General features: G+C 45.9%; 3 protein-coding genes, 2 long non-coding RNA genes and 1 pseudogene across 6 annotated transcripts in view; 3 read left to right on the forward strand and 3 right to left on the reverse strand.

The window, feature by feature from the left end:
* LOC127919029 (E3 ubiquitin-protein ligase MYLIP-A-like) overlaps positions 1-1,736 on the forward strand; it is a 10,910-nt pseudogene extending 9,174 nt beyond the window's left edge.
* A 2,728-nt stretch (positions 1,737-4,464) lies between these two features.
* On the forward strand, positions 4,465-19,602 carry LOC127919031 (GMP reductase 1-like). The gene is made up of 9 exons (XM_052502372.1): positions 4,465-4,740; positions 8,059-8,178; positions 11,062-11,145; positions 12,485-12,658; positions 13,305-13,386; positions 15,563-15,669; positions 15,902-15,944; positions 16,146-16,305; positions 17,788-19,602. The coding sequence occupies exons 1-9, from the start codon at positions 4,654-4,656 to the stop codon at positions 17,966-17,968; spliced, it is 1,038 nt and encodes a 345-aa protein (XP_052358332.1). The 5' UTR covers positions 4,465-4,653; the 3' UTR covers positions 17,969-19,602.
* On the forward strand, positions 16,596-17,732 carry LOC127919032 (uncharacterized). Its single transcript, XR_008101692.1, has 3 exons — positions 16,596-16,728; positions 16,799-16,938; positions 17,149-17,732. It is a non-coding gene; the product is annotated as an uncharacterized LOC127919032 (long non-coding RNA).
* Positions 19,603-28,966: 9,364 nt separating the features above from the next.
* LOC127919030 (ataxin-1-like) lies at positions 28,967-48,645 on the reverse strand. The gene is made up of 5 exons (XM_052502371.1): positions 48,522-48,645; positions 32,947-33,859; positions 30,905-31,186; positions 29,421-30,761; positions 28,967-29,200 (listed from the first exon to the last, which is right to left on the reverse strand). The coding sequence occupies exons 2-5, from the start codon at positions 33,529-33,531 to the stop codon at positions 28,967-28,969; spliced, it is 2,442 nt and encodes an 813-aa protein (XP_052358331.1). The 5' UTR covers positions 33,532-33,859; positions 48,522-48,645.
* A 2,878-nt stretch (positions 48,646-51,523) lies between these two features.
* On the reverse strand, positions 51,524-55,621 carry LOC127919033 (uncharacterized). The gene is made up of 5 exons (XR_008101693.1): positions 55,393-55,621; positions 55,248-55,304; positions 54,847-54,928; positions 54,432-54,552; positions 51,524-51,573 (listed from the first exon to the last, which is right to left on the reverse strand). It is a non-coding gene; the product is annotated as an uncharacterized LOC127919033 (long non-coding RNA).
* A 12,345-nt stretch (positions 55,622-67,966) lies between these two features.
* Positions 67,967-71,655, reverse strand: part of LOC118378440 (protein FAM8A1-like) — a 6,147-nt gene continuing 2,458 nt past the window's right edge. Inside the window, exons 4-6 of one of the 2 annotated variants that reach the window (XR_008101694.1) lie at positions 70,503-70,642; positions 70,084-70,294; positions 67,967-69,949 (exon numbers count right to left, since the gene is read on the reverse strand). Coding sequence is in view for 1 of the 2 variants with exons in the window: in XM_052502373.1 (XP_052358333.1) it covers positions 70,150-70,294; positions 70,503-70,642 (285 nt within the window). In the remaining variant the exon portion in view is untranslated. Of the gene's footprint in view, positions 70,295-70,502; positions 70,643-71,655 lie in introns of both variants that reach the window. The other variant, XM_052502373.1, reaches the window with a different exon arrangement.

A 71,655-nucleotide genomic window follows, 5' to 3' on the forward strand; every position in this document is an offset into this window, starting at 1 on the left:
TGTGAGAAATACACCTGCAAAGTCCATGCACACATTTTTTTTTATTTTTTTATTTCACCTTTATTTAACCAGGTAGGCTAGTTGAGAACACCTTTATTTAACCAGGTAGGCTAGTTGAGAACCCCTTTATTTAACCAGGTAGGCTAGTTGAGAACAAGTTCTCATTTGCAACTGCGACCTGGCCAAGATAAAGCATAGCAGTGTGAACAGACAACACAGAGTTACACGTGGAGTAAACAATTAACAAGTCAATAACACAGTAGAAAAAAAGGGAGTCTATATACAATGTGTGCAAAAGGCATGAGGAGTTACTTGCATACTGTCCTACATATGCTAATTAGAGTTGATTGATTTATGTTCTTCATGTTTTTGTTTTGTATCTATCTTATTTAATTCTTATTTAATGTTGTTTCTACACCTTGTGGGTGGGGCAATGGTTAAACAAATGGGACAAGACTAGTATTTTGTAGTTGAATTCCTCATTGTACAGTCCATAAGTGTATATTTAAAAACAGATATTCACAAATTTTGTGATGAATGACAGGTTGTTTCTTCATGCAAAACACATTTCGGGTTTAAAATTCAATTAAGCTGCTTTATTTTAGGGGTTTAGTGAAGTGCGTGGTCATTTTTAACCAGGCCGTCATTGAAAATAAGAATATGTTCTTAACTGACTTGCCTGGTTAAATAAAGGTAAAAAAAAAAAAAAATAAATTAAAAGTGATTGAAATGGAGGAGAAGGACAGAATGGAATGTGACTCAGTCGGGGTTTGAACCGCATTCTCCATGGGTTTTATGTGTTCCAGGGGTGGCAGCACTAAACACCAGTCCCTGTTACACCATAACGCCATGTTCTAGTATCTTCCACTGTGCTGAATGAACTTTGAAGCTCCAAGTTAAACTTTTAGAGAGGTCAGGGTGGTTGGCAGTTCATGAAAAGAGCTGGTACTGTTTTTTCCCCTTTTTAAGCAAATGAAGTGAACTGTTTGGTGAGGAGGAGTATGGGAGCCGGGAGGAATGTTTGCAGAAACTATAGTTACCCTTTTTCCCATGGTTTATTGGCTGTCCGGAACCTTCTGTAGCCTGTAGGTCGTAGGTTAAATGCCTGTACTGTCAGCTACACTGTGGACACCATTAATCCAAGATTATATAGATTAATTCATCCAGATCTATAGGACTGTATTTTAACAATAGTCTGTTTGATTCCGCACAAGTCACATATATACAGTGTTTTAATGTTAGATTGGCATATTATATTCTAATCAAATCTTTTGATCTCACCCCTTCAGGTGTGTCCGGTGTGTCGGTCAGAGGTGGACCATGTCCAGCACGTCTACCTGCCCACCTGTGCCAACCTGCTGTCCCTGGCAGTGAGCAGTGCTGCCCCCTTCAATATTCCCAGAGACCTGGCCACTCACCTCTGTTCCTCCAGAGAGTTCTACACCAGCACAGACCAGATCTGTCACACGTAGATTTACTTCCAAATAGCTATCATAGCTATCATTGCTAGCGTTAGCTAGCTAAAAATCTGGAGGTCTCCCCTCAATCTTAGCTAGCTGGCTAACGTTAGCTAGCTCAAATCTGGAGGTCTCCCCTCAATCTTAGCTAGCTGGCTAACGTTAGCTAGCTAAAATCTGGAGGTCTCCCCTCAATCTTAGCTAGCTGGCTAGCGTTAGCTAGCTAAAAATCTGGAGGTCTCCCCTCAATCTTAGCTAGCTGGCTAACGTTAGCTAGCTCATCTGGAGGTCTCCCCTCAATCTTAGCTAGCTGGCTAACGTTATACTGCATCTAAAGTTAATCTGGCGACATCAAAATGATGAAAAAAGGTTTCCTACTAATTATTTGCCGCCTTTAGAAATGTCATTGTGTTTTCAAGCCACAGTAATAAACTTTAGACTGAATATTCATCAGCCCCCAATGAGGATGCATTGAGTAGAATGTTCAGTTGGGCATCGGTCCTAAAACAAACCTTCAAAACAATATTGTGAAGCAACGTACAAACCATAAATACCAGGGGTAGTGCTGTAGTAGTATACCAGTAGTAGTGCTGTAGTAGTTGTATACCAGTCATAGTATACCAGTAGTAGTGCTGTAGTAGTATACCTGTAGTAGTATACCAGTAGTAGTGCTGTAGTAGTTGTATACCAGGCATAGTATACCAGTGCTGTAGTAGTATACCAGTAGTAGTGCTGTAGTAGTTGTATACCAGTAGTAGTGCTGTAGTAGTTGTATACCAGTAGTGTAGTAGTACTGCAGTATTGGTGTTGTAGTAGTAGTGTGCTACTGTATGAGGTGCTATATGACTGCATACAGTAGCATTCTGAACATTCATTTCTCAGACAACAGCTCTGGTGGACATTCCTGCAGTCAGCATGCCAACTGCACGCTCCCTCAACTTGAGACATCTATGGTATTGTGTTGTGTGACAACTGCACATTTTAGAACAATCTTTTATTGTCCCCAGCACAAGGTGCACCTGTGTAATGATTGTGCTGTTTAATCAGCTTCTTGATATGCCAGCTTCTTGATTATCTTGGCACGGGGGAAATGCTCACTACCGGGGATGTAAACAAATATGTGCACAATTTGAGAGAAATAAGCTTTTTGTACTTTACACTCCATTGTATTTTGATATCTTTATCTCTGCCATATACAAACGGTATATAAATGTCATGTCTCTGACCATAGTGTTGAAATCGTCATTACATTAGACTAGAAGAGTGTACCAGACCAGGTAAATAGTCTTTATTTTTTTATTTTTTTATCAGGGCCCACAGGGCTGTAATGAAGTAGTGCACTAAATAGGGTGTCTGTTGGGATGGATGTTCCCACTGTCTTACACAGATGAGTTACTCAATCTTATCTTCTGGCCTGCAGCGAGTTCAACAACATGTACCATACCATGCCTGTTACCAGTCTACAGAAGTCGCATTATTGCTTCTCATACCACCCGGCATCCCACTGCTGGCTTGCTCAGATCTAAACATGGTTTGTCTCCGGATGCTAATGGAAGTGGTGTTGGAGGGCCAGTAGGGGGCACCCTTTCCTCTGCTCTAAAATATCCCAATGACCCAGGACAGTGTTTGGGGACATTGCCCTGTGTAGCGTGTCGTCTTTCGGATGAGACGTTAAACGGGTGTCCTGACTCTCTGTGGTCACTAAAGATCCCATGGCACTTATTACAAGAGTATGGGGTGTTAACCCTGATGTCCTGACTAAATTCCCAATCTGGCCCTCATACCATCATGGACACCTAATCATGTATGAGCTGCCAATTGGCTCGTACATCCTCTCCCCTGTAACTATTCCCCAGGTCGTTGCTGTAAATGAGAAAATGTTCTCAGTCAAATTAACTGGTAAAATAAGGGTTAAATGAAATGGAGAAGAATTCTCTACCAAAGCTCTTCTTTTCTTTTTAAATAGCTATTTACACTATGTACCTGGACATTGGATTTCAATTGGTTGATCAATGATTTCTGTAGTTAAGGTTCTGTTCTGTATTTAAAGCTGTGTTTTAATGAGTTGAAATTTAAACCAAGATTTCATATTTATTTTCAAGTATTAATAAAATATTTATTTCGTAACTTAATGTTTCATTTGTGAGCATTTTCTATCAGTTGTGAACTAGTCTCAAGATGTCATACAGATCCTAAAGGAGTTGTGTTTGCACTGAGCAATGCTGTTACTGATAACCTAAAGACAGATATCTGAGTGACAACCTCCATCGATGATTAGGGGAGACTGGGGGAAATTGTGAAAGTGTATTTTGCTCAGAGACCCCTTGAAGTAGGCCAGTCATGTTTTTATAGTCAGTTGTACAACTGAAATGTGTCTTTTGTGTTAAATACTAACTAAATGGAAAATGTTTCATTGTTGAATACGGTCCGCAGTTATTAGGACATTTCTTGGTGGGACTTTGGAACAGTTTGTATTTCAGCTGTTTCCTCATGAAAAGAAACTCTCTTTCCCCACCTAGTGGTGTGGTTGGGTAATACACCCTATTTCATTATGTGATTCAGTTTACATTTTCTCAATATTTGAGAAACTATTTTGATTATATAGTTGAGGATGATGAATAGAATGATACAATGAAGAGGATGACGATGATAATTTTATCCATAGGATAATAACACATAGAATTAATGCAAAGTAATGCACAGAATTGGGCCTTCGGTGACCCATTAAAAAAAACATTTAGGCGTTTCCTACCTTGTGAATGTTTTAGTGTATATACCTCACCCCATCCCCTCTGAGGATGTTGACTGACTCCAGTACTTCCTGGTTCTGTCAGCAGCTGTGCTGTTCTCTGCAGTGATAGGTCCATCTGACATGAATGTGTGTCAGATGGCCAGTGACAATACCACTTCTACTAGTGCTGCAACTGCGGCTGCCTCCCTCTGCATTGCTCTCAATTATATATATGAGAGAGAGAGAGAGAGAGAGACCAAATAAAGCCATAGGTGAGTGTGCTGCTGGGAGGGAGAGCCTGTTAACATGCTATAAATATTTAATGCATCTGGAGGTTCAGGGTTGGCTACTGTCTGGGTCTCAGCAGACCACATCACAGGCTCTATGTTGATCTAGTGATTCATAGAATTATTGATTTATTGGACTGGGACAGGGATTGGACCAACCCGGAGGTGACAGGCCATCATGCCTCGGATAGACGTGGATGTGAAGCTGGACTTTAAAGATGTCCTGTTCAGACCCAAGAGAAGCAGCCTGAAGAGCAGGTCAGAGGTAAGGTGTTATAAACCAGCCTTTATAGCTGCTGTTGTAGATGTCTAATGTGTTTTGCCTTGTCAGCACAGAAAATAGAAAGGAAGAGCCATGGTGTGACTCCCAAGGGGGCCAAGAGCATCAAGTCTTATGTTCAAATCTGTGTTGAATCACAAATGACATACTAACTAGCCCAAGCCAGCTGTGTTGGGTGGGTCAGTTGTGGAGGGTCACTGATGAACGATACCATAGGATTCCATATAGAACTGGTGATGTAGAGGATATCAGTGTAGAACATACTCTATGGTTCCTTAGCTTGCTACAGCAGGACACAGTAACCTTCCATGTGTGTGTCGAGGTCACCTTCCCATAAGCGGGGCTTGTATGGGCGTGTGTGTGCGCCTGTGCGTGCATGCTTGTGTGTTTTTGACTCTGAATGTTGGTCTTTGTGTGTGTGTGCATACGTCAATGTGTGTGTCTATTTGTGCCTTCTCCCACTGCCTGCCTGGCACAGACTTCACAATGTTCTGCCTGGCTAGCACCTGTCAACACCTATACCTCTATGTGATGACATATGAGACATGACATGGCGTGATATGAGACATGACACTGAGTTAAACGCTAACTAAATGGAATATGCCTCATTGTTGACAACAATCCACAGGCTGTTATTAGGGTGTGTGTGTGTGTGTGTGTGTGTGTGTGTGTGTGTGTGTGTGTGTGTGTGTGTGTGTGTGTGTGTGTGTGTGTGTGACTGTTCCACAGCCTTTTTTCAGGTAAGATACCAAACATAATAATTTCTAGTTGAATGAACATATGAGACAAATAGAGAAAAGCCATCCCTTTAAGTTGGCTGAATTATTTTCCTGCGTTTTCTCATATTAGAGATATTGTTGGGCCTACTAAAACAGTTCAGGTAACACTTTGACCGAAGAGTTGAGGAAACTTCAACAAGGATTTGGTACCAGTTACTGAATAAGGATTGGTTGAAACAACTAGATTTGTGGGTGTTTCTATTTTATATATATATATATTTTTACAGTACATGACATGAGAGAGTCAAGCTTGCACTTTATTCCCATATGGCACTATATTCCCTATATAGTTCACTTATTTTGACCAGGGCCCATAGGGGACAGTGAGTGTGACACTGAGTGGCACCCTATTCCCTATATAATGCACCATAGGGCTCTCAAATGTAGAGTACTATATAGGGTGCCATTTGGGATTTAGACAGAGACACTGTTAATCTGTTCTGTCCTACATCTGAAGTTCTATTTGCTTATTCTTTTAGGATGAACCCAGACAGGCTGATTCAGGGTGAACCCAGACAGGCTGATTCAGGGGGAACCCAGACAGGCTGATTCAGGATTAACCCAGACAGGCTGATTCAGGGTGAACCCAGACAGGCTGATTCAGGGTGAACCCAGTGTTGAAGGAATTCTAAATTCCCAATCAAAATTAAACACTCTGTCAATGCATTAGGGGTTTGTAAGACCCTTATTTTATAAGAATGGACAGAGTCCCGGTCTTAAGTCAGGTAACAGCCTTTAATTCAAGAGAGTACTAAGTTCATACACATTTTACCACAGGTTATAAACTGAAAAGGACGTCAGCGTTTTCTAAATGTTCCGTCTCTTCTTGACACTGGTAGAAAGGCCCTATAGTTCTCAAGCCTTCCCTCCTCGCCTAGAGCCAAGGTCAGTCAGTGTAGATAAGCATTCTAGACAGTCTGGAGATAGTCCATCCCTGCCATCTGGAGATAGTTCATTCATTTGTACCAAGGCATTGTTCTAAACTCCTGACTACATTATATACAATTGGAAATGGGAGCAAGAGAGAAAATTCATACATGTACAGTAACATAATAGTCCTTTAATTCATCCTGATTGAAATGTATACATAATTAGTCATTATAGATAAAAATTCCCTTAACACCCAGACAGGCTGATTCAGGGTGAACCCAGACAGGCTGATTCAGGGTGAACCCAGACAGGCTGATTCAGGGTGAACCCAGACAGGCTGATTCAGGGTGAACACAGGCAGGCTGATTCAGGGTGAACCTCGACAGGCTGATTCAGGGTGAACCCAGACAGGCTGATTCATGGTGAACACAGGCAGGCTGATTCATGGTGAACACAGGCAGGCTGATTCATGGTGAACACAGGCAGGCTGATTCAGGGTGAACCTCGACAGGCTGATTCAGGCTGATTCACAGTGAATCCAGACAGGCTGAGGTTCAGACTGATTCCTGATGAACCCAGACAGGCTGATTCAGGCTGATTCACGGTGAACCCAGGCAGGCTGAGGTTCAGACTGATTCTGATTAACCCAGGCAGGCTGAGGCTCAGGCTGATTCATGGTGAACACAGGCAGGCTGATTCATGATGAACCCAGGCAGGCTGATTCAGGCTGATTCACGGTGAACCCAGGCAGGCTGAGGCTCAGGCTGATTCATGATTGACCCAATTAAGGCTGATTATGGTGAACCCAGGCAGGCTGATTCAGGCTGATGTATGGTGAACCCAGGCAGCCTGATGCTCAGGCTGATTCATGATGAACCCAGGCAGGCTGATTCAGGCTGATGTATGATGAACCCAGGCAGGCTGATTCATGATGAACCCAGGCAGGCTGAGGAAACAATGAGACATCATCATCAGAGGATTGAGATCAAGGCTTTTTTTTAATGTGTCATTTTACTGTAGTTGACACAATATTATGCTTTTGGCATATGGCCATACACTCACTAGCAGCCATTGGTTCGTTGATTAGTCATTGAATTAGATTGAAGGATAATAGGTTATTTGTTGCCAGCATTGTCAGACATTTTATCCCGGATGGAGAGACATCTCGGGGAGAAATATGAACATATGTTTTTTTTAATAGTTAAAAAAAATACAAAATCTACTTCAATACCAATGTTCTAACTTCTTTAAACCCTCAAATAGTTTCAATACAGGCCGTCACTCTGGGGGCAAATCCAGCAAACATCACCTGTATGTTATACATTACCACAACTTAACTGGTCTTCCCAATCCTCTCATGTTATGTCAACTGTCCTGACTTCAGGCAGTATACCCACAACTTCTAATGCTAAATGCCTGTGTGGTTTCCTCTTCCATTCTTACTTTTTATGATGTGCATTTGTACCTTTTGGTGTTTTGATAGGCGTTCATTAATAAAATGTGTGATTTATTGGCTTGCATCCCAAATGGCACCCTCTGTTCTCTATGTAGTGCGCATAGGGATCTGGTCAGAAGTAGTGCACTATATAGGGAATAGGGTCCCATTTGGGATACACTAGGATTATTTATTGTTACTGTGCTCCCCTCCTCACAGGTGGACCTACGGAGGACGTTCACGTTCCGTAATTCCAAACAGAGTTACCATGGCATCCCCATCATCGCTGCCAACATGGACACCACGGGCACCTTTGAGATGGCACAGGTCCTCAGCAAGGTTAGCACTGTAGCGTTTGTGCATTCCAAGTGGCACCCTATTCCCAAATGGCAACCTTTTCCAAAATGGCACCCTATTCCCAAAATGGCACCCTATTCCCAAATGGCACCCTATTCCCAAAATGGCACCCTTTTCCAAAATGGCACCCTTTTCCAAAATGGCACCCTATTCCCAAAATGGTACCCTATTCCCAAAATGGCACCCTATTCCCAAATGGCACCCTATTCCCAAATGGCACCCTTTCCCGAAATGGCACCCTTTTCCAAAATGGCACCCTATTCCCAAATGGCACCCTAGTCCCACAGGGCTCTGGTCAATAGTCAAATCAACTTAAATGGATTTGCAAATAGTCTGGGTATCCATTTGATTAGCTGTTCAGGAGTCTCATGGCTTGGGGGTAGAAGCTATTTAGGAGCCACTTGGACCTAGACTTTGTGCTCCGGTACCGCTTGCCGTGCGGTAGCAGAGAGAACAGTCTATGACGAGGGTGGCTGGAGTCTTTGACAATTTTTAGGGCCTTCCTCTGACACCACCTGGTATAGAGGTCCTGAATGGCAGGAAGCTTGGCCCCGGTGATGTACTGGGCCGTACACACTACCTACCCTCTGTAGTGCCTTGCGGTCGGAGACCGAGCAGTTGCCATACCAGGCATTGATGCAACCCGTCAGGATGCTCTCGATGGTGCAGCTGTAAAGCCTTTTGAGGATCTGAGGACCCATGCCAAATCTTTTCAGTCTCCTTAGGGGAATAGGTTTTGTTGTGCCCTCTTCACGACTGTCTTGGTGTGCTTGGACCATGTTAGTTTGTTGGTGATGACGCCAAGGAACTTGGCGTCATCACAGGTTTCTGACCTCTTCCTCTCATCGTTGTTGGTGATCAGGCCTACCACTGTTGTGTCATCAGCAAACTTAATGATGGTGTTGGAGTCGTGCCTGGCCATGCAGTCAATGAGTAAACAGGGAGTACAGGAGGGCACTGAGCACGCACCCCTGAGGGGCCCCTGTGTTGAGGATCAGCGTGTTGGATGTGTTGTTACCTACCCTTACCACCTGGGGGCGGCCCATCAGGAAGTCCAGGATCCAGTCCCAGGGTCCTTAGCTTAGCGATGAGCTTTGAGGAGACTATGGTGTTGAACGCTGAGCTGTAGTTAATTAATAGCATTCTCACATAGGTGTTCCTTTTGTCTAGGTGTGAAAGGGTAGTATGGAAACACTGCTGGACACATGATCAGACCTGGACACATGACATGATAAGGGTCAGGGAGTTTCTACTGACCACATGACCAGACCTGGACATATGCCATGGTAAAGGTCAGGGAGTTTCTACTGACCACATGATCAGACCTGGACACATGCTATGGTAAAGGTCAGGGAGTTTCTACTGACCACATGACCAGACCTGGACACATGCCATGGTAAAGGTCAGGGAGTTTCTACTGGACACATGCCATGGTAAAGGTCAGGGAGTTTCTACTGACCACATGACCAGACCTGGACACATGCCATGGTAAAGGTCAGGGAGTTTCTACTGACCACATGACCAGACCTGGACACATGCCATGGTAAAGGTCAGGGAGTTTCTACTGACCACATGACCAGACCTGGACACATGCCATGGTAAAGGTCAGGGAGTTTCTACTGGACACATGCCATGGTAAAGGTCAGGGAGTTTCTACTGACCACATGACCAGACCTGGACACATGCTATGGTAAAGGTCAGGGAGTTTCTACTGACCACATGACCAGACCTGGACACAGACCTGGACACATGCCATGGTAAAGGCCAGGGAGTTTCTACTGACCACATGACCAGACCTGGACACAGACCTGGACACATGCCATGGTAAAGGTCAGGGAGTTTCTACTGACCACATGACCAGACCTGGACACAGACCTGGACACATGCCATGGTAAAGGTCAGGGAGTTTCTACTGGACATATGCCATGGTAAAGGTCAGGGAGTTTCTACTGACCACATGACCAGACCTGGACACATGCCATGGTAAAGGTCAGGGAGTTTCTACTGACCACATGATCAGACCTGGACACATGCCATGGTAAAGGTCAGGGAGTTTCTACTGACCACATGATCAGACCTGGACACATGCCATGGTAAAGGTCAGGGAGTTTCTACTGACTACATGATCAGACCAGGAAAAACTCCAGTGGTTCTGTTGTTTCTCTGTCAACAACAACAACAACAACAACAACAACAAGTCCAGTCATCCCCAGGTCTGCTTCATTGAAGTCTTGACAACCTGATGACCTGTGAAAGGGTTGCCAGGGTGATGACCTGTGAAAGGGTTGCCAGGGTGATGACCTGTGAAAGGGTTGCCAGGGTGATGACCTGTGAAAGGGTTGCCAGGGTGATGACCTGTGAAAGAGTAGCCAGGGTGATGACCTGTAAAAGGGTTGCCAGGGTGATGACCTGTAAAAGGGTTGCCAGGGTGATGACCTGTAAAAGGGTTGCCAGGGTGATGACCTGTGAAAGGGTTGCCAGGGTGATGACCTGTAAAAGGGTTGCCAGGGTGATGACCTGTGAAAGGGTTGCCAGGGTGATGACCTGTGAAAGAGAAGCCAGGGTGATGACCTGTAAAAGGGTTGCCAGGGTGATGACCTGTAAAAGGGTTGCCAGGGTGATGACCTGTGAAAGGGTTGCCAGGGTGATGACCTGTAAAAGGGTTGCCAGGGTGATGACCTGAAAAAAGGTTGCCAGGGCGATGACCTGTGAAAGGGTTGCCAGGGTGATGACCTGTGAAAGGGTTGCCAGGGTGATGACCTGTGAATGGGTTGCCAGGGTGATGACCTGTGAAAGGTCAGTTGCCAGAGGACTAAGTAACGCGGTGAATTTCCATTCTTCTTGTTTCTCTACATTCTCCTCTAGCAAACTCTCTTCACCGCCATGCAGAAGCACTACACTGTGGAGGAGTGGAAGGCTTTTGCAGCCAAGTTTCCAGAATGTTTGGAGGTTTGTAATAATCCCAGACAACAATGTTTGGAGGTTTGTAATAATCCTAGACAACAATGTTTGGAGGTTTGTAATAATCCCAGACAACAATGTTTGGAGGTTTGTAATAATCCCAGACAACAATGTTTGGAGGTTTGTAATAATCCCAGACAACAATGTTTGGAGGTTTGTAATAATCCCAGACAACAATGTTTGGAGGTTTGTAATAATCCCAGACAACAATGTTTGGAGGTTTGTAATAATCCTAGACAACAATGTTTGGAGGTTTGTAATAATCCTAGACAACAATGTTTGGAGGTTTGTAATAATCCTAGACAACAATGTTTGGAGTTTGTAATAATCCCTAGACAACAATGTTTGGAGGTTTGTAATAATCCCAGACAACAATGTTTGGAGGTTTGTAATAATCCTAGACAACAATGTTTGGAGGTTTGTAATAATCCTAGACAACAATGTTTGGAGGTTTGTAATAATCCTAGACAACAATGTTTGGAGGTTTGTAATAATCCCAGACAACAATGTTTGGAGGTTTGTAATAATCCTAGACAACAATGTTTGGAGGTTTGTAATAATCCCAGACAACAATGTTTGGAGGTTTGTAATAATCCCAGACAACAATGTTTGGAGGTTTGTAATAATCCCAGACAACAATGTTTGGAGGTTTGTAATAATCCTAGACAACAATGTTTGGAGGTTTGTAATAATCCTAGACAACAATGTTTGGAGGTTTGTAATAATCCCAGACAACAATGTTTGGAGGTTTGTAATAATCCCAGACAACAATGTTTGGAGGTTTGTAATAATCCCAGACAACAATGTTTGGAGGTTTGTAATAATCCCAGACAACAATGTTTGGAGGTTTATAATAATCCCAGACAACAATGTTTGGAGGTTTGTAATAATCCCAGACAACAATGTTTGGAGGTTTATAATAATCCCAGACAACAATGTTTGGAGGACAGCTAGAATTGTCTTCATACAGCATTTTCATGACCTCATGCAACAGTGGTGTCCCCAGGGTTTGAATAATGTATAGAATTCAGGAGTTGTTATGGAAATAGTGGGTGGCCCATGGTAATGTTTCTAACGCTTATAAGGACTAGTGCTCTGATTTGTTATGGGAGTGCTTATAGTAGCACGCATAGAAATATAATCACTAGAACGGCCACCCCTTTACAAGTCAATGATGCCATAACTGGTAGCCATTTTGAGTTTCCCCCATGAGTTTACCAGTCAAATCAGAGGCTCCAGACCCGTTCTAATGATTCTATTTCTACGCTACCATCCTTCCAACCCTGGTTGTTCTCTCACACTGCCGCCCTGTCCCCGTCCCCCTCAGCACGTAGCGGTCAGTTCAGGCAGCGGTCAAGCCGACCTGGAGAAGCTGTGCAGCGTCCTGGAGGCCGTCTCTGACATCAGATTCGTCTGTCTGGACGTTGCCAACGGCTACTCTGAACACTTTGTGGAGTTTGTCAAAACCGTCAGGGGGAGGTTTCCCCAACACACTATCATGGTGAGGCCGTTCCATCAAGTTAACACACAGCTGAACAGCTTTCGAAGACTTAATTTGCTTATGTCGTTTTAATTACTGCAAATATTCTTACATGTGCAATGTGATGTGCCATGCAATGTTAAACTGTCACCTGTTTGGTAGTTAGTTGGTTTGGTAGCTGTATAGGGATTCTAAATGCTATGACTGTGTCTGTCTGTGTGTGTGTGTGTGTGTGTGTGTGTGTGTCTGTGTGTCTGTCTGTGTGTCTGTCTGTGTGTGTGTGTGTGTGTGTCTGTGTGTCTGTGTGTGTGTGTGTCTGTGTGTCTGTGTGTCTGTGTGTGTGTGTGTGTGTGTGTGTGTGTCTGTGTGTGTGTGTCAACTGTGTGTCTGTGTGTCTGTCTGTGTGTGTGTGTGTGTGTGTGTGTGTCTGTCTGTGTGTGTGTCTGTGTCTGTGTGTCTGTCTGTGTGTGTGTGTGTGTGTGTGTGTGTGTGTGCCTGTGTGTGTGTCTGTGTGTCTGTCTGTGTGTGTGTCTGTGTGTCTGTCTGTGTGTCTGTCTGTGTGTGTCTGTGTGTCTGTCTGTGTGTCTGTCTGTGTCTGTCTGTGTGTGTGTGTGTGTGTCTGTCTGTGTGTCTGTCTGTCTGTGTGTGTGTGTCTAACTGTGGTCAGGCTGGCAACGTGGTGACAGGAGAGATGGTGGAGGAGCTGATCCTGGCAGGAGCTGACATCATTAAAGTGGGTATTGGGCCAGGTGGGTCTGGTACTCTGTCTGTTACTCCATCTGTTATCTGTTACCCTGTCTGTTACTCTGCCATCTGTTACTATGTTACTCTGTCTGTTACTCTGTCTGGTACTCCATCTCTCAAAACTCTGTCTGGTACTCTGTTGGTACTCTGGTACTCTGTCTGTTACTCTGTCTATCTCTGTCTGTTGCTCTGTTCCATCTTTGGTACTCTGTCTGTTGCTCTGTCTGGTACTTTGTCAGGTCTGGTACTCTGTCTGTTACTCTGTCTGTTACTCTGTCTGTTGCTCTTCTGTTACTCTGTCTGGTCCATCATCTGTTACTCTGTCTGTTGCTTGTCTGGTATTTGTCAGGTACTCTGGTACTCTGTCTGTTACTCTGTCTGTTACTCTGTCTGTTGCTCTGTCTGTTACTCTGTCTGGTACTTTGGTACTCTGTCTGTTACTATGGTACTGTCAGGTACTCTGGTACTCTGTCTGTTACTCTGTCTGTTACTCTGTCTGTTGCTCCTGTCTGTTACTCTGTCTGGTACTTTGTACTCTGTCTGTTGCTCTGTCTGGTACTTTGTCAGGTACTCTGTACTCTGTCTGTTACTCTGTCTGTTACTCTGTCTGTTGCTCTGTCTGGTACTTTGTTACTCTGTCTGTTGCTCTGTCTGTTACTCTGCCTGGTACTGGTACTCTGTCTGTTGCTCTGTCTGTTACTCTGTCTGGTACTTTGGTACTCTGTCTGTTGCTCTGTCTGGTACTTTTGTCAGGTACTGTGGTCTGTCTGTTACTCTGTCTGTTACTCTGTCTGGTACTCTGTCTGGTACTCTGTCTGGTACTCTGTCTGTTACTCCGCCTGTTACTCTGTCTGGTACTTTGTCAGGTACTCTGGTACTTTGTCTGTTACTCTGTCTGTTACTCTGTCTGTTACTCTGCTTGGTACTCCGGTACTCTGTCTGTTACTCTGTCAGGTACTCTGTTACTCTGTCTGTTACTCTGTCTGGTACTCCGATACCCTGTCTGTTACTCTGTCTGGTACTCGGGTACTCCGTCTGTTACTCTGTCTGTTACTCTGTCTGGTACTCTGGTACTCCATGTGGTACTCTGTTACTCTGTCTGTTACTCTGTCTGTTACTCTGTTACTCTGTCTGTTACTCTGTCTGTTACTCTGTTACTCTGTCTGTTACTCTGTCTGTTACTCTGGCACTAAGTCTGTTACTCTGTTAATGTCTGTTATTCTGTCTGGTACTCTGTTACTCTGTCTGTTACTCTGGCACTACGTCTGTTACTCTGGTACTCTGTCTGTTACTCTGTTACTCTGTCTGTTACTCTGTCTGTTACTCTGTCTGTTACTCTGTCTGTTACTCTGTCTGTTACTCTGGCACTCTGTCTGTTACTCTGTTACTCTGTCTGTTACTCTGTCTGTTACTCTGTTACTCTCTGTTACTCTGTCTGTTTCTGTCTGTTACTCTGTCTGTTACTCTGTTACTCTGTCTGTTACTCTGTCTGTTACTCTGTCTGTTACTCTGTTACTCTGTCTGTTACTCTGTTACTCTGTCTGTTACTCTCTGTTACTCTGTCTGTTACTCTATGTTACTCTGTCTGTTACTCTGTTACTCTGTCTGGTCTGTCTTACTCTGTCTGGTACTCTGCTACTCTGTCTGTTCTGTCTGTTACTCTGGTACTCTGTCTGTTACTCTGTTACTCTCTTTTACTCTGCCTGTCTGTTACTCTGTCTGTTACTCTGTTACTCTGTCTGTTACTCTGGCACTCTGTCTGTTACTCTCTGTTACTCTGTCTGTCTGGTACTCTGTCTGTTACTCTGTTACTCTCTGTTACTCTGTCTGGTACTCTGTCTGGTACTCTGTCTGGTACTCTGTCTGGTACTCTGTCTTACTCTGTATGTTACTTTGTTACTCTGTCTGTTACTCTATGTTACTCTGTTACTCACTTTGTTACTCTGTTACTCTGTCTGTTACTCTGTTACTCTGTATGTTACTCTATGTTACTCTGTCTTTTACTCTATGTTACTCTGTTACTCTGTCTGTTACTCTAGCACCCTCTTCCCTACATAGTGCACTATAAGTAGAGCACTATATGGAGTCATGAGTTCACCAGGGCTCCCTTCAAGAGAGAACAATACTTCAGCTGAGTGCATTCAGCTCCTGACAAACTGACACGTCATGATTCCCCTCTAGGTTCTGTGTGTACGACGCGCATTAAGACGGGAGTGGGATACCCCCAGCTCAGCGCTGTCATAGAGTGTGCAGACTCCGCCCACGGCCTGAAGGCTCACATCATCTCAGTGAGTGACCTTCGGACCTCAAGAACCTTCTGACATTCTGACCTCTTGGGTCAGATTCAGGAGGGTGCAACGCACCTGCACAATACATGTATCTACACAACATTCCTATCTGAACGAACCCAGGGGTTAAAGGTGCTGGAGCTCGGGGTTACGCCTGGCTTTCCCTTTGAGAGATTAAACCGCTGAACGTTCCCACAATGTTTGCTCAATATGTTTTGTTTTATCTCACCAGGATGGCGGATGTAGCTGTCCTGGTGATGTGGCTAAGGCATTTGGTGAGTCCTGGTTTGATAAATCATACTATCATAGTGACATTGTGTGTGTGTGTGTGTCCTATTCTTTATGGTGCCTGGTCATTGTAGTGCACTATATTGGTAATAGGATCCATTTGGAACGCATGCATTGTGTTGTGTCACTCAAAAATACTGCCTTGCCTGACCCTCTCTCAACAGGGTTGTGTGTGTGTGTGATTCTAGGCGCTGGAGCTGATTTTGTGATGCTGGGGGGGATGCTGGCTGGCCACGACCAGTGTGCCGGGGAGGTCATTGAGAAGAATGGCAGAAAGGTCCAGCTGTTCTATGGGATGAGCTCTGACACGGCCATGAAGAAACACGTAGGGGGAGTGGCAGAGTACAGGTAAAACAGTACTCATTAGGTGGGTGCTTATATCTGTCCTGTCTTACACATGGGGGTGTGGCAGAGTACAGGTTAACAGTACTCATTAGGTGGGTGCTTATATCTGTCCTGTCTTACACATGGGGGAGTGGCAGAGTACAGGTAAAACAGTACTCATTAGGTGGGTGCTTATATCTGTCCTGTCTTACACATGGGGGAGTGGCAGAGTACAGGTAAAACAGTACTCATTAGGTGGGTGCTTATATCTGTCCTGTCTTACACATGGGGGAGTGGCAGAGTACAGGTTAACAGTACTCATTAGGTGGGTGCTTATATCTGTCCTGTCTTACACATGGGGGAGTGGCAGAGTACAGGTAAACAGTACTCATTAGGTGGGTGCTTATATCTGTCCTGTCTTACACATGGGGGAGTGGCAGAGTACAGGTTAACAGTACTCATTCGGTGGGTGCTTATATCTGTCCTGTCTTACACATGGGGGAGTGGCAGAGTACAGGTAAACAGTACTCATTAGGTGGGTGCTTATATCTGTCCTGTCTTACACATGGGGGAGTGGCAGAGTACAGGTTAACAGTACTCATTAGGTGGGTGCTTATATCTGTCCTGTCTTACACATGGGGGAGTGGCAGAGTACAGGTTAACAGTACTCATTCGGTGGGTGCTTATATCTGTCCTGTCTTACACATGGGGAGTGGCAGAGTACAGGTATAACAGTACTCATTAGGTGGGTGCTTATATCTGTCCTGTCTTACACATGGGGGAGTGGCAGAGTCCTGTTAAACAGTACTCATTAAGTGGGTGCTTATATCTGTCCTGTCTTACACATGGGGGAGTGGCAGAGTACAGGTTAACAGTACTCATTAAGTGGGTGCTTATATCTGTCCTGTCTTACACATGGGGGGGGGGCATATCCCGTTCTCCCTGAGACGCCCTCGGAGAGTGAGGTCAAAGCCAGGGCCCTGGAGAAATGAGTGTTAAGTGCCTTGCTCAAGGGCACATCAACAGATTGTTTTCACCTTGCCGGGGTGGGGATTCAAAGTAGCAACCTTATGGTTAATGGTCCAATGATCTAACCGCTGGGACAGTGGTTCCCAGCCTTCTTCGGTTACTGTACCATCGACTGAATTTAGCTCTGCCTGGAGTACCCCTGAAGTACCCCCTTGTGCATTTTACCAAAAGGCCTATGGTCTCATGAGTCTTCTCAAGTACCCCTGGGGGTCCTTGTACCCCTGGTTGGGAACCCCTGCACTAGCCTACCTTCCGCCCACACTATAGAAATACAGTATCCTTTCAGTTTTTCTGACAGTAACAAGCAAGCACACACATTTTCTTCACAAAATGTTCATTTAGTAGTTAGCTCTGGTCTGTTTAGTACAAAACTGTAGATGATGTCGAAGACCTAAGAAATCAATGTGCCTGATCAACCCAATGGAAAGACCATAGATTTATTGACAAGTTTTCCTCCATACCCCTCTCCTCCTGCAGAGCATCAGAGGGCAGGACGGTGGAGGTACCGTACAGGGGGGATGTAGAGGCCACCATCAGGGACATTCTGGGTGGTCTGCGCTCCACCTGCACCTACGTAGGAGCTGCCAAACTGAAGGAGCTCAGTCGCAGGACCACCTTTATCAGAGTCACACAGCAGGCCAGCCACATGTTCACATAGTAGTAAATAGACGGACGGACGGACAACATGAACTTTCTTGTTTCAATTGTGCTGATTTAACTTAAAATGTAAAAGTGTGAATCTACAGCAATATTTATGTGAATGCATGCGTTTTTTGTTGTTGTCTGTACACAATAAACAGAAAGAGGAGAAACAGAATGAAATACCAACCTGGACTCAGGGGTAGACGTAACATAGTAAACTTATATCCGTGACACTCCAAATAGTATGATATGTAACGTTTGGCATGCTATTCATTTGTGGATGCCCATCTTCCATTTCGTACATTATGTTACGAATTTGCAAAACGTATGATATGTTATGAATTCTAATTTGTTGAGGCTAAAGTTATCTAGGTGGCTAACGCTAATGTTAGCCAGGTTAGGGGTTAAGGTTAGGAGTTAGGTTAAGGTTAGGGGAAGGGTTAGCTAACATGCTAAGTAGTTGCAAAGTTGCAAAAAATTGGTAAGTAGTTGCTAATTAGATCAAATTCTAAAATTGTCTGTGATGTTATTCATACACACAGCCTTTGGGTTGCTTGATGTTCATGTTTTACACCTACCCAACCTGACCAACCACTCTACTTTTGTTTTTTTGTCATAAGTAACCTTCTGTCTTATGTAACCATACCAAATGTAACATATTATAATAAATTGAGTGTTTCGAAATCTGGATTTACTTTTACTATGTTACGTGTAGTCTATGACATCAGGCTGGAAAAACAGTGCTAGAGTATGTTACGTGTAGTCTATGAGACCAGGCTGGAAAAACAGAGTGCTAGAGTATGTTACGTGTAGTCTATGAGACCAGGCTGGAAAAACAGAGTGCTAGAGTATGTTACGTGTAGTCTATGAGACCAGGCTGGAAAAACAGAGTGCTAGAGTATGTTACGTGTAGTCTATGAGACCAGGCTGGAAAAACAGAGTGCTCGAGTATGTTACGTGTAGTCTATGAGACCAGGCTGGAAAAACAGAGTGCTAGAGTATGTTACGTGTAGTCTATGAGACCAGGCTGGAAAAACAGAGTGCTAGAGTAAGCAGCTGCTCTGTTGCTCCTCTTGAAAGACTAATGACAGAATTTCAGTTGACTCTGTTATTTATTATTCTGAGTATACAGAGACAATACATTTGTTCATGTTCTTTTGTGTTTCTTTAAACAAATTTGTTGAAATCTAAATGAAACGTTTAAAAAATGACCACTGAAATATTTTGTCCATAAACCTGCAAAACCTCTCTAAGAAAGAGACCATAGATCATACAGAACAGATTGGAGTATATCCTACAAATTAAACCGTAAAACCACAGTTGGAAAAGCAACTTTGAAGTCTTCAATTCCTCTTGTTTCCTGTTGTACATAAATGTTTCTCACACATGAGGTACACAAAAAGTGATTTCACAACCTTTTTGGGGGTTTGCGGACCAATGCATGAACATTTATTAAATCACAGATTGTACAATAATAACAATGATCCTATTTTGTATAATATCTACAACCATGTTTATATTTTAACACATACATATCTCAGGGTAAAACAGTCAATGGGCGGTGTCTGTTTCTCTGCCAGTTCACCTGATTATTGGCAAGATGCAAACAACAGTCTAATAATCTCTATTCATTCTATTCTCTCTCTCCCTCCTCTCCTCTCTTCTCTCTCTCCTCTCTCTCTCTCTCTCTCCCTCCTCTCGCTCTCTCTCTCTTCCTCTCTCTCTCTCTCTCCTCTCTCCTTCTCTCTTCTCTCTCACTCTCCTCTCCCTCTCTTTCTCTCACTCTCCCTCCTCTCTCGCTCTCTCTCGCTCAATGAATTTGAAAATATCCAATTGCTTTCTGTGATGATAAACAGTTTTATGATAATCACACACACACACCATTCCTGACTTCTGTAGTAAATACTTTATTTTGGCTGTAAGAAAAATGATAAATAGTATAATTTTAAACTGAAAGAAAAGAGAGACACCTGTGAGAATTCAGTCTAAAGTAAGTTGGGTACATGAGTGGGTAGTGAGGCCAGGTAGTTACAGAATGTAGAGAAATGTCCACATGCATGTGCACAGGCTCCTCTACTGTTGAACCTATGGCACTGGTCCATATTTCACTGATGATCTTGACTCTAGTTTTTTCACTTGATAGTACCATGATTACTCTGATTTGCCTGAATTAAAAGTATGAAAATATACATTTGAATGATTCATGTCACGTGAAGATACAATGTGTTCTTAGGTGACATATTGCAAGTTGAGGTTTGAGTTTTACATGGGATGTCATTCATACAAAGAACTGATGAAAGTGAATCAGAGACATTTTAGAGGGTCATTGGCTGTAATGATTTAACATGGGAAAACACAAACCTATAATTCAGGTATTGCACATACAACACAATTACAACTAAGTTAATTGGACAGGTTCACTATACCTGTAGTTCAATGTCAGTGGCTCTCCCTCCACCAGCTTTTACAGTGTAAAACGTTGTATAACGTCCAGAAGAACCCCTGTAAATGTTGTATAACGCCCAGAAGAACCCCTGTAAAACGTTGTATAACGTCCAGAAGAACCACTGTAAAACGTTGTATAACGTCCAGAAGAACCCCTGTAAAACGTTGTATAACGTCCAGAAGAACCCCTGTAAAACGTTGTATAACGTCCAGAAGAACCACTGTAAAACGTTGTATAACGTCCAGAAGAACCCCTGTAAAACGTTGTATAACGTCCAGAAGAACCCCTGTAAAACGTTGTATAACGTCCAGAAGAACCACTGTAAAACGTTGTATAACGTCCAGAAGAACCCCTGTAAAACGTCGTATAACGTCCAGAAGAACCACTAAAACGTCGTATAACGTCCAGAAGAACCCCTGTAAAACGTTGTATAACGTCCAGAAGAACCCCTGTAAAACGTTGTATAACGTCCAGAAGAACCACTAAAACGTTGTATAACGTCCAGAAGAACCACTGTAAAACGTTGCATAACGTCCAGAAGAACCACTGTAAAACGTTGTATAACGTCCAGAAGAACCACTAAAACGTTGTATAACGTCCAGAAGAACCACTGTAAAACGTTGTATAACGCCCAGAAGAACCCCTGTAAAACGTTGTATAACGTCCAGAAGAACCCCTGTAAAACGTTGTATAACGTCCAGAAGAACCACTGTAAAACGTTGTATAACGTCCAGAAGAACCCCTGTAAAACGTTGTATAACGTCCAGAAGAACCCCTGTAAAACGTTGTATAACGTCCAGAAGAACCCCTGTAAAACGTTGTATAACGTCCAGAAGAACCCCTGTAAAACGTCATATAACGTCCAGAAGAGTGCCACCGATTAAAAGGTGAAGTACAACTCACTGCAGGAGAACCTATCAGGTAACTTACTACAGTATATCTAAAACAAGAAGGGAATGAAGACATTAAATCACAAAGAATGCATCCCAAATGGCACCCTCATCGCTTTATAGTGCACTACATCTGACCATAGCCCAAAATTAGTGCACTTTATAGGAAAAGGGTGCCATTTGGGACACACACTAGCTATCAACGATACTACTAACCCTGTCCTGTAGACATTGGTTGATGTTCAAATCAATATGGTTACTCTTTGAATTCACTTTCTGGAATATGGCCTATAACAAAATTATACACACCCACATTTCTGTAAACTAAAATGATTGCAACATACAGAGCCTTTGGAAAGTGTTCAGACCCCTTGACTTTTTCCACATTTTGTTACGTTATAGCCTTATTCTAAAATGTATTCAATTGTTTTTTCCCCTCATCAATCTACACACAACACACCATAATGACAAAGCAAAACTGTTTTTAGTTTTTTTGCTAATTTATAAAAATACAAAACTGAAATATCACATTTCCATAAGTATTCAGACCCTTTACTCAGTACTTTGTTGAAGCACCTTTGGCAGAGATTACAGCATCAAGTCTTCTTGGGTATGATGCTATAAGCTTGGCACACTTGTTTTTGGGGAGCTTCTCCCATTCTACTCTGCAGATCCTCTCAAGCTCTGTCAGGTTGGATGGGGAGTGTCGCTGCACAGCTATTTTCAGGTCCCTCCAGAGATGTTCGATCGGGTTCAAGTCCAGGCTCTGGCTGGGCTACTCAAGGACATTCAGAGACTTGTCCCGAAGCCACTCCTGCATCGTCTTGGCTGTGTGCTTAGGGTCGTTGTCCTAATAGAAGGTCTAAGGTCCTAAGCTCTCTGGAGAAGATTTTCATCAAAGATCTCCCTGTACTTTGCTCCGTTCATCTTTCCCTCGATCCTGACTAGCCTCCCAGTGCCTGCTGCTGAAAAACATCCCCACAGCATGATGCTGCCACCACCATGCTTCACCGTAGGGATGGTACCAAGTTTCCTCCAGACGTGATGCTTAGCATTCAGTCCAACAAGTTTAATCTTGGTTTCATCAGACCAGATAATCTTGTTTCTCATGGTCAGAGTCATTTAGGTGCCTTTTGGCGAGCTCCAAGCGGGCTGTCATGTGCCTTTAACTGAGGAGTGGCTTCCATCTGGCCACTCTACCATAAAGGCCTGATTTGGTGGAGTGCTGCAGAGATGGATGTCCTTCTGGAAGGTTCTCCCATCTGCACAGAGGAACTCTGGAGCTCTGTCAGTGACCATCGGGTTTTTTTTATTTCACCTTTATTTAACCAGGTAGACTAGTTGAGAACAAGTTCTCATTTACAACTGCAACCTGGCCAAGAATAAAGCAAAGCAGTTTGACACATACAACAACACAGAGTTACACATAGAATAAACAAACATACAGTCAATAATACAGTAGAAAACATCTTTATACAGTGTGTGCAAATGAGGTAAGATAAGAGAGGTAAGGCAATAAATAGGCCATGGTGGCGAAGTAATTACAACATACCAATTAAACATGGGAGTGATTGATGTGCAGAAGATGAATGTGCAAGTAGAGATACTGGGGATCAAAGGAGCAAGATAAATAAATAAATACAGTATGGGGATGAGGTAGTTGGATGGGTGATATTACAGATGGGCTATGTACAGGTGCAGTGATCTGTGAGCTGCTCTGACAGCTGGTGCTTAAAGCTAGTGAGGGAGATATTAGTCTCCAGCTTCAGTGATTTTTGCAGTTCGTTCCAGTCATTGGTAGCAGAGAACTTGAAAGGCGGCCAAAGGAGGAATTGGCTTTGGGGGTGACTAGTGAGATATACCTGCTGGAGCGCGTGTTACGGGTGGGTGCTGCTATAGTGACCGGTGAGCTGAGATAAAGGCGGGGCTTTACCTAGCAGAGACTTGTAGATGACCTGGAGCCAGTGGGTTTGGCGACGAGTATGAAGCGAGGGCCAGCCAACAAGAGTATACAGGTCGCAATGGTGGTGGGTAGTATATGGGGCTTTGGTGACAAAACGGATGGCACTGTGATAGACTACACCCAATTTGTTGAGTAGAGGCTATTTTGTAAATGACATCGCCGAAGTCGAGGATCGGTAGGATGGTGAGTTTTACGAGGGTATGTTTGGCAGCATGAGTGAAGGATGCTTTGTTGCGAAATAGGAAGCCGATTCTAGATTTAATTTTAGATTTAATTTTGGATTGGAGATGCTTAATGTGAGCCTGAAAGGAGAGTTTACAGTCTAACCAGACACCTAGGTATTTGTAGTTGTCCACATATTCTAAGTCAGAACCGTCCAGAGTAGTGTTGCTGGATGGGCGGGCAGGTGCGGGCAGCGATGGTTAAAGAGCATGCATTTAGTTTTACTTGCATTTAAGAGCAATTGGAGGCAACAGAAGGAGAGTTGTATGGCATTGAAGCTCATCTGGAGGTTAGTAACAGTGTCCAAAGAAGGGCCAGAAGTATAGAGAATGGTGTCGTCTGCATAGATGTGGATCAGAGAATCACCAGCAGCAAGAGCAACATTATTGATATATAGAGAAGAAAGTCGGCCCTAGAATTGAACCCTGTGGCACCTCCATAGAGACTGCCAGAGGTCGAGACAACAGGCCCTCCGATTTGACACGCAGACTCTATCTGAGAAGTAGTTGGTGAGCCAGGCGAGGCAGTCATTTGAGAAACCAAGGCTGTTTAGTCTGCCGATAAGAAAGTGGTGATTGACAGAGTCGAAAGCCTTGGCCAGGTCAATGAATATGGCTGCACAGGAATGTCACTTATCGATGGCGGTTATGATATTGTTTAGGACCTTGAGTGTGGCTAAGGTGCACCCATGACCAGCTCTGACACCAGATTGCATAGCGGAGAAGGTACAGTGGAATTCGAAATGGTCGGTGATCTGTTTGTTTACTTGGCTTTCGAAGGCTTTAGAAAGGCAGGGTAGGATGGATATAGATCTGTAGCAGTTCGGGCCTAGAGTGTCTTCCCCTTTGAAGAGGGGGATGATCGCGGCAGCTTTCTAATCTTTGGGAATCTCAGACGATATGAAAGAGAGTTTGAACAGGCTAGTAATAGGGGTTGAAACAATTTTGGCAGATAATTTTAGAAAGAGAGGGTCCAGATTGTCTAGCCAGGCTGATTTGTAGGGGTCCAGATTTTGCAGCTCTTTCGGAACATCAGCTATCTGGATTTGCGTGAAGGAGAAATGGGGAAGGCTTGGGCGAGTTGCTGTGGGGGTTCGGGCAGTTGACCGGGGTAGGGGTAGCCAGGTAGAAAGCATGGCCAGCCGTAGAAAAATGCTTATTAAAATGATCAATTATAGTGGATTTATCGGTGGTGACAGTGTTTCCTAGCCTCAGTGCAGTGGACAGCTGGGAGGAGGTGTTCTTATTCTCCATGGACTTTACAGTGTCCCAGAACTTTTTGAGTTAGTACTACAGGATGCAAATTTCTGTTTGAAAAGCTAGCCTTAGCTTTCCTAACTGCCTGTGTATATTGGTTCCTAACTTCCCTGAAAAGTTGCATATCATGGGGGTTATTCGGTGCTAATGCAGAACACCACAGGATGTTTTTGTGCTGGTCAAGGGAAGACAGGTCTGGAGTGAACCAAGGGCTATATCTGTTCCTGGTTCTACATTTTTGAACTGAGCATGCTTATTTAAGATGGTGAGGAAGGCACTTTTAAAGAATAACCAGGCATCTTCTACTGACGGGATGTGTCATTCCAAGATACCCTGACCAGGTCAATTAAAAAAGACCCACTTTTTAGGGAGCGTTTGACAGTGGTGAGGGGTGGTCGTTTGACCGCAGACCCATTACAGATGCAGGCAATGAGGCAGTGATCACTGAGATCTTGGTTGAAAACAGCAGAGGTGTATTTGGAGGGCAGGTTGGTTAGGATGATATCTATGACTTACAAAGGGTGCCCGTGTTTACAATAGGCATCTAAATTTGGGATTGTACCTGGTAGGTTCATTGATCATTTGTGTGAGATTGCGTGTTTACGGATTTGGGATTGTACCTGGTAGGTTCATTGATCATTTGTGTGAGATTGAGGGCATCAAGCTTAGATTGTAGGATGGCCGGGGTGTTAAGCATTGTCCCAGTTTAGGTCACCTAGCAGCACGAGCTCTGAAGATAGATGGGTGACAATCAATTCACATATGGTGTCCAGAGCACAGCTGGGGGCAGAGGGTGGTCTATAGCAAGCGGCAACGGTGAGAGACTTGTCTCTGGCCGGGCGGCCAGCTCTAGGAAGAGTCTCAAGGATGATGCACCTGAGCTCAATTTCGAGTCTCATAGCAAAGGGTTTGAATACTTACGTAAATAAGGTATTACTGTTTTTTTAGGGGTTAAAAATGTCTTTAAAAAACTGTTTTCACTTTGTCATTATGTGGTATTGTGTGTAGATTGATAAAGACTTAAAAGAAAAATCAATTTCAGAATGAGGCTGTAACGTAACAAAATGTATGAAAAGTCAAGGGGTCTAAATACATCAGGAATGCACTGTATACAGTGTATGTGTAATCCTTTACTACACACATTGTGGTTTTTCATTGAAACAAATATTCCATCCTATTCTTTTTTGGGGGGGTTAGATTTAGGCGTTCTGTGCCACTACTAATACTATAACACCATCGAAAAGCTGATAGTGAAAGCTTTTCCCTAAACTAGTATTTCACTGCCTCTCAAACCTGATTCTGAGGTCCATTCTTCCTCGCTGGGACTGTCCTCACAATCAGAGGGTATGATCTTAACTGCTCAATTAGGCTGCTTTGGCCCTTAGAATGTCCCTGGGTTCATTGTCTGGGAATCTACATGTCTATCATTCAGCATTGTATTTCCCTTTAAAGTAGCCTAACTGCACAACGTTGTCCTGAGGCAGCAAAATGAAAATGACATTTCATCACATAAAACAATGTCCTCAAATGTATGGGGGGGTTCTGATGACTGAGGGTAACGACGATTGTATTCTAACAAGGCAGAAATTATCAATTGATATAACTCACACATGCATACTTCACTTTATAGGTCAATATAGAGGACAAATCTCATGGTTTAGTAAATTCAAGCCTTTCCAGGTCAACCATCTGCTAGCTACAGTATCCACTCACTGTGTTCTGGAGAGAGACTGGCCTCCCAGGCAGTGGGCCACTCACTGTGTTCTGAGAGAGACTGGCCTCCCAGACAGTGGGCCACTAACTGTTCTGGAGAGAGACTGGCCTTCCAGACAGTGGGCCACTCATTGTGTTCCAGAGCCACTCATAGACTGGCCTCCCAGACAGTGGGCCACTAACTGTGTTCTAGAGAGAGACTGGCCTCCCAGGTAGTGGGCCACTCACTGTGTTCTGAGAGAGACTGGCCTCCCAGACAGTGGGCCACTAACTGTGTTCTAGAGAGAGACTGGCCTTCCAGACAGTGGGCCACTCATTGTGTTCTGGAGATAGACTGGCCTCCCAGACAGTGGGCCACTCACTGTGTTCTGAGAGAGACTGGCCTCCCAGACAGTGGGCCACTAGACTGTGGGTTCTAGAGAGAGACTGGCCTTCCAGACAGTGGGCCACTCATTGTGTTCTGGAGATAGACTGGCCTCCCAGACAGTGGGCCACTCACTGTGTTCTGGAGAGAGAGAGACAGTGGGCCACTAACTGGCTAGAGAGAGACTGGCCTCCCAGACAGTGGGCCACTCATTGTGTTCTGAGAGAGACTGGCCTCCCAGACAGTGGGCCACTCACTGTGTTCTGGAGAGAGACTGGCCTCCCAGACAGTGGGCCACTAACTGTGTTCTAGAGAGAGACTGGCCTCCCAGACAGTGGGCCACTCATTGTGTTCTGGAGATAGACTGGCCTCCCAGACAGTGGGCCACTAACTGTGTTCTGGAGAGAGACTGGCCTCCCAGGTAGTGGGCCACTAACTGTGTTCTGGAGAGAGACTGGCCTCCCAGGTAGTGGGCCACTCACTGTGTTCTGGAGAGAGACTGGCCTCCCAGACAGTGGGCCACTAACTGTGTTCTAGAGAGAGACTGGCCTCCCAGACAGTGGGCCACTCACTGTGTTCTGGAGAGAGACTGGCCTCCCAGACAGTGGGCCACTAACTGTGTTCTAGAGAGAGACTGGCCTCCCAGACAGTGGGCCACTCACTGTGTTCTGGAGAGAGACTGGCCTCCCAGACAGTGGGCCACTCACTGTGTTCTGGAGAGAGACTGGCCTCCCAGACAGTGGGCCACTAACTGTGTTCTAGAGATAGACTGGCCTCCCAGACAGTGGGCCACTCACTGTGTTCTGGAGAGAGACTGGCCTCCCAGACAGTGGGCCACTCACTGTGTTCTGGAGAGAGACTGGCCTCCCAGACAGTGGGCCACTCACTGTGTTCTGGAGAGAGACTGGCCTCCCAGACAGTGGGCCACTCACTGTGTTCTGGAGAGCGACTGGCCTCCCAGGCAGTGGGCCAAACACAGAGACAACAATGTTCCTTCCATAGAAATAGAATCATAAAACATGTATATACCAGGTAAATGAATCCTTTCCATTAATGTGGATAGATAGATTAAACCAAACAGCACTAACAACGTTACAAACATATAAAACTATGTTCCCTACCTCCTGTACAACACTCCAGCTCCTTCAACGTCTAACATTTGACCTTCCCTCGATGGAGAGTTTGACCTGCTGAGTTATAAAAGAGGGTTTTGGCAGAGTCAAAGGGGGTTCATCGTCCGCCCTCTCTGTCTGATCTCTCTCTGGAGCAGACCACCTCCTCTTACGACCCCAGGGTTTTTCTTTGTCTGCCTCAAACACTTCTGTCTTGAGGGGCGGAGGGAGCATGGGGTGATTCTGTTCTCTCCCTATCGTCTCTCCATTATCTCTCCCTATCAACTCTCCATTGTCTCTCCCTATCATCTCTCCATTGTCTCTCCCTGTCGTCTCTCCATTGTCTCTCCCTATCATCTCTCCATTGTCTCTCCCTATCATCTCTCCATTGTCTCTCCCTATCGTCTCTCCATTGTCTCTCCCTATCATCTCTCCATTGTCTCTCCCTATCATCTCTCTATTGTCTCTCCCTATCATCTCTCCATTGTCTCTCCCTATCATCTCTCCATTGTCTCTCCCTATCATCTCTCCATTGTCTCTCCCTATCATCTCTCCATTATCTCTCCCTATCGTCTCTCCATTGTCTCTCCCTATCATCTCTCCATTGTCTCTCCCTATCATCTCTCCATTGTCTCTCCCTATCATCTCTCCATTGTCTCTCCCTATCATCTCTCCATTGTCTCTCCCTATCATCTCTCCATTGTCTCTCCCTATCATCTCTCCATTGTCTCTCCCTATCATCTCTCCATTCCCTGAGACAGCCTGCAGGTCCGAGGTGCTCCTAGGTCCAACTCCAGTTCCGTAGACCCCTGGTCCAGATCCGGGTCTCAGTCCAGATCCTGTCACCTGGTCCACACAGCGGGGGACGTCCCTGTCCTCCTTATTCAACCTGTCTGTTTTGGCCACTTGCACCAGGAAGACACTGTTGCTGCCTGCAGCATTCAAACTGTTCCTAAAGTCCTCGTCCATACTCTGACCGTCTCTCTGACCATTACTCTGGCTATTCCCCTGACTGTTCCCCTGGCGGGTAGACCCCTGTGTGATGTCCCTAGTGTTGTGGCTGTGCCTCAGCTTGACCTCGTGACCCTGGCTGTTGTGGTTCCTCCCAGACACAGAGCCACCGCCACCCCTCAGGCTCCTGAGGGTCAGGGAGACACACGTCCCCAACACACAGCTTGGCACAGCTCAGCTCCAACAGCTGAGTGGTCCGGCCAGGGCAGCAGGACGACCAGCCCTGGCCGAACACAAAGAACGGGTACTCTAACAGCACCTCCACACACACCTGCAGAGGAATACAACACACAAAGGATACACAATAAACTGTCATTGGCATAAACATTGACATTAGGATGGGGTTATGGTAGCCTGGTCTCAGATCTGTTTGTGCTCTTTTCAACACCACTGCGGTGAGAGAATGAGTGACAAGGCGTTGGCATGGTAGTACAAACAGACTGGCACTGAGTCTAGGGGAATGGAGACAACAACAAGCATCTCAAGCTTACCTGCGCTTTGTGTTCCCCGACACCGAACTGTATGATGACAGCGTTGGGTGTCTGGCCCGTGTCGATGCGTTCCACTGTGCTGGAGTCAATCTTCAGCTCACTGCTGATCTCAGCACTCTGGATAAAGTCCTCCGTCTTCAGGTCCTCCACTCGCTTCAGCTCCCCATCCGCCAGCTGGATGATGGAGCCACGCATGAAGAACGGAGGGAGCGTGGTTGGAGAGGAGGAGAGAGAGGGGGAGGCCTGGACAGGGGCTGGAGCTAGGGCTGGGGAAGGGGAGGAGGAAGAGGAGAGAGTGGGGGTGGCCTGGACAGGGGCTGGAGCTAGGGCTGGGGCAGGGGAGGGGGAAGATGAGAGAGAGGGGGAGGCCTGGACAGGGGCTGGAGCTAGGGCAGGGGAGGGGGAAGAGGAGAGAGAGGGGGAGGCCTGGACAGGGGCTGGAGCTAGGGCTGGGGCAGGGGAGGGGGAAGAGGAGAGAGTGGGGGTGGCCTGGACAGGAGCTGGAGCTAGGGCTGGGGCAGGGGAGGGGGACGCCACCACATTAGCCGGTGTGTTAGACGGGATTTGGATGTGTTGGATGGGTAGTACTTGGGCCTGGAGTACAGCAGGGGACTGGTGGTGGCCGTCCGACCCCAGCATCTCACACTTGGACAGGGACGCAGTGAGGTAGGTGTGGCGGGGGAGGGATGCGGTCGCTGGGGCCAGCTGAGAGGCGGTGGTGCTGGCCGTCCTGGCGGTCACCGAGCAGGCAGCCTCGAGGTCCGTAGTGGTGGTAACTCCATTAACGGGTATCAGGAGAGACTGGAGGGACTGGCCGTCCCCGATGACCAGATGCTGCGGCAGGGTGGCGTAGCTGACGCCATGCTGGTTACCTGCCCTGGCGATGTAGCCGATGATTGGTGCCTGGGTGGTGGAGTACAGGCTGTGTACATGCTCGTCAGAGTGGTGGGTGGTCTGGATAACCGTGTGAGGGGCAGAAGAGACCTTCAGAGCCTCAGAGGAGTTGAGGGAGGTGAAAGAGGAGGTTCTGGAGACAGGTTTCCTTAGACAGATGCCTCCTCCCTCACTGTGTATTAGTGATGGGTGGACCTGGACCGTGTCCTGCTCAGCACCACTGGTAGGGTGGGGGTGGGGGTTGGGCTGGGCGTTTGCTACCAGCACCAGGGAGGTTTGTAGTCCTGTGGAATCCTGGGTAGTGTAGTCTGCGGGAATGAGGATGTGTCGAGCTTCATATCCATGGTGAACCTGCTGATTGTTCTGGTTAGAGTAGGAGGTTCCTTTGATGCCAGCACAACTCTGTTTACCGAAACTCCTCTCCAGCTCTCCATTCAGCTGCACCACCTTCAAATCAAATCAATCTTTATTTGCCATATCCACAGGATACAGTGTAGTCTACACTGTACAATGACATGCTTACCCACAAGCTCTCCTCGCAAACAGTTCAACATCTAAAAATATCTTAAATTAAAAAACGATGTAAATACCGTGGTGTGTCCGCCCTCAGCTTTGTTGACCCCTAACCCATCCGTATACTGGACCAGCACCTGGGAGGGGGCGAGGGTGAGGGTGTGGGGGAGGAGGCCCACCCCAGGGTGGGTGTGGAGCTGGAGAGGCTGGAGGTGGCCCTGGGTAGGGGAGGTGACGCTCAGAGGGCTGCTGCTGTCCAGCTGGATGTACTGGTGGGTAGTGGTGAAGTGGGTCCCTCCAACGGACACAGCCAGGTCAGACGGCAGACCTATCTGGACCTGGTTCTGCTGGTCCCCAACCTTAACATAACATAACAGCCAGGTCAGACTGCAGACCTATCTGGACCTGGTTCTGCTGGTCCCCAACCTTAACATAACATAACAGCCAGGTCAGACGGCAGACCTATCTGGACCTGGTTCTGCTGGTCCCCAACCTTAACATAACATAACAGCCAGGTCAGACCTATCTGGACCTGGTTCTGCTGGTCCCCAACCTTATAACATAACAGCCAGGTCAGACGGCAGACCTATCTGGACCTGGTTCTGCTGGTCCCCAACCTTAACATAACATAACAGCCAGGTCAGACTGCAGACCTATCTGGACCTGGTTCTGCTGGTCCCCAACCTTAACATAACATAACAGCCAGGTCAGACTGCAGACCTATCTGGACCTGGTTCTGCTGGTCCCCAACCTTAACATAACATAACAGCCAGGTCAGACTGCAGACCTATCTGGACCTGGTTCTGCTGGTCCCCAACCTTAACATAACATAACAGCCAGGTCAGACTGCAGACCTATCTGGACCTGGTTCTACTGGTCCCCAACCTTAACATAACAGAGTATTTCATTAATCGCCCCAAAGGGGATATGTGTTCGCACCAACCAAAACATAAAAACACTAATAATTATACAGTGGGGCAAAAAGTATTTAGTCAGACAGAGTCTCCAGATCTCAACCCCATAGAAAATCTTTGGAGGGAGTTGAAAGTCGATGTTGCCAAGCAACAGCCCCAAAACATCACTGCTCTAGAGGAGATCTGCATGGAGAAATGGGCCAAAATACCAGCAACAGTGTGTGAAAACCTTGTGAAGACTTACAGAAAAAGTTTGACCTCTGTCATTGCCAACAAAGGGTATATAACAAAGTATTGAGATACACTTTTGTTATTGACCAAAATCTTATTTTCCACCATAATTTGCAAATAAATTCATTAAAAATCCTACAATGTGATTTTCTGGATTTTTTTTTCTAATTTTGTCTGTCATAGTGTAAGTGTACCTATGATGAAAATTACAGGCCTCTCTCATCTTTTTAAGTGGGAGAACTTGCACAACTGGTGGCTGACTAAATACTTTTTTGCCCCACTGTATAATAATAATACTACTAATTAATTACACAATAAATACCAGTGTTGGGGAAGCTACTATGAAAGTTTATCAAGCTAACAATTACTTCACTCTGGAAGAAGTTACGCTACATTAAATCTAGCCTTAAGAAAATATAGTTTACTGAACCTTAAAGTTACCTTGAAAAAGTAGTTGACTACTTTAATGATGCATTATCATATTGAAATCTGAAATGTCATAGTCTAGAAATTGCAAAAACAGATCACAATCTAGTCTATTAAACACAAAAATTATGTTTTAGGTGACAATTGGGCAGGTCTGACACAAATTGTCTTCCCATAATTTAGTTAAACTACCAGCAAAATACTGCAAAATGTAGTTAACTTACTAGTTGAACTCCATGTAGTTCGCTACTCCCCAACACCGATATACGGTGCCTTTGGAAAGTATTCAGACCCCTTGACTTTTTCCACAATGGATTAAATACATAAACAATCTGAACACAGTGAACATAATGACAAAGCAAAAACAGGTTTTTATACATTTTTGTAAATGTATAAAAAATAAATGTAAAAAATACCTTATTGTGTGTAGATTGATGAGGGGAAAAAAACAATGTAATACATTTTAGAATAAGGCTATAACGTAACAAAATGTGGAAAAAGTCAAGGGGTCTGAATACTTTCCGAATGCATACACAATAGACACATACCTTGGTGGCCTGGGAGATGAGGGCGGTGGTGTAGCAGTGGCCGTCCAGATGGTGGCGCTGTTGCCCTGTGGAGGCGGCTACACTGGTGGCAGTGGACTGGATGATCTGAGAGGAGATGTAGCCAGTGTACGGCCCCGAGCTAATGAACTGGAGGTTAGGGGCCAGCTGGGCATACTGGATTGTCCCGCCCTGTTGGCTGAGCCCCACCCCAGTGGGGTAGATCGTGGAGAGAGAGGACAGGGGGAGAGCAGAAGGGGAGGGGGATGAAGAGGAGGACGAGGAGACATGAAACCTGGGGCTGGGAGTTTCTGTGGATCTGCAGCGTTCGCTGGCTACATTGGCCAGCCAAGCCAGGTTCTCTGTGTGTAAGGTAGTGTCTGCTGAGGCTGCAGCTGCTGCTGGTACCACCACAGGCCTCTGCTCCAGGGCCAGGATCTCAGCTGCTGCTGTTACCACCACAGGCCTCTGCTCCAGAGCCAGGATCTCAGCTGCTGCTGGTACCACCACAGGCCTCTGCTCCAGGGCCAGGATCTCACGCTTCTTTGGGGGCAGACAGCCATGGCTCCTCTCCTGGTTGGATTTCATGGTTGGTTTTCACTCTTTGTTTGTCTCTCAAGTAGGCTTTTTGAACCTACTGTCTCTCTCTCTCTTTGTCCCTATCTCTGTTTCTCTCTCAATTTCAATTCAATTTAAGGGCTTTATTGGCATGGGAAACATCTCTCTCTCTCAGTGTTGTCATGGGCTCTATCAGGTCTCTTTCAGGTCTTCACTGTGTGACTGTGTGTCCTGGACTCAGTAGTCTAGAGAGGGCAGAGTGACACCCGCCAGGCGACAGAGAGGACGACTCCATGGACTTCATGAGGAATCATCTCTGACTAACCACCAGCCTCCACAACGTCCGCCAGCTGTAAATCTGGAGACAGAGGAAGAAACACAATTGTTATGTTGTAGCATGTAGAAACAACAGAGAAGAATGATGACTGTACATTTCCAACATGCTTATTACTCTCTGTGCATGACACACGTCAAAGGATAAATGTAATCATCACATTCCATATTATAACATGCGCCCCTGCAGGCATGAGATGTGGGTGAGTAGAGAGTGAGAAAGAGGACATGTAACAGGCTTGGCTTGAAGCGCTGAACATCATGGCATGAGTTTAGGCTATTACTGGCATCAGAACTTTACTTCAATACAGAATATTTTCGGGAACAAAACAATAACATTATTAACCGATTCTCAACATTTGAAAATAACAGTTCTGTTCCGGAACACTAGAGATCTCTTTAGTTGCTGGTTCTATTTCTGTTACTGGAATTTTTGTTGTTTTTTCCCCCCCCGTTTTTGGTTCTGTTTCCTGAACCGGTACCGACCCCTGCTTCAATGACTGTGAGTGGAAAAAGGTGTGAAAATCAAGCCAGACACCAGATCCAATGACATCCTGGTTGTTCTGGTTCTGTGTGTATTTATATCACTTTTTTACCCCTTTTTCTCCCCAATATCCTGGTTTCCAATTGGTAGTTACAGTCTTGTCTCATCGCTGCAACTCCCGTACGGACTCGGGAGAGACGAAGGTTGAGAGCCATGCGTCCTCTGAAACACGACCCAACCAAGCCGCACTGCTTCTTGACACACTGCTCACTTAACCCGGAATCACCAATGTGTCGGAGGAAACACCGTACACCTGGCGACCGTGTCAGCGTGCACTGCGCCCGGCCCGCAACAGGTGTCGCTAGTGCGCAATGGGACAAGGACATCCTTGCCGGCCAAACCCCTCCCTAACCCGGACGACGCTGGGCACATTGTGCACCACCCCATGGGTCTCCCGGTCGCGGCCGACTGCGACAGAGCCTGGACTCGAACCCAGAATCTCTAGTGGCACAGCTAGTGATGCAGTACCTTAGACCACTGTGCCACTCAGGAGGCCTGTGTGTGTGTATTTATGTGCGTGCGTGTGCGTGTGCGTGTGTGTGTGTACGTGTGTGCGTGTGCGTGTACGTGTGTGTGTGTGTGTGTGTGTGTACGTGTGTGCGTGTGTGTACGTGTGTGTGTGTGTGTACGTGTGTGTGTGCGTGCGTGTGCGTGTGCGTGTGCGTGTACGTGTGTGTGTGTGTGCGTGTGCGTGTGCGTGTGTGTGTACGTGCGTGTGCGTGTGTGTGTGTCCATACATTTCACCCAAGTCACTCCGCATTGAAATGATAATTTGACAATCACATCATGATGTTCTATGAAGTCACGTTGTATTGTGTATATTACCCCCCTGCCTCACGTCATCACATCTACATCATCTACACATTCAACAATAAACATACAGGCAACCGGACTGAAGACCTCAGTGAACCTCCATGTGTGCCTGATAAAGCCTGCTAGATGTACCATTCTATATCTATAACAGAACAGCCTGATAAAGCCTGCTAGATGTACCATTCTATATCTATAACAGAACAGCCTGATAAAGCCTGCTAGATGTACCATTCTATATCTATAACAGAACAGCCTGATAAAGCCTGCTAGATGTACCATTCTATATCTATAACAGAACAGCCTGATAAAGCCTGCTAGATGTACCATTCTATATCTATAACAGAACAGCCTGATAAAGCCTGCTAGATGTACCATTCTATATCTATAACAGAACAGCCTGATAAAGCCTGCTAGATGTACCATTCTATATCTATAACAGAACAGCCTGATAAAGCCTGCTAGATGTACCATTCTATATCTATAACAGAACAGCCTGATAAAGCCTGCTAGATGTACCATTCTATATCTATAACAGAACAGCCTGATAAAGCCTGCTAGATGTACCATTCTATATCTATAACAGAACAGCCTGATAAAGCCTGCTAGATGTACCATTCTATATCTATAACAGAACAGCCTGATAAAGCCTGCTAGATGTACCAGAGGTAACAAAGGAGAGGTGCAGCTGAGAGGCAAGAGAGGGAGAAGAAGAGGAGATAAACAGAGAGGCAGGAAGAAAGGGAGAAGGAGAGGAGATAAACAGAGGCAGGAAGAAAGGGAGAAGGAGAGGAGATAAACAGAGAGGCAGGAAGAAAGGGAGAAGGAGAGGAGATAAACAGAGAGGCAGGAAGAAAGGGAGAAGGAGAGGAGATAAACAGAGGCAGGAAGAAAGGGAGAAGGAGAGGAGATAAACAGAGAGGCAGGAAGAAAGGGAGAAGGAGAGGAGATAAACAGAGAGGCAGGAAGAAAGGGAGAAGGAGAGGAGATAAACAGAGGCAGGAAGAAAGGGAGAAGGAGAGGAGATAAACAGAGGCAGGAAGAAAGGGAGAAGGAGAGGAGATAAACAGAGAGGCAGGAAGAAAGGGAGAAGGAGAGGAGATAAACAGAGAGGCAGGAAGAAAGGGAGAAGGAGAGGAGATAAACAGAGGCAGGAAGAAAGGGAGAAGGAGAGGAGATAAACAGAGGCAGGAAGAAAGGGAGAAGGAGAGGAGATAAACAGAGGCAGGAAGAAAGGGAGAAGGAGAGGAGATAAACAGAGGCAGGAAGAAATGGAGAAGGAGAGAAGGAGAGGAGATAAACAGAGAGGCAGGAAGAAAGGGAGAAGGAGAGGAGATAAACAGAGAGGCAGGAAGAAAGGGAGAAGAAGAGCAGATAAACAGAGGCAGGAAGAAAGGGAGAAGGAGAGGAGATAAACAGAGAGGCAGGAAGAAAGGGAGAAGGAGAGAAGGAGAGGAGATAAACAGAGAGGCAGGAAGAAAGGGAGAAGGAGAGGAGATAAACAGAGGCAGGAAGAAAGGGAGAAGGAGAGGAGATAAACAGAGGCAGGAAGAAAGGGAGAAGGAGAGGAGATAAACAGAGGCAGGAAGAAAGGGAGAAGGAGAGGAGATAAACAGAGGCAGGAAGAAAGGGAGAAGGAGAGGAGATAAACAGAGGCAGGAAGAAAGGGAGAAGGAGAGGAGATAAACAGAGGCAGGAAGAAAGGGAGAAGGAGAGGAGATAAACAGAGGCAGGAAGAAAGGGAGAAGGAGAGGAGATAAACAGAGGCAGGAAGAAAGGGAGAATGAGAGGAGATAAACAGAGGCAGAAAGAAAGGGAGAAGAAGAGGAGATAAACAGAGGCAGGAAGAAAGGAAGAAGGAGAGGAGATAAACAGAGGCAGGAAGAAAGGGAGAATGAGAGGAGATAAACAGAGAGGCAGGAAGAAAGGGAGAAGAAGAGCAGATAAACAGAGGCAGGAAGAAAGGGAGAAGGAGAGGAGATAAACAGAGAGGCAGGAAGAAAGGGAGAAGAAGAGCAGATAAACAGAGGCAGGAAGAAAGGGAGAAGGAGAGGAGATAAACAGAGGCAGGAAGAAAGGGAGAAGGAGAGGAGATAAACAGAGAGGCAGGAAGAAAGGGAGAAGGAGAGAAGGAGAGGAGATAAACAGAGAGGCAGGAAGAAAGGGAGAAGGAGAGGAGATAAACAGAGGCAGGAAGAAAGGGAGAAGGAGAGGAGATAAACAGAGGCAGGAAGAAAGGGAGAATGAGAGGAGATAAACAGAGGCAGAAAGAAAGGGAGAAGAAGAGGAGATAAACAGAGGCAGGAAGAAAGGAAGAAGGAGAGGAGATAAACAGAGAGGCAGGAAGAAAGGGAGAAGGAGAGGAGATAAACAGAGAGGCAGGAAGAAGGAGAGGAGATAAACAGAGAGGCAGGAAGAAAGGGAGAATGAGAGGAGATAAACAGAGGCAGAAAGAAAGGGAGAAGAAGAGGAGATAAACAGAGGCAGGAAGAAAGGAAGAAGGAGAGGAGATAAACAGAGAGGCAGGAAGAAAGGGAGAAGGAGAGGAGATAAACAGAGAGGCAGGAAGAAGGAGAGGAGATAAACAGAGAGGCAGGAAGAAAGGGAGAAGGAGAGGAGATAAACAGAGAGGCAGGAAGAAAGGGAGAAGGAGAGGAGATAAACAGAGAGGCAGGAAGAAGGAGAGGAGATAAACAGAGAGGCAGGAAGAAAGGGAGAAGGAGAGGAGATAAACAGAGAGGCAGGAAGAAAGGGAGAAGGAGAGGAGATAAACAGAGAGGCAGGAAGAAAGGGAGAAGGAGAGGAGATAAACAGAGAGGCAGGAAGAAAGGGAGAAGGAGAGGAGATAAACAGAGAGGCAGGAAGAAAGGGAGAAGGAGAGGAGATAAACAGAGAGGCAGGAAGAAAGGGAGAAGGAGAGGAGATAAACAGAGAGGCAGGAAGAAAGGGAGAAGGAGAGGAGATAAACAGAGAGGCAGGAAGAAAGGGAGAAGGAGAGGAGATAAACAGAGAGTCAGGAAGAAAGGGAGAAGGAGAGGAGATAAACAGAGAGGCAGGAAGAAAGGGAGAAGGAGAGGAGATAAACAGAGAGGCAGGAAGAAAGGGAGAAGGAGAGGAGATAAACAGAGAGGCAGGAAGAAAGGGAGAAGGAGAGGAGATAAACAGAGGCAGGAAGAAAGGGAGAAGGAGAGGAGATAAACAGAGAGGCAGGAAGAAAGGGAGAAGGAGAGGAGATAAACAGAGAGGCAGGAAGAAAGGGAGAAGGAGAGGAGATAAACAGAGAGGCAGGAAGAAAGGGAGAAGGAGAGGAGATAAACAGAGAGGCAGGAAGAAAGGGAGAAGGAGAGGAGATAAACAGAGAGGCAGGAAGAAAGGGAGAAGGAGAGGAGATAAACAGAGAGGCAGGAAGACAGAAAGCATGATGGCAGGCAGGGAGGGAGAGATGCAGCGAAAAACATGGAGTGACAGAGAAAGAGGGAGGGGGAAAAGAGAGAGAAAAACAAAGCGAGAGGGAGGGAGAGAGAGGAAAAACAGAGAGTGGCAGAGGATGGGAGAAGGAGAGAGAATGAGAGAGAAGGAGAGAGAGAAGGAGAGAGAGAGAGGGGAGAGAAAGAGAGAGAGGGAGAGAGAAAGAGAGAGAAGGAGAGAGAGAGAGGGGAGAGAAAGAGAGAGAGGGGAGAGAGAAAGAGAGAGAGAAGGAGAGAGAGAGAGGGGAGAGAAAGAGAGAGAGGGGAGAGAGAGAGCTGCTTTTCCTGACCCACATTAAGCGGTGCCTGTAGCATCAGAGCACCATATCGCCTCCACTTCATGCAGACATTGTCGATTAGCTCCACACAGACGCTACGACACTGCTACAGCACACCCCCATCACCATGGCAATCCCATGATAACACCACGAGGACAACACCACGACAACCCGAACCTTGACAATGAACACTGCGGTAACACAAAAACAATCTCTGAGGCATGGTTACAGGAGAGTCACAACACGGAGACACCATGTCCCACTTTCCACTGGTGCAAAAATAGTCATCTGTTTACAGTCCAACACACACACACACACACACACACACACACACACACACACACACACACACACACACACACACACACACACACACACACACACACACACACTGCCCCACAACGCTAAAGACAACCAGAGGATCCCAGCACCCTTGGACAACTCTCCTGTGCTCAGCTATATGGAGAGTCTCTCCTCACATGCCCCAGAGGCAGCAGACACGTCCTGAATGGGAACAAGCATTGTTCCATTCACTACCACTCACTCACCTTACCTCACCTCACCTCAACTCACCTACCTCATCTCACCTCGCCTACTTCACGTCACCTCACCTACCTCACCTCACTTCAACTCACCTCACATACCTCACCTCACTTCAACTCACCTCACATACCTCACCTACCTTACCTCACCTCACCTCAATTCACCTACCTCACCTCAACTCACCTACCTCACCTCACCTCATCTCAACTCACGCACTACCAATGACTGGCTATGTCCTAAATCTGGGTTTGGTGGATGCCAGGACAACACTACCTGCTCCAAGTTTGGTGGAGGAGGAATAATGGACTGGGGCTGTTTTTCATGGTTTGGGCCCTTTAGTTCCAATGAAGGGAAATCTTAACACTACAGCATACAATGACTTTCCAGACCATTCTGTGCTTCCAACTTTGTGGCAACAGTTTGGGGAAGGCCCTTTCCTGTTTCAGCATGACAATGCCCCTGTGCACAAAGCGAGGTCTGTACATAAATGGTTTGTCATGATCAGTGTGGAAAATTTTGACTGGCCTGCACAAAGACCTGACCTGTACCCTATCGATCACCTTTGGGATGAATTGGAACGTCGACTGCGAGCCAGGCCTCATCGTCTAACATCAGTGCCTGACCTCACTAATGCTCTTGTGGCTGAATAGAAGCAAGCTCCTGCAGTAATGTTCCAACATCTAGTGGAAAGCCTTCCCAGAAGAGTGGAGGCTGTCATAGCAGCAAAGAGGAGACCAACTCCATATGAATGCCCATGATTTTGGAAGGAGATGTTCGAAGAGCAGGTGTCCACATACCTTTGGTCATGTAGTGTATCTGAATGATGGCATTTGGGATGCAGGCCCTCACGGACATGGATAGCAAGCAGCACAGAAACCAAGGAGGAAACCGTCTCCATTTCCCACAGTTATTATTATAACGTTGAGACCAACAACCACACGGCCAGTAAGATAACACTGATGAGAACACTCATGTACTAACAGAACACTCATGTACTAACACTGATGAGAACACTCATGTACTAACACTGATGAGAACACTCATGTACTAACACTGATGAGAACACACATGTACTAACACTGTGAGAACACTCATGTACTAACACTGATGAGAACACTCATGTACTAACACTGATGAGAACACTCATGTACTAAACCCACAGTCCACAAATACAGGAAGCTCTTTGGGTCCTTTGGCTAGGCAGACCTGGAGAGGGACGGGTTGCATCCCGTATGGCACCCTATTCCCTATATAGTGCACTTGACCTTATGGGCCATGGTCACATTATGTACATTATTCCCAGAAATGAGCTTTGACGACCAAATAACAACAAAAAACAACCAAACATTGACGATGAAACAACATGTTGCCTTGCTGTGTTTCTGTCACCTGACTCTGTTGTTGTCACAGAGACTACACTACATATGACTGACTGAATGACTGGCTGGCTGGCTGGCTGACTACCTCACTGACTGACTGACTGGCTGACTGAATAGATGACTGACTGGCTTACTGACTGACTGATTGACTGAATGACTGGCTGGCTGACTAACTGACTGATAGACTGGCTGGCTGAATGACTGAATTAATGAATGACTGACTAACTGGCTGGCTGGCTGACTGAATTAATTAATGACTGGCTGGCTGACTGACTGACAATGACTGGCTGGCTGGCTAGCTGTCTGACTGACTGACTGGCTGAATGACTGACTGGTTGATTGATTGACTGACTGATTGGCTGAATGACTGACTGGTTGACTGAATGACTGACTGGTTGACTGAATGACAGGCTGACTGACAATGACTAACTGACTGACTGGCTGAATGACTGACTGGTTGACTGACTGACTGACTGGTTGACTGACTGGTTGACTGAATGACAGGCTGACTGACAATGACTAACTGATTGACTGACTGGCTGAATGACTGACTGCTTGACTGACTGGTTGACTGAATGACAGGCTGACTGACAATGACCAACTGACTGTCTACACTCTCCATCAGATATTATCTTTCCCCCACAAATCTCCTATAAATGTACCAAACACAAGGTTAACCATCTGTGTGTGTCTATTGAGCTACTGTCTTTAATGCTCCAAATAAACCCTTCCATTCCCTGACTGACTCTCCCTTTAAAAGGCGGACCAGGAGTGTAAAGGAGATTCTAATGCTGTGTTCGTCACCAAGTGGGAGGTGGGAATTTACAAAGTTGGATGCATTCACATACTTTAAACAATTTTAAAGTAACGCCAACGCCGATTGGCTAATGACCAACCAGCTGCGTAAACCATAAACTAAAAGTACAGCTATCGTGCTTATAAACTAATTATAGTGTTTTTAAAAAAAAACATATTAACAGATTGATTTTTATTTTAAAAAGTTTTGTTGTTGCAGTTAAATACCCAAAATGCTGTTATGAAGGTCATTTCCTTGGTAGGTGACGTCAGAGGTCAGCATGTGGGTGAAGTGGCAGCTCAGGATGACAGATGAGTTTTACACTAGTAATTACCGGTTGGAGGGTCGTTCAACTGGATTTTACCCAGTCGTATGTGGTAAATTCCCATTTAGTTATGAACGCAGTATTAGCGTGAGAGAGAAAGAGAGAGAGAGAGAGAGCTGTGGCTAGCTGGCTGTTTGTCCAGTGTCCTGCATCGCTCATCTCCTCACTAAGCTCACACAATGTTAGACGACAGACAGACACAGACAGACACAGACAGACGCAGACAGAGAGGCAGAGACAAACAGAGAGGTCAGGGATTCCCGTGTAAACAAGCAAACACCTCTCTCTACAAAACCTGTATGACTTGGCTCTTTTGTAAATGTATTTACCGTAATGCGATCCAAAGCCAACCAGATGCAGTGTACTGTTCTGTAGCCTCTAGGGGCATTACTGGATGGGGGAATGACAGTGGTGATGAACACATGAGTGGAGAGGACCAGGGTCCAAAATACTATCCCACAAATCAAGAAGAAACAGGAAGAAACACTGCCTTTGCCGAGGGAGAGGGGAAAAGCTTACCAGGCTGTACACAGCCACAGCTGGCAGAGCATTGTCAGGCTTCCTCTTGCCTGTGTAGCTTCTACACTACGTATTCCTATAGGGAAATCCTCTTTCTCTACGTCTCCTTTGTGCAGGTCTATTTTTCAGAGCCAGCCCTGTTTTCCTCCAGGCTCCAGGTAGGGTCCGTCCGGGAGAGCGGGTGAACATGTACACCCAGCCGTAAGGCTCTGTGATGAGCCAGCGATAGAGGAAGTCCCCTGGATGAAGAATCACACGAAGTCCTGCGTGCAAAGCTGCTCCAACGTGTGTTATGCAAGGCAGTCAGACCTCTCTCTCTGTCTCTCCCTTTCTCTCTCTCTGTCTCTCCCCTTTCTCTCTCTCTCTCTCTCTCTGTCTCTCCCTTTCTCTCTCTCTCACTATCTCTCTCTCATTCGGTCTGTCTCTCTCTCTCTCCCACGCTCCCTCCCTCCTTTTCTCCCAGTACTCCAGTAACATAGCTCCTCCCACAGCCAGCCGCATCAGATATTCATTCAAAAACACATTCTACTTGGCTGAGCGCCCAGACTACGCTCACACACAGAGGCAGAGAGAGAAGGAGGAAGAGAGGGAGAGAGGGAGGAGGCAGAGAGAGAAGGGAGGAAGAGAGGGAGGAGGCAGAGAGAGAAGGGAGGAAGAGAGGGAGGAGACAAAGATAGAAGGGAGGAAGAGAGGGAGAGAGGGAGGAGGCAGAGAGAGAAGGGAGGAGGAGGAGAGAGAAGGGAGGAAGGAGGAGGAGACAGAGAAGGAGGAGACAGAGAGAGAAGGGAGGAAGAGAGGAGGAGACAGAGAGGAGGGAGGGGAGGAGGGCAGAGAGAAAGGGAGGAAGAGAGGAGGAGCAGGAAGAGAGGGAGGAGGCAGAGAGAGAGGGAGGAGAGAGGGAGGAGACAGAGAGAGAGGGAGGAGGAGACAGAGAGAGAAGAGGGAAGAGAAGGGGAGACAGAAGAGAAGGAGGAGGCAGAGAGAGAAGGGAGGAAGGGAGGAAGAGAGGGAGGAGGGAGGAGGAGAGAAGGGAGAAGGAGGAGAGAGGAGGGAGGAGGGAGGAGGCAGAGAGAGGAAGAGAGGGAGAGCAGAGAGAGGGAGGGAGGAGAGAGGGAGGAGGCAGAGAGAGAAGGGAGGAAGAGAGGGAGGAGGCAGAGAGAAGGGAGGAAGAGAGGAGAGGGAGAGAGGGAGGAGAGAGAGAGAAGGGAGGAAGAGGGAGGAGGCAGAGAGAGAGGGAGGAGGGAGAAGAGAGGGGAGAGAGGGAGGAGGGAGAGAGGGGGAAAGAGGGATGGGTGTAAGATAGAAAGTAAGTGAATAGCTTGTACAGACACACACACACACACACACACACACACACACACACAGACAGACCAGACTACGCTCACACACGAAGGAGGGAGGAGGGAGAGAGAGGGCATCTCTCCCCAGACCTCCCCTAGCTCTTCCCCAGGCCTCCCCTAGCTCTCCCCCAGACCTCCCCTAGCTCTCCCCCAGACCTCCCCTAGCTCTCCCCCAGACCCCCCCTAGCTCTCCCCCAGGCCTCCTCTAGATCTCCCCCAGACCTCCCCAATCCTCCCCAAGCTCTCCTCCCCCAGACCTCCTCCCCTAGATCTCCCCCAGACCTCCCCTAGCTCTCCCCAGACCTCCCCTAGCTCTCCCCAGGCCTCCCCTAGATCTCCTCCCAGACCTCCTCTAGATCTCCCCCAGACCTCCCCTAGATCTCCCCCAGACCTCCCCTAGCTCTCCCCAGACCTCCCCTAGCTCTACCCCAGACCTCCCCCAGACCTCCCCAAGCTCTTCCCAGACCTCCCCTAGCTCTCCCCAGACCTCCCCTAGCTCCCCCAGACCTCCTCTAGATCTCCCCAGACCTCCTCTAGATCTCCCCCAGACCTCCCCAAGCTCTCCCCAGACCTCCAGACCTCCCTAGCTCTCCCCAGACCTCCCCCTAGATCTCCCCCCAGACCTCCCCTATCTTTCCTCCAGACCATCCCTAGATCTACCTTTCCCCCAGACCTACCCCCCTAGCTCTCCCCAGACCTCCCCTAGATCTCCCCCAGACCTCCCCCCCCCCAGACCTCCCCTACCCCTCCAGACCACCCTAGCCCCCCCCAGACCTCCCCTAGCTCTCCCCAGACCTCCCCAGCACACCCCAGACCTCCCCCCCCCCAGACCTCCCCCCCTACCACACAGACACCCTCCAGACCTCCCCAAGCACCCTCCCAGACCTCCCCTACACCCTACCCCCCAGACCTCCCTAGCACCTAACACAGACCTCCCTAGCCACCACAGACATCCCCAGACCTTATGAGGGTTGAATATTTTCACTAAAACCTCCCTAAACCTCCTTTCCCAGATAGGCCTATAGTGCTCTGGTCCAAAGGCCTCCCTAGTATACAGGGAATAGGATGCCATTGGGGGACCTCCCCAGAAGGTCTCCCCAAGCTCTACCCCAGACCTCCCCTGGCTCCCAGACCTCCCCTGACTCCCCCAGACCTCCCTAGTGTGTCTCCCCAGACCTCCCCAGTGTCTCCCCCAGACCTCCCCCGAGATTCCCCAGACCTCTGTGTGTGTCTCCCAGGCCTCCCTGGTGTCCCCAGGCCTCCCAGGTGTCCCCTAGTGTCTCCCCAGACCTCCTCACACTCCCCAGACCTCCTTGTGACAAACTGGGGATTATTAGGTGACCCGTGATGGTTTGAGGGCCAGATTTGGGAATTTAGCCAGGACCCCAGACTCCCCTACTCTTATGATAAGTGCCATGGGATCTTTAATGACCATCTAAACTAACATGGGACTATGTCAATCATGCACACACCCATACCCCCCCCACACAGTTGAACCCTACACATAAACACACCCATAGCATTACCCCCCACACACACCCATATCTCCCAGACACACACCCATACTTTCCCCCATAGGCATTCTTCCATTTCAAGGCCTAGCTAACACACACTCCTATACATACACATACATATATATACACCCATACATATCCACAGCACCCTAACACACATACACACACATCCATGTATACATATATATATATATATACAGCATAACACATATACATCCTATACACACCTGACATCCCACATACAAATATTATGAGGGTTGAATATTTTCACACAAACACATCTGTGTCCTAAATTATTTTCACATTTCTCATTTCCTTTTTCAACCTTTCACCTTGTCATCACTGGGAGAACCAGGCTGTTTTGTTGTGGCATGTGTACACAACTTTCCCTTTAATAGGGCATCTAGACAGACCTGCCTCCTCCCGGAACTCAGAACTCCATAACTAATAGGGCATCTAGACAGACCCACCTCCTTGTGAACTGAGAGAACTCCATAACTAATAGGGCATCTGACAGACCTGCCTCCTGAACCTGAGAGAACTTTAACTCATAGGGCATCTAGACCAGGTTAACACCCCTCCCTTATGATAAGTGCCATGGGAACTTTAATAATAGGGCATCTAAACAACATGGGACTATGTCCATAACTAATAGGGCATCTAGACAGACCAGTTACTGTGGACATAAAAAAGAACTCTGTAATCCAAGCATTATCTTCCCTGTCCCTGAACTGAGAGAACTCCATAACTCATAGGGCATCTTTCCTTCCTGAATAGGCTAGAACTCCATAACAATGGGCATCTAGACAGACCATCCTCCTCCCTGAACTGAGAGAACTCCATAACTAATAGGGCATATAGACAGACCCACCTCCTCCCGGAACTGAGAGAACTCCATAACTAATAGGGCATCTAGACAGACCCGCCTCCTTCCTGAACTGAGAGAACTCCATAACTAATAGGGCATCTAGACAGACCCGCCTCCTCCCTGAACTGATAGAACTCCACAATCACCATGAATACTTTATTTTCCAACTAGAACTCCATAACTAATAGGGCATCTAGACAGACCTTTCACCTTGTCATCCTGGAATCATCACAACTTTCCATAACTAATAGGGCATCTAGACAGACCCACCTCCTCCTGAACTGAGAGAACTCCATAACTAATAGGGCATCTAGACAGACCCACCTCCTCCTGAACTGAGAGAACTCCATAACTAATAGGGCATCTAGACAGACCCACCTCCTTCCTGAACTGAGAGAACTCCATAACTAATAGGGCATATAGACAGACCCACCTCCTCCCTGAACTGAGAGAACTCCATAACTAATAGGGCATCTAGACAGACCCACCTCCTCCCTGAACTGAGAGAACTCCATAACTCATAGGGCATATAGACAGACCCACCTCCTTCCTGAACTGAGAGAACTCCATAACTAATAGGGCATCTAGACAGACCCACCTCCTTCCTGAACTGAGAGAACTCCATAACTAATAGGGCATCTAGACAGACCCACCTCCTCCCTGAACTGAGAGAACTCCATAACTCATAGGGCATATAGACAGACCCACCTCCTTCCTGAACTGAGAGAACTCCATAACTCATAGGGCATATAGACAGACCCGCCTCCTCCCGGAACTGAGAGAACTCCATAACTCATAGGGCATATAGACAGACCCACCTCCTTCCTGAACTGAGAGAACTCCATAACTCATAGGGCATATAGACAGACCCGCCTCCTCCCGGAACTGAGAGAACTCCATAACTAATAGGGCATCTAGACAGACCCACCTCCTCCCGGAACTGAGAGAACTCCATAACTAATAGGGCATCTAGACAGACCCACCTCCTCCCGGAACTGAGAGAACTCCATAACTAATAGGGCATCTAGACAGACCCACCTCCTCCCTGAACTGAGAGAACTCCATAACTAATAGGGCATCTAGACAGACCCACCTCCTCCCTGAACTGAGAGAACTCCATAACTAATAGGGCATCTAGACAGACCCACCTCCTCCCTGAACTGAGAGAACTCCATAACTAATAGGGCATCTAGACAGACCCACCTCCTCCCTGAACTGAGAGAACTCTCCATAACGAATAGGGCATCTAGACAGACCCGCCTCCTCCCGGAACTGAGAGAACTCCATAACTAATAGGGCATCTAGACAGACCCGCCTCCTCCCGGAACTGAGAGAACTCCATAACTAATAGGGCATCTAGACAGACCCGCCTCCTCCCGGAACTGAGAGAACTCCATAACTCATAGGGCATCTAGACAGACCCGCCTCCTCCCGGAACTGAGAGAACTCCATAACTAATAGGGCATCTAGACAGACCCGCCTCCTCCCGGAACTGAGAGAACTCCATAACTAATAGGGCATCTAGACAGACCCGCCTCCTCACGGAACTGAGAGAACTCCATAACTAATAGGGCATCTAGACAGACCCACCTCCTCCCGGAACTGAGAGAACTCTCCATAACTAATAGGGCATCTAGACAGACCCACCTCCTCCCTGAACTGAGAGAACTCCATAACTAATAGGGCATCTAGACAGACCCGCCTCCTCCCGGAACTGAGAGAACTCTCCATAACTAATAGGGCATCTAGACAGACCCACCTCCTCCCTGAACTGAGAGAACTCCATAACTAATAGGGCATCTAGACAGACCCGCCTCCTCCCTGAACTGAGAGAACTCCATAACTAATAGGGCATCTAGACAGACCCGCCTCCTCCCGGAACTGAGAGAACTCTCCATAACTAATAGGGCATCTAGACAGACCCGCCTCCTTCCTGAACTGAGAGAACTCCATAACAAAATAATAGGGCATCTAACAGACCCGCCTCCTTCCTGAACTGATAGAACTCCTAACTGGCATCTAGACAGATGAATGGGTTTTTCCTGAACTGAGAGAACCCTAATAGGCATCGACAGACCCGCCTCCTTCCTGAACTGAGAGAACTCCATAACAAAATAATAGAATTTAATCCCCCACACTTTGTTGATACCTCTCTGGCCTTAAGTGGCATGAATGGGTTTTGTCCGGTCAAATGTAAATAAAACCCTGTAGGGCGGGCTTCCGGTCAAATGTAACGCACTACATAGGGAATAGGTTGCCATTTGGGACGCTTGCAGGTATCTCACATTTAGGTATTCAACTCACCTTAAGTGTGTAAAACTGTGATATTTGTCTTCTCGACGTTGAGAACAGATGTGAGATCAGATCAGTCGCGCCAAAGTGACCAGTTTCCTCAAAGGAAATACCACGTGGTGTCTTCTCCTTAACCTTTAAAGTTCAAACAGCATTGAGAAATGAGAAGCAGAGATGATTTAAGTACTACATTCCTGAAATACTATAGAATAAAACCTGTTATTATATAGGAACTTGCCATGCACCACACTGTCTGTCCTGTCTGAATACTCCCAGCAGGACATTACCTATAACTCTCCTCTTAGTCTACTCACAGCAGGACAGAATCTTTAATTCTCCCTAAACCCAGTTGTAGACATGTCCGGACATGTAGCACAGATTCAGAAAAACAGGGGGCAGGCAGGGTGACTCACACATAATTCACATGAGGCTGCTGAGTGAAGGAAGGCTCATAATAATGGCTGGAACGGAACTAATGGAATGTTTGATGCATTTGATACCATTCCACTAATTCCACTCCAGCCATTACCATGAGCCCACCCTCCCCAATTAAGGTTCCACCAACCTCCTGTGATGCAAATACATGTAGTAGAGCTAACTGGAGTGTGGTTGGTGGTTGGCCCCATTGGTGGCCCTAGTTAGTAGTAGTTAAACACAATGACCCCTTAGTTAATTCAGGAAATGTTCAACTGAGCCTGCAATATTTCACCAAACCTGCTCAGAGTGAACTACTCCATGTGACACCACAGAGGAAGTCAGCTCCTATGTCATGTGACCAGGGTTTTAGAGTTTCCACACAAATCAAATCAAATTTTATTTGTCACATACACATGGTTAGCAGATGTTAATGCGAGTGTAGCGAAATGCTTGTGCTTCTAGTTCCGACAATGCAGTGATAACCAACAAGTAATCTAACTAACAATTCCAAAACTACTGTCTTATACACAGTGTAAGGGGATAAAGAATATGTACATAAGGATATGTATACACATAAGCCCCAAGGACAAGACAACCTTGATTGTATAGATTTATTGACATTAAATGACAGAATGTATCCAAAGCAACTGCATTGTGGGTCGGGAACCATAGGAGAAACAGCATATCAATATCCACCTTTATGGCTATGGACTAATAAGAAAGCATTGAGAAACAGTATTATTATTCAAGGTTATATATCAACACTTCATGTACATTATGCAGCTTGTGTGTCTTCAACAGACCTGGGTTCAAATACTATTTGAAATCATTTCAAATACTTTATCTTAATTGATTGAGCTTGCATGGCTAAATGCAGTGTTTCCCAACCCTGGTCCTCCAGTACCCCCAACCCTGGTCCTCCAGTACACCGAACAGCCCAACCCTGGTCCTCCAGTACCCCCAACCCTGGTCCTCCAGAACAGCCCAACCCTGGTCCTCCAGCCAACCCTGGTCCTCCAGTACGCCCGAACAGGCCAACCCTGGCGAACAGGCCAACCCTGGTCCTCCAGTACGCGAACAGCCCAACCCTGGTCCTCCAGTACGCCGAACAGCCCAACCCCCTGGTCCTCCAGTGCGCCGAACAGCCCAACCCCTGGTCCTCCAGTGCGCCGAACAGCCCAACCCTGGTCCTCCAGCCCAACAGCCCAACCCTGGTCCTCCAGTACGCCGAACAGCCCAACCCTGGTCCTCCAGTACGCCGAACAGCCCAACCCTGGTCCTCCAGTACGCCGAACAGCCCAACCCTGGTCCTCCAGTACGCCGAACAGCCCAACCCTGGTCCTCCAGTACGCCGAACAGCCCAACCCTGGTCCTCCAGTACGCCGAACAGCCCAACCCTGGTCCTCCAGTACGCCGAACAGCCCAACCCTGGTCCTCCAGTACGCCGAACAGCCCAACCCTGGTCCTCCAGTACGCCGAACAGCCCAACCCTGGTCCTCCAGTACGCCGAACAGCCCAACCCTGGTCCTCCAGTACGCCGAACAGCCCAACCCTGGTCCTCCAGTACGCCGAACAGCCCAACCCTGGTCCTCCAGTACGCCGAACAGCCCAACCCTGGTCCTCCAGTACGCCGAACAGCCCAACCCTGGTCCTCCAGTACCCCGAACAGCCCAACCCTGGTCCTCCAGTACCCCGAACAGCCCAACCCTGGTCCTCCAGTACCCCCAACATAACACATTTTAACTGTAGCCCTGGACAAACACAACTCACTCAACTCATTGAAGGCTTTATGATTAGTTAACAAGTTGAATCAAGTGTGCTTGTCCAGGTTTACAGTAAACATTTGTACTGTTGGGGGTACGAGGTCCAGGGTCAGGAAACACTGGCTTTGTGAACCAATAGAATTGTCCCAAAATAGCTAACTCCGCCCATCTGGCACTCCAGGCAGGACAGATCAAACGCTCACAGGTTCAGATAGTATTTGAACCCAGGTTCTTCTCATGACACAGTCAGCGCAGATGATAACAGATCTTCAATGATACACATTACAGTATGGCTTTTCAATCGTTACAGTAACAGAAAGTTACCCGACAGTATGGCTGAGCTAAGCTAACAATTATGTCAATTAAATCTATAAAACAATTACTGTAATTTTCCCTTTCATTCCCTGAGAACACGGGGAAGAAAAGCCATCACTTTACCCTGAGATAGGGCATGGACGGGTCTTCATTCCCTGAGAGCACGGGGAAGAAAGAAGATAGCCATTACTTCTTCCCTTACCGCCGTAGATAGGGCATGGAGTGGAGCGGTCGGTCTTCATTCCCTGAGAGCACGGGGGAAGAAGAGCCATTACTTCCCCTTACCGCCGTAGATAGGGCATGGAGTGGAGCGGTCGGTCTTCATTCCCTGAGAGCACGGGGGAAGAAGAGCCATTACTTCCCTTACCGCCGTAGATAGGGCATGGAGTGGAGCGGTCGGTCTTCATTCCCTGAGAGCACGGGGAAGAAGAGCCATCACTTCCCCTTACCGCCGTAGATAGGGCATGGAGTGGAGCTGTCGGTCTTCATTCCCTGAACACGGGGTAAGAAGAGCCATTACTTCCCTTACCATCATACAATCATCAGGAAATCTTGTGGGCTCAGAATACCTGCAATCAAACAATCAACATCAGCAAATGCTTTGGTCTAACAATGTATGTGCCATCACTTCCCCTTACCACTAGATAGGGCATATGGAGCGGACGGTCTTCATGAAGAGCCATTATATGCCATTTAGCAGTGGACGGTCGGGTCTTATCCAAACGCTGTATTTACAGTCATTTGGTCAAACTCCATTCTACAATCATCAGGAAATCTTGTGGGTCCAGAATACCTGCAATCAAACAATCAACATCAGCCACTGGTAAAACTGAGCTATCAGACTCACTCACTCACTCACTCACTCACTCACTCACTCACTCATTCTCAAATCAAATATTATTTGTCATGTGCGCTGGAATTCAACAGATGTAGACCATACTGTGAAATACTTCCTTACAAGCCCTTACAATGCAGTTAAGAAAATATTTACTAAATAAACTAAAGTTGAATAAAGTAACACAATAAAACAACGAGGATATGTACAGTGGGTACTGAATTAATGTGCAGGTTAGTCGAGGTAATTGAGGTCATTTGTACATGTAGGTAGAGGTAAAGTGACTATGGCTAGATTAAACACCGTTCGGGCCTCCATTTGATTAATTGTTCAGGAGACTTATGGTTTGGGGTAGAAGCTGTTAAGGGACCTTTTGGACCTAGACTTGGCATTCTGGTACCGCTTGCCGTGCGATAGCAGAGAGAATAGTCAATGACTTGGGTGGCTGGAGTCTTTGAAAACAAATTTGGGCCTCTGACACCGCCTGGTATAGAGGTCTTGAATGGCAGGGAGCTTGACCCTAGTGATGTACTGGGCCGTACGCACCACCTTCTGTAGCGCATTTTAGTCAGAGGCCGAGCAGTTGCCATACCAAGCGGTGATGCAGCCAGTCAAGATGCTCTCGATGGTGCAGCTGTATAACTATTTAAGGATCTGAGGACCCATGCCAAATCTTTTCCATCTCCTGGGGGGGAATAGTCTTCACGACTGTCTTGGTGTGTTTGGACCATGATAGTTTGTTGGTGATGTGGACACTGGAAGCTCTCGACCCGCTCCACTACAGCCCCGTCGATGTGAATGGGGGCGTGTTCGGCCCTCCTTTTCCTGTAGTCCACGATCAGCTCCACCACGGCCCCGTCGATGTGAATGGGGGCCTGTTCGGCTCTCCTTTTCCTGTAGTCCACGATCAGCTCCACCACGGCCCCGTCGATGTGAATGGGGGCCTGTTCGGCCCTCCTTTTCCTGTAGTCCACGATCAGCTCCTTTGTCTTGCTCATGTTGAGGGAGAGGAGTGGGTCTAGGGTTTCCGGGATGATAGTGTTGATGCGAATCATGACCAGCCTTTCAAAGCACTTCATGGCTACAGATGTGAGCGCTACAGGGCGATAGTCATTTAGGCAGGTTACTTTGGTGGTCTTGGGCACAGGGATTATGGTGGTCTGCTTGAAACATGTAGGTATTACAGACTGGGAAGGCTGAGGGTTGTATGGACCAGTGTGGTGGTACACACTGGGAAGGCTGAGGGTTATATGGACCAGTGTGGTGGTACAGACTGGGAAGGCTGAGGGTTATATGGACCAGTGTGGTGGTACAGACTGGGAAGGCTGAGGGTTATATGGACCAGTGTGGTGGTACAGACTGGGAAGGCTGAGGGTTATATGGACCAGTGTGGTGGTACAGACTGGGAAGGCTGAGGGTTATATGGACCAGTGTGGTGGTACAGACTGGGAAGGCTGAGGGTTATATGGACCAGTGTGGTGGTACAGACTGGGAAGGCTGAGGGTTATATGGACCAGTGTGGTGGTACAGACTGGGAAGGCTGAGGGTTATATGGACCAGTGTGGTGGTACAGACTGGGAAGGCTGAGGGTTATATGGACCAGTGTGGTGGTACAGACTGGGAAGGCTGAGGGTTATATAGACCAGTGTGGTGGTACAGACTGGGAAGGCTGAGGGTTATATGGACCAGTGTGGTGGTACAGACTGGGAAGGCTGAGGGTTATATGGACCAGTGTGGTGGTACAGACTGGGAAGGCTGAGGGTTATATAGACCAGTGTGGTGGTACAGACTGGGAAGGCTGAGGGTTATATAGACCAGTGTGGTGGTACAGACTGGGAAGGCTGAGGGTTATATGGACCAGTGTGGTGGTACAGACTGGGAAGGCTGAGGGTTATATGGACCAGCGTGGTGGCACAGACTGGGAAGGCTGAGGGTTATATGGACCAGTGTGGTGGTACAGACTGGGAAGGCTGAGGGTTATATGGACCAGTGTGGTGGTACAGACTGGGAAGGCTGAGGGTTATATGGACCAGTGTGGTGGTACAGACTGGGAAGGCTGAGGGTTATATGGACCAGTGTGGTGGTACAGACTGGGAAGGCTGAGGGTTATATGGACCAGTGTGGTGGTACAGACTGGGAAGGCTGAGGGTTATATGGACCAGTGTGGTGGCACAGACTGGGAAGGCTGAGGGTTATATGGACCAGTGTGGTTGTACAGACTGGGAAGGCTGAGGGTTATATGGACCAGCGTGGTGGTACAGACTGGGAAGGCTGAGGGTTATATGGACCAGCGTGGTGGCACAGACTGGGAAGGCTGAGGGTTATATGGACCAGTGTGGTGGTACAGACTGGGAAGGCTGAGGGTTATATAGACCAGTGTGGTGGTACAGACTGGGAAGGCTGAGGGTTATATGGACCAGTGTGGTGGTACAGACTGGGAAGGCTGAGGGTTATATGGACCAGTGTGGTGGCACAGACTGGGAAGGCTGAGGGTTATATGGACCAGTGTGGTGGCACAGACTGGGAAGGCTGAGGGTTTTATTGACCAGACATTTAGTGGGTGCTAGAATAAAAGCGGTGTATGCTACTCACGCCTGACAGCATTGCATGTCCCCGTTGGCTTGACAATAGCAGTTCATGCAATCACTGGTCCTCCAGCGGGACCCGGTATCATGCCACGTCCCATCCTTGTCGTAAAGACACTGCGTCATGCCTAAACAAGGAAACAATATAACATATCACTGTGTTTGTTGTCTTTTCAATGAGATTCAAGATTCAAGTGTATTAGAAACATAATTGCATAACAATATGAAATGAGATGCTCTTTACAGGTCAAAAAATACAAATATAAAACACTAAAAATCACAAGGATTTGGTATAAGCAGTTCTTTTATTAAATTGATAAATGTACAGGGGTGTGTGTGTGTGCGGTACAACACCAACTACTTTTGCCCAGAGCCCTATGGTTGTGTGTGTGTGTTAACAGCTGGTTATCCTTGTCCTTTACCTGGTTTAGCTTGTTCAAACCAGCAGCCAGCATGGAACAGTGGCAGCAGTGCACATAGGATTACAGCTACAGCCAAAGACCTCTTCCCGAGGAGAAAGAAGGAAAAAGCATATGTTATCAGAATCACCTTTATTCTCCAAGTAGGCTACACGTACAGTACTTTCTGACCATAATGAAGAGAATATACACACAGAATACATAGACGCAGACCGAGGGCAATAAAACATAGGCCTTTCATCAAACCGTCTAAACATTAAAGATGAAGAACTAGCAAAGTGAACTGACACATTTTAACATGTGGAGGTGATAGGTCATTAACCCTCTAGATCTCTGGGTAATAAAATAACCTAAAGTAATTTCTAATTCCTCATACATAACATAGAAGGATAGAAGGAACTTACCATGATTGACAGGAATTTAGACTGGATTCACAGGTAGATTCTGTAGGTTCTGTTGAGCTGTAGAGCGAGGTGTCATTCAATAATCCTCCCCCATAACATCAGACAATAAGCACAACAAGAGAAGGAAACCACATCAGTCTCGTACCTTCAGTAACAAGACGCTGGCGCTAGCAAAGTATGCCGAAAAGGTATTCTCACATTAACCCAATTTTGTCCTTGGAAGTGATATTTCTGAACAAAGTAGGATTAGTTTGCACTAGATGCTAACCTAAAAAAAATAGGGAAACAATATTTTCTCTTCCTGTGTCCCGTTTAAATTCCTCCGCCTTGCGCGACGGAAGTCCCAACCTTTGTACTTCCGTTTGATTTCAGCATTCTGCATCACTGGTGGTGAAGAATCGCAAGTACATCTCATAAAAGAAGTAGGGGAAATCCAAACTGGATCACGTTAAGATATCCAGCCAATCGCAATTGACTGAATATCGACGTCTCATACAATTGAACTAACAAGTGAAATTGCCTGATTTAAGTGGATATTTTAAATAATATCCAAATTGATTGGGCTTCTACAATGAGACAATATGATTTTTTCCCACATTAACTTATATGAAGCAAAGCTCTCAGGTTAATTTAAAGTTTAATTCCCAGATGGCCTATACAGGTTTGATTATTCATTAGATTTGATCAATCAGTAAAATCTGCTTTTGCAAAGCACAATCAATCAGTCCCGCCTCCAGTGGGAATCTCATATGGCTGTGGCCTGAGGGGAAAGTGTACCATAGTAGTGAATGTACCTAACATAACTTTTATGATAATCCAGCAATCTCAATTGCTTGGGTATCATCGTCTCATTCAATTTATTTATTTAAATTGTTGAACATACCTTTCTAGGTTCTTCCAATTAAATGATACATCTTAAACGTTGCAATAGCAACCTAGATGAACCAACTTCCCAGGTTAATTTAAAGTTTAATTCCCAGGTATGATTAATCAAATTGTCCAGTAGTGATGGTTCATTAACGTCTATGTATAGATTTAAATCATCTTTGTGGGGCCTCTTGGGTGGCGTAGTGGTTGACTCTGGGTTGGCCTAGCGTCGTCCGGGTTAGGGAGGGTTTGGCCGGTAGGTAGGGATATCCTTGTCTCCTGTGGCGGGCTGGGCGCAGTGCGGGCTAACCAAGGTGGCCAAGTGCACGGTGTTTCCTCTGACATTGGTGCAGCTGGCTTCTGGGTTGGAGGTGTGCTGTGTTAAGAAGCAGTGTGGCATTCGACCTTTGTCTCTTCCGAGCCCGCACGGGAGTTGTAGCGATGAGACAAGATAGTGAGAAGACCCTTTCGGGATACTAACAATTGGGGAGAAAACGGGGTAAAAATGTTAAATAATAATAATTTTTTTAATCGTCTTTGCAGCTCCCAACATATTCCAAAACCAAACTTTGGAAAATTAGGGAAAAAATGTTCCTTTCAAATGTTCTAATAATGTGCAAGCTATTCCCCCTCCCTCTGCACTATCCCCTACCTCTGCATCATCCCCCTACCTCTGTCTCCCACACCCAGGCTGCTGTGGTCAGAGAGGTTGTAAATTCCTGGAGGAGAATCCTGCCTCAGGGCCAGACAGTATAGAGAGAGTGAGTTTTCATAGAGAGAACAAATGAATTTCTTCCACCTCACAGAATGGGAGATACGAACAATATTTATGTTCTGGAGACCGTATAAAAGATCGGTGAAGAATCCAGCTACGAAATGGTCCGTTTGGTACAATTTTGTGAAACTCATGGGAGACAATACGGCTACATTACCATAACACTGTTTATACAATAGCCTCAGTTATGAGACTTACATCTAATTGTTGTACAATATGAATGAATAAAGATGATACTATTTGTGAAATTATGTGATGCTATGTAATGATGTTAATGTGAGAGAATTGTATTTCTGTTTAAAGTTGCCCCTGGAGGCACAGACAGGACCTGGCGTCATGAGACAGCCTTTGCTATGTTCCGAATAAAACCCCCACCTGGGTTTTCTATCACCAGACCAGCTTACCTCGATAACAAGAGGGACAAGGTTTGAGACCAGACCAGTACCTCTATCACAGAGGGAAATAAGGTTTAAGTAGATTGCTGAATCTTTTAACCATCCCACGTGGTTAAACTCTTAGACTATCGATACGGACAGAATAAGAACAAGTCTTTGATATTAATTACTAGTCTGCAGCTAGGAATTCGGTATCATTGAGCCGTCAACCGCAGAAACATCGTCACTCTGAACTATCCATTCTAACCACGAGAGAGACACAGAGAGAGAGAGAGGGAGGACAAACTCTCCAACAGAAACAAACTTTCCAACAGAGATCCCGACGACACACTGAGCGTCAATATATATATTGATTGCAATTATTCCCGAAATGAGTGAGCGTCCATGTGCAAAGGATTGGCATTTCAATTGTTATAATGATCAACTTTATAGTGTCTCTTATCAGTCCCTCTGTCTAACAAGCCCCCATGCCGGTTTAGCCCACTAGGGCACACTCCCCTATAATTTCTTTGTAAACATATCTACTCTGTTTGTGTTATGCATTTCTGTGAATTAGTTAGTAAATAAATGATTTTAAGACGATTGATGTATTGATGACTCATAGTGAAGACTGGGTTCGTGCAGATAACCAACAATTTATGACGTTTGGAATGAGATTAACGTGTGTCACGGGTGTCGTCGTCTGAAGAAGAGGAATTGGACCAAAGTGCAGCGTGGTAAGTGTTCATGCCTTTTTATTGTAACTGAACACTATAACAAAATAACAAAGAGAAATAAACGAAACAGTCCTGTCTGGTGCAGAAAACACTGAACAGAAAACAACTACCCACAAAACAATGGTGGGAAAAAGCTACCTAAGTATGGTTCCCAATCAGAGACAACGATAGACAGCTGTCCCTGATTGAGAACCATACCCGGCCAAAACAAAGAAATACAAAACATAGAAAAAGGAACATAGAATGTCCACCCAAATCACACCCTGACCAAACCAAAATAGAGACATAAGAAGCTCTAAGCTCAGGGTGTGACAACGTGAGGTAAAGAATAATTCATTAATCAGAAGACCAATTGATCAGATATTAAAATATCTGAAAGTTATATTAGGAATATTATAACTTTGTAATCTGAATATTTTCCTTGGTGCCCCGATTTCCTAGTTAATTACAGTTACATGATTAAGTAGTTTAATCACGTAATAATAATTACAGAGAATTTTTGATAAAGATTAATCTTCAGTTTAATGATGCCAATGACAAGACAAGCTGGTCTGTGTGATCAGGAGTCAAGACAAGATGCTGGAGCTGGTCTGTGTGATCAGGAGTCAAGACAAGATGCTGGAGCTGGTCTGTGTGATCAGGAGTCAAGACAAGATGCTGGAGCTGGTCTGTGTGATCAGGAGTCAAGACAAGATGCTGGAACTGGTCTGTGTGATCAGGAGTCAAGACAAGATGATGGAGCTGGTCTGTGTGATCAGGAGTCAAGACAAGATGCTGGAGCTGGTCTGTGTGATCGGGAGTCAAGACAAGATGCTGGAGCTGGTCTGTGTGATCAGGAGTCAAGACAAGATGCTGGAGCTGGTCTGTGTGATCAGGAGTCAAGACAAGATGCTGGAGCTGGTCTGTGTGATCAGGAGTCAAGTCCATGTCTTCTCTCCAACAACTCACCATGTTATACTAGATGTAACACAAGTCCTTGTAGTTGGTCATTCAAGGGGCTTGGCTTTTGAGCGATCTTGTAATTCTGGTGAAATCGGTGATCACTATTGCTAAGTCCAATAAGAAGTGGAGTCACATAGATACTAGTAAAGTGTGATGTGTTGTAACATCCTGTTATCAAAAGGAAACACACTTGTGATAAACAATGTTGCAATGCTGTTCCTTCCCTGGTTTAACGATGATAATAATGTTGTGTTATTATTACTTAACAAATCATTGTTCAAATGGCAGCAATTCAATGACATTTGAACAATGATTTGTGGAAAAAATACAAAACAAGGAAAAACCATTCTCCTCATACCAGGGACGGGACAGCGTCGCAAAGCGGTTCAAGGTATTGTTTTGCATGTGCACTGTAACTGAATTGTAACCGACACTTTACCCCATAGGACCACCGTACTGGCAGTTTCCAGTTTTAATGTCACGTGCACAAATACAGTGAAATGCCTTTCTTGCAAACTCTAAACCCAACAATGCAGTCATCAATAACGATGTAATATTAAAAATAACAAGGTAGAACAAAAACACAGGAGATATAAAAAGAAATAAGACGTTTTCAGATTTTTTTTCTGTCTTCTGAAACAACATCACGATACCTACAGGAAGGTATGACAGCAGATATATGAGAGGTGGTTATTGGGCAGCACCTTGTATTAGTTAGGAATAATGTGATTCAGATATTGGTGTCAGCAGTGGGATTAAGTCTTTGTTCCAAATGGCACCCTATTCCCTTTATAGTGCACTACTTTTGACCAGGGGCCTATAAGGAATAGGGTGCCAATTGGGAAACATCTGAAGTGTCACTACATCAGAGAAGACGGTAAGCTTCACTGTGCTCCCTCAGAGAGCAGAGCAGAGCGGTCTCTGTGTCGTGGAAGGGAGCATTCTGAAGGAACAGCAAGCCAGTCAACAGTAGCTGGGGAAAATGCCAACAAGAGCAGTGCTTGCTGCCATGGAAACAGGGCAGCGCCACAGTTCTCCCCACTCCATTAAGAAAGATGTGGTGGCTCTGCAGCTCTGCAGCTCTGCCCTCAATGGTGCTGTAGCATGACACGCCGTGCTTATAGAGCCCATTGAGACTAAGCTGGGGAATTCAGCAGTTAAGGAAAATAGCAGGGTTGTCTCCCAAATAGCACGCTAGTCCCTATATAGTGCACTACTTTTGATCAGGGCCCATAGTACACTACTTTTGACCAGGGCCAGCTCAGATCCATTGGCAAGGTGTATTATTATTATATATATTATCTGGAATGCTTTTTCAACAGTCTTGAAGGAGTTCCCACATATGCTGCTTTTCCTTCACTCTGGGGTCCAACTCATCTCAAACTATCTCAATTGGGTTGAGGCCAGGTGATTGTGGAGGCCAGGTCATCTGATGCAGCACTCCATCACTCTCCTTCTTGCTAAAATAGACCTTACACAGCCTGGAGGTGTGTTGGGTCATTGTCCTGTTGAAAAACAAATGATAGTCCCACTAAGCGCAAACCAGATGGTATGGCGTATCACTGAAGAATGCTGTGGTAGCCATACTGGTTAAGTGTGCCTTTAATTCTAAATAAATCCCAGACAGTGTCACCAGCAAGGCACCATCACACCTCCTCCTCCATGCTTCACGGTGGGAACTACACGTGCGGAGATCATCCGTTCATCTACTCTGCGTCTCACAAAGACATGGTGGTTGGAACCAAAAATCTCAACTTTGGACTCATCGGGTTGTGTTTCTTGGCCCAGGTGTCATTTGGGACACACAGTCCGTCACCAGTGAGAACAGTGAGCAAGAACATTGCAGCCCGTCACGCTTACTCCTGCTCCCTTCCTCCAGGGCTCGACGTCGCCGGTCTACTAACCACCGGTCCTGGCATCCCACATTTTGCACACCTGGCATCCCACATTTTGCACACCTGGCATCCCACATTTTGCACACCTGGCAACCATCATTTTGCACACCTGGCAACCATCATTTTGCACACCTGGCAACCATCATTTTGCACACCTGCTCCCCATCGTTAAGCACACCTGCTCCCCATCGTTAAGCACACCTGCTCCCCATCGTTAAGCACACCTGCTCCCCATCGTTAAGCACACCTGCTCCCCATCGTTAAGCACACCTGCTCCCCATCGTTAAGCACACCTACTCCCCATCGTTAAGCACACCTACTCCCCATCGTTAAGCACACATGCTCCCCATCATTAAGCACACCTGCTCCCCATCGTTAAGCACACATGCTCCCCATCATTAAGCACACCTGCTCCCCATCATTAAGCACACCTTCATCACCACCCTGATTACTCCCCCTTCATTATAACCCTCAGTCGTCAGGCAGTATTGGTTTTGGTTACGTTCAGTACTCTACTCCTGTGATTGATATTTTGTTCATCATAATATGGACATAATAAATATTGGACATTTTAAATGCCATAATAGGAAAGTAACAATGGAACAACATGCTGAAAGGTAAGTGTGTTACCTAGAGATCTAGAGTAGGGTCAATGACCTACTAGCGCCAAATGTTGAAATGTGTCACTTCTTTCTCCCTGAGTAGAGGTCCTTGGCTCTGGCTGTAGTCCTGTGTGCACTGTTTAAACCAGCAGAACCAGGTAAAGTACAAAGATAACCAGCTGCTAACACACCTACCCACACACACAAAAGTACACACAAAAGTACACAAAACACCGGTATATTTAAATAACCCCAAAAAAAGAACCCCTCTTATAGAAATATTATGATGCGATTTTCGGGTTTTATTTCAGTGGTCCTCCACATGACCTTTGACCCCATTTCACATTGTTATGGACTGATGTTTCTTGGATGTGGCATGACATCACAACAAATGTTTTATTTATTTATTGTTTCCTTGTTTAGGCATGAGGCAGTGTCTTTACGACAAGGATGGGACGTGGCATGATACCGGGTCCCGCTGGAGGACCAGTGATTGCATGAACTGCTATTGTCAAGCCAACGGGGACATGCAATGCTGTCAGGCGTGAGAACCATACACAGCTTTTATTCTAGCACCCACTAAATTTCTGGTCAATAAAACCCTCAGCCTTCCCAGTCTGTGCCACCACACTGGTCCATATAACCCTCAGCCTTCCCAGTCTGTACCACCACACTGGTCCATATAACCCTCAGCCTTCCCAGTCTGTACCACCACACTGGTCTATATAACCCTCAGCCTTCCCAGTCTGTACCACCACACTGGTCTATATAACCCTCAGCCTTCCCAGTCTGTACCACCACACTGGTCCATATAACCCTCAGCCTTCCCAGTCTGTACCACCACACTAGTCTATAAAACCCTCAGCCTTCCCAGTCTGTACCACCACACTGGTCCATATAACCCTCAGCCTTCCCAGTCTGTACCACCACACTGGTCTATATAACCCTCAGCCTTCCCAGTCTGTGCCACCACACTGGTCCATATAACCATCAGCCTTCCCAGTCTGTACCACCACACTGGTCCATATAACCCTCAGCCTTCCCAGTCTGTACCACCACACTGGTCTATATAACCCTCAGCCTTCCCAGTCTGTACCACCACACTGGTCTATATAACCCTCAGCCTTCCCAGTCTGTACCACCACACTGGTCTATATAACCCTCAGCCTTCCCAGTCTGTACCACCACACTAGTCTATAAAACCTCAGCTTCCCAGTCTGTACCACCACACTGGTCCATATAACCCTCAGCCTTCCCAGTCTGTACCACCACACTGGTCTATATAACCCTCAGCCTTCCCAGTCTGTACCACCACACTGGTCTATTTAACCCTCAGCCTTCCCAGTCTGTACCACCACACTGGTCCATATAACCCTCAGCCTTCCCAGTCTGTACCACCACACTGGTCCATATAACCCTCAGCCTTCCCAGTCTGTACCACCACACTGGTCTATATAACCCTCAGCCTTCCCAGTCTGTACCACCACACTGGTCTATATAACCCTCAGCCTTCCCAGTCTGTACCACCACACTGGTCCATATAACCCTCAGCCGTCCCAGTCTGTACCACCACACTGGTCCATATAACCCTCAGCCGTCCCAGTCTGTACCACCACACTGGTCCATATAACCCTCAGCCTTCCCAGTCTGTACCACCACACTGGTCCTTATAACCCTTAGCCGTCCCAGTCTGTACCACCACACTGGTCCATATAACCCTCAGCCTTCCCAGTCTGTACCACCACACTGGTCCATATAACCCTTTCCCAGTCTGTACCACCACACTGGTCCATATAACCCTCAGCCTTCCCAGTCTGTACCACCACACTGGTCCATATAACCCTCAGCCTTCCCAGTCTGTACCACCACACTGGTTCATATAACCCTCAGCCTTCCCAGTCTGTACCACCACACTGGTCCATATAACCCTCAGCGTCCCAGTCTGTACCACCACACTGGTCTATATAACCCTCAGCCTTCCCAGTCTGTACCACCACACTGGTCTATATAACCCTCAGCCTTCCCAGTCTGTACCACCACACTGGTCTATATAACCCTCAGCCTTCCCAGTCTGTACCACCACACTGGTCCATATAACCCTCAGCCTTCCCAGTCTGTACCACCACACTGGTCCTTATAACCCTCAGCCTTCCCAGTCTGTACCACCACACTGGTCCATATAACCCTCATCCCAGTCTGTACCACCACACTGGTCCATATAACCCTCAGCCGTCCCAGTCTGTACCACCACACTGGTCCATATAACCCTCAGCCTTCCCAGTCTGTACCACCACACTGGTCCTTATAACACGTCCCAGTCTGTACCACCACACTGGTCCATATAACCCTCAGCCTTCCCAGTCTGTACCACCACACTGGTCCATATAACCCTCAGCCTTCCCAGTCTGTACCACCACACTGGTCCATATAACCCTCAGCCTTCCCAGTCTGTACCACCACACTGGTCCATATAACCCTCAGCCTTCCCAGTCTGTACCACCACACTGGTTCATATAACCCTCAGCCTTCCCAGTCTGTACCACCACACTGGTCCATATAACCCTCAGCCTTCCCAGTCTGTACCACCACACTGGTCTATATAACCCTCAGCCTTCCCAGTCTGTACCACCACACTGGTCTATATAACCCTCAGCCTTCCCAGTCTGTACCACCACACTGGTCTATATAACCCTCAGCCTTCCCAGTCTGTACCACCACACTGGTCCATATAACCCTCAGCCTTCCCAGTCTGTACCACCACACTGGTCCTTATAACCCTCAGCCTTCCCAGTCTGTACCACCACACTGGTCCATATAACCCTCAACCTCCCCAGTCTGTACCACCACACTGGTCCTTATAACCCTCAGCCGTCCCAGTCTGTACCACCACACTGGTACATATAACCCTCAACCTCCCCAGTCTGTACCACCACACTGGTCCTTATAACCCTCAGCCGTCCCAGTCTGTACCACCACACTGGTCTATATAACCCTCAGCCTTCCCAGTCTGTACCACCACACTGGTCCATATAACCCTCAGCCTTCCCAGTCTGTACCACCACACTGGTCCATATAACCCTCAACCTCCCCAGTCTGTACCACCACACTGGTCCTTATAACCCTCAGCCTTCCCAGTCTGTACCACCACACTGGTCTATATAACCCTCAGCCTTCCCAGTCTGTACCACCACACAAGTCAAAGCGTATTCATCCACAGGTGTTATGCCAGTAAAGTCATAGCGTATTCATCCACAGGTGTTATGCCAGTAAAGTCATAGCGTATTCATCCACAGGTGTTATGCCAGTAAAGTCATAGCGTATTCATCCACAGGTGTTATGCCAGTATAGTAAAGTAAAGTCATAGCGTATTAAAAAAGTGATGGAAAGAGGAAGTTTTGATACAATTTTACAAATGCCGACAGAAAATGTGTTTTTCGACATGGTGGGATATTATTTTGTTGGTCAAATTAATTATGCAGGAAATGGCAGTTGATCCGCCTTTTTGCACAAATATTGATATGATAACCATCATATCAAAGTAAACTTGGAGACACACGATGATATGGTGTGTGGTCCCCCCACTACGACCCAGGAAACCATGTTTATTAGGCTAAAATAAAACAAATTATGAAGGGAGAGCTGGGAGAAAAGTAACATGGGGCGAAAGTAACACAGACAGAAGCATGAACCTAATGCAGAGGACGAGCTCCCTGCAACAACAAAAAAAACAGCCCAGTCCGACCATGTTTTGCGAAGTTATCAATAAAAAGTGGTTTTGAACTGTAGAGTTGTTTTTCAGTTGTTCAAGGTTCCTAACATATGTCATTTTTTAAAACCAAATCAAATCAAATCAAATGTATTTATATAGCCCTTCGTACATCAGCTGATATCTCAAAGTGCTGTACAGAAACCCAGCCTAAAACAGCAAACAATGCAGGTGTAAAAGCACGGTGGCTAGGAAAAACTCCCTAGAAAGGCCAAAACCTAGGAAGAAACCTAGAGAGGAACCGGGCTATGTGGGGTGGCCAGTCCTCTTCTGGCTGTGCCGGGTAGATTATAACAGAACATGACCAAGATGTTCAAATGTTCATAAATGACCAGCATGGTCAAATAATAATAAGGCAGAACAGTTGAAACTGGAGCAGCAGCACAGTCAGGTGGACTGGGGACAGCAAGGAGCCATCATGTCAGGTAGTCCTGGGGCACGGTCCTAGGGCTCAGGTCCTCCGAGAGAGAGAAAGAAAGAGAGAATTAGAGAGAGCATATGTGGGGTGGCCAGTCCTCTTCTGGCTGTGCCGGGTGGAGATTATAACAGAACGTGGCCAAGATGTTCAAATGTTCATAAATGACCAGCATGGTTGAATAATAGATAAATAGATAATAGATAATAGATAATAAACCCATCTAGTGACTAAATGACAGCATAGGTTTCAAGTATCGTGCTAGCTATTCATAGGTGCTGTGGTGCGTTGTTGAACTCTACAAAATACAAGGTCAAAGCATGACGTCCATGATCTTCCGGTCAGAAAGTCGGAGCTCTAGATAGAGGATGACCGTTCAAAACTATTTTTCCCAGTCAGGGATAGTTTTTTTTTGTTTTGAGTTCCCAGTGAGTCGGTAGTTAGAGATTTCTGAGTTCTGAGTTCCCAGTTCTTTTGAACGCGACATTAGCCTGGGAGAAGTTACAGGAGAGATGGGTGGGACGAAAGTAACACAATGTTAACTGATGACCTGGAATAAAATTGGGTAAATGTTTTAACACAGGCCATTTTCTTCTCTAGTTGATACTGCTTTTATAATGCCAAATATCAACAAGTGACTGAATGTTAGAAAATTCTATATGATATCATTAGAATTATGCCTTAATCAATTCACTTGATGAATCAGCTACTCACATAAGCTTTTATCGACAGGTTAGGGGTTATTAAAAATATATTTCTTTATGATTCTGATGGTTAATTACCTTGTGTCAAGCCATGAAAATGTGATAAGTCTGATGAGTTTGCCGTTTGTGAAAAGAATAAAAATGTTTATTCTACCAAGACACGAGGAGTGTGCATGACAAGGACAGTTGGAGCGCACCTGATTGGCTTAGCATGAATAGTCATGGAAAATGGAGAGGAAGATATATCCTACTACATTCCCATTAAAGTGAGATGAGAAAATGATGGTTAATATAGCTGTTATCTGATACATTTTAGTCTGATTCATATTGTAAGGCAAATTGTTGTGTTTGCGCAACATTGCGATGTTGAAGCATGGTTCATTTTCATACATTAACGTATAGCATGAATTACTGAACTCAATAGAAACTGATAGTACATTTGTTGAAAGTAACAAGCATTACTAAAACAGAAATAAAACAGATATTGTGCACCTCTCGCCAGCTATTACTTTCATCCCAAGGCTGGGTTTCTCCCGCCCCGTCGTCCAACGTACAGAATAATACGAAATGCTCTGAGACCAGGCTGCGTAATTTTGCTGAAATTCTGTTCTTGGTCTTAAATGTTTTTGTCATTTATTCTAGAACCGAAATTCCAGTTGCTAATAGTAGAGGACATATACATTGTTTGTCATAAAATCAATCTGTGAGTAATTAGGGGGAAAACGGTGTTAAAGTGTTCATCCATGTTCTTTCCAATTTAACAGGGTGGTGAAGAAGGCTACACCTTTCCAATAAATATCGAGGGTCTGATTCTGGTGACATGATGATCGATGCTTGACTGCCGTTTCACAACTAAAAATATTCTCAATCTTATCCATAATCATTTCATAAATGTAGACTACCCGCAAAGTATCTTCGAACAGTTGACTAGAGCGCACGTCCAGGGCCTAGAATTGCGTTTATAAAAAAAATATTATTTATATATTTTATTTTCTGTATGTATTTAGTATTTTCTTGTTTATACCTGTTTTGTTAGACATGTTTGATGTAGCGGTGTAAAGTTGATCATTTTGTATTATACATTTTTTTTTAACATAAAAAAATATATATATATAAAAATTAATTAATAAAAAAAAATACAAAAAAAAGTCAGTTTGGTGGAAACACCACTGATGGGGAAATGCAAATGATTTCTTTATTCAGATTTTAGACTATTTGTATGAAAATCTGTCAGAAATTGGATGGGAACAGAAGCTAGTGTCTGACATGGAGTCAAGACCGAGTAAAAACTTATCCAACGTCGAGACCAACACACTGTAGACCGGTCTGGAATAATGCAACATTGGTGTGTTGTTGCATGGCAGAACTAGCTAAGGGGTCTAGTCAATCAATGTATTGATTTAGCCAGGACAGTTCTCTCAGTGACCAGGGCACATAGGCTGCACCGTTCGGGACACCCTGAGTGATCCAGTGGTCTCCATTTGCCAGCACACACACACAATACAATGTCATGGTATTGTTGGGTTAATTACACTTCATAACAGAATGCTTTGGCACATATCGATATCATCACACAGACGCCAAGGAAACTGAACAGTTGCCATGACTGGTCCATGGAATTTGAAACTCATTCTCTGTAAAATAATGATCAATAAAGTTTTATTCATGTGAATTAAAATCCATAAAATGTGCAAATTCAACCCCGAAATGTGCTGACAATTCCAACCAATACACCAAGCTCATTTACTAAAATAAAATAATTAGTACACAATCATATTTTATAAATTAATGTATAAAATTACAAATAAAATACATCAATAGTGTACTATCATCCCATGGTATTAGATGTAGCCTAGCAACTGAATTACTTACATTTTATACCGGGCCATTTTCTTTATACTGTTACTGTACTTTAACAAATGTATATCAATACTGTAGTACTTATATTCTATAATCAAGGCAAATATATTAAAATGACAACCAAGGAAAGGTAACATGTTAGGAAGATAGGTGAGCCTGTCACTTTGGACTTAAAACAACAAACAGAAATTAGAATCATAGTTAGCTGACATCTAATTCTGAAAAAGTGATACTACATCTGGACTCAATACTCAGGTATTCACCATTTTCCCCAGAAATTCAGGCTAAAGGATTCCGGATTTCTTGCTTCAGAATTCAGGAATCTTCAAACTGGGATTTCTGGAAAACCTGGGAATTTTGGGGAAATGACCAGAATTGAAACCCTATTGGCACCTCATATGGTAGTAGCATTTACTGACAGACACAATCATAATACTGTCCGCTTGAAGCACTCAAAATGTTTTAATCTCCGTGGCTAAATTGGATATGGTGACAAGTTTGGTGGTCATGGGTACATTTAGACAACAAGATTAGACCCAATCATTAATATACCCCTTAATACTTGTTGAGTTCATTAATGCAGGCTGTGGTAAAATTGCTTAATGCTGTGATGGAGAACAACGTGCCACTCAATCCAGCTTTCTGGTATTTGATCATGTATCTCATGTTACAAAGTTTAAGGAATAATTTAGAGAGCGATTCAATTACGACTGAAGTTCCAAACATAAATACAGTCCTAAGAAACAAATGTGTTTTTCCATGTTAGATCAGATGGTATATCAACTAAAACACGACCACATGGGGCTCCTGAGTGGCGCAGCGGTCTAAGGCACTGCATCTCAGTGCTAGAGGCATCACTAGAGACCCTGGTTCGATTCCAGGCTGTATCACAGCCGGCCATGATTGGGAGTCCCATAAGGGCGGCCTGCAATTGACCCAGCTTCGTCCGTGTTAGGGGTAGGCCGTCATTGTAAATAAGAATTGGTTCTTTAACTGACTTGCCAAGTTAAATAAAGGTTAAATAAATCTCCTCATTGAGATAATATTTAAGCCTACACTGAATGAGCCCAGGTGTTCTGTTATGTTAACAGATCCAAAATAAAGCTATTTTATAGTCTGATGACAACCAAAGAAGTGTCTAGATGTAACCAGATAATGATTAGACAATAATCCACCCATAGTGCAGTAAAACGCCAGGGCAATGTCAACCAAACCATTAGCATGTTGTGATTCTGGGAGTGTTGGATTGTTACCACCTTATCTTAAAATAAGCCAAATTATAAAACTGCATCAATATGCTGATAGGTTAAAACTACTAAATAACTATTCTCTCGTCTTCCACTTCCTCATCCTAGAGATTAGATTTTCATTTAATACATTTTGAAAAGCAAAGGCAATTAAATGAAAACTTTAATAACTTTTCCTCAGTGCTTCCTAACTGATCGGGTGCTAATTTGCATACTACCATTGCACAAATCTGAAAGGGTAGAACGTATACCTCCTCTGAAAAACAACCAGAGTACAGTAGTTGAGAAACTAGAGATGGTTCTAAAAACTCTGACGTCACAAACGAGAGCTGTGTAGAGGGACCTAGATACTGATGATGTCATAGTGTATTTCCTGTCTTCAGGCTCATGCAGAGCTTTCGCCTCCCGTCATTGTTTTTGCAGAGTGGTTCCCAGTTCAGTTGTCTCCCCAGACTAGTGACACTAGGCTGCCTTAGTGCTGGAGTAGTGGTGTCACTTTCAACCGGAGGACGGACTCACTGTAATGGATGGAACGGAATTTATGGTTTCCATGTGTTTGATACCATTCCATTCACTCCACTCCAGCCATTATTATGAGACGTCCTCCCCTCACCAGCCTCCTCTGTACTGCAGGGTTGAGAGCAACATGTACCTCTTTAAATAAAATAGTAGCCAGGTCCCAGCCAGGCTTTAGCTTGGTCTTAACCAATCAGAATGGTCATCTGGCTCCGGTGCGCTTGACAACGATAGTGCCAGCCACCATGTCATACACAGTCCTGTTGTGTTGGAAGAAGAAGACCGTGATGAAGGCTGGGAACAAGAAGGCAATGGAGAAGTTTTTGTTCATGGCTCGGACTGTCGATCTGAAGAAGGACACAGGGACAATACGTGTGAAAGTCACGGAGATGATAGAAACAACAGACGAGCAGAACATCAAGGGACTTCATCTAATGGCCAGATTGTCATGTTTCCCCTCGTCACCACTTCAAAAATCAAGTGTCAAATAACCAAATGAGCTGGTTTATTATTTCACAACACGTGGAGGGAGGGTTGGTGTGATCCACTACTTACGCAGAGAGAGTGACGTTAGTGGCAGGCACCACGAGGACCCGGTTGGGTTGAACCAGGATGGAGGAATCACAGCTGATCACTCTGAGACCAATGAGAAACTTCCCTGGAGTGGCGCCCCCTGCTCCCCAGATACACACAATCTGACAGGAGACAATCAATCAATAAAACCGTACTATCAACAGAGGGAACTTGTATTTGCAGACAGAGAGGAGAAACATGATAAAAGACACCAAATCCATATCAAAGACTTAAACTATCACACTGCAACATCAGGACAAACACAGAAACATCATCCCACTGCAACATCAGAAAAGACAGAAACATCATCACACTGCAACATCAGAAAAGACAGAAACATCATCACACTGCAACATCAGAAAAGACAGAAACATCATCACACTGCAACGTCAGGACAAACACAGAAACATCATCCCACTGCAACGTCAGAAAAGACAGAAACATCGTCCAACTGCAACGTCAGAAAAGACAGAAACATCATCACACTGCAACATCAGAAAAGACAGAAACATCATCACACTGCAACATCAGAAAAGACAGAAACATCATCACACTGCAACGTCAGGACAAACACAGAAACATCATCCCACTGCAACATCAGAAAAGACAGAAACATCATCACACTGCAACATCAGAAAAGACAGAAACATCATCACACTGCAACGTCAGAAAAGACAGAAACATCATCACACTGCAACGTCAGAAAAGACAGAAACATCATCACACTGCAACATCAGAAAAGACAGAAACATCATCACACTGCAACGTCAGAAAAGACAGAAACATCATCACACTGCAACATCAGAAAAGACAGAAACATCATAACACTGCAACGTCAGAAAAGACAGAAACATCATCACACTGCAACATCAGAAAAGACAGAAACATCATCCCTCTGCAACGTCAGGACAAAGACAGAAACATCATCCCTCTGCAACGTCAGGACAAAGACAGAAACATCATCCCACTGCAACATCAGGACAAACACAGAAACATCATCACACTGCAACATCAGGACAAACACAGAAACATCATCCCACTGCAACGTCAGGACAAACACAGAAACATCAGGACAAAGACAGAAACATCATCCCACTGCAACGTCAGAAAAGACAAACATCATCCCACTGCAACG

The sequence above is a fragment of the Oncorhynchus keta genome, unplaced genomic scaffold, assembly GCF_023373465.1.
Source record: "Oncorhynchus keta strain PuntledgeMale-10-30-2019 unplaced genomic scaffold, Oket_V2 Un_contig_1556_pilon_pilon, whole genome shotgun sequence".
In the NCBI taxonomy this organism is placed as follows: Eukaryota; Metazoa; Chordata; class Actinopteri; order Salmoniformes; family Salmonidae; genus Oncorhynchus; species Oncorhynchus keta.

What these genes read in the sequence shown, in the direction of transcription:
- LOC127919031 (XM_052502372.1), top strand. Translation starts at nt 4,654, where the DNA reads ATGCCTCGGATAGACGTGGATGTGAAGCTGGACTTTAAAGATGTCCTG. An exon ending in TGGCACAGGTCCTCAGCAAG is followed by an intron (nt 8,179 to 11,061) that starts GTTAGCACTGTA and finishes ATTCTCCTCTAG; the next exon opens with CAAACTCTCTTCACCGCCAT. An exon ending in TGATGTGGCTAAGGCATTTG is followed by an intron (nt 15,945 to 16,145) that starts GTGAGTCCTGGT and finishes GTGTGATTCTAG; the next exon opens with GCGCTGGAGCTGATTTTGTG.
- LOC127919030 (XM_052502371.1), bottom strand. Translation starts at nt 33,531, where the DNA reads ATGAAATCCAACCAGGAGAGGAGCCATGGCTGTCTGCCCCCAAAGAAG. An exon ending in TCATCTCCCAGGCCACCAAG is followed by an intron (nt 31,187 to 32,946) that starts GTATGTGTCTAT and finishes TGTTATGTTAAG; the next exon opens with GTTGGGGACCAGCAGAACCA. An exon ending in CTGAGGGCGGACACACCACG is followed by an intron (nt 30,762 to 30,904) that starts GTATTTACATCG and finishes TTTGATTTGAAG; the next exon opens with GTGGTGCAGCTGAATGGAGA.